At 38.3% G+C, this 66,685-nt stretch overlaps 2 protein-coding genes across 11 annotated transcripts; both read left to right on the top strand.

Moving 5' to 3' along the window:
• The first annotated feature begins 8,694 nt into the window (after positions 1 to 8,694).
• On the top strand, positions 8,695 to 28,039 carry LOC100352384 (membrane-spanning 4-domains subfamily A member 12). Of its 2 annotated transcripts, none has more exons than XM_002709013.5 (7): positions 8,695 to 8,822; positions 18,409 to 18,681; positions 21,237 to 21,374; positions 22,353 to 22,409; positions 24,028 to 24,144; positions 27,331 to 27,441; positions 27,627 to 28,039. In XM_002709013.5, exons 2-7 carry the CDS (start codon positions 18,415 to 18,417, stop codon positions 27,732 to 27,734), a joined length of 798 nt encoding a protein of 265 aa, XP_002709059.2. In that variant the 5' UTR covers positions 8,695 to 8,822; positions 18,409 to 18,414; the 3' UTR covers positions 27,735 to 28,039. The 2 variants fall into 2 exon arrangements, with proteins under 2 accessions (XP_002709059.2, XP_089164436.1); XM_089308310.1 differs by having other exon boundaries at positions 8,736 to 8,754.
• A 10,763-nt stretch (positions 28,040 to 38,802) lies between these two features.
• On the top strand, positions 38,803 to 66,218 carry MS4A13 (membrane spanning 4-domains A13). Of its 9 annotated transcripts, XR_016216793.1 has the most exons (9): positions 38,814 to 39,553; positions 39,964 to 40,052; positions 42,338 to 42,459; positions 44,714 to 44,854; positions 49,128 to 49,184; positions 50,130 to 50,249; positions 50,862 to 53,166; positions 56,508 to 56,603; positions 66,033 to 66,072. XR_016216793.1 is itself a non-coding variant. In XM_051854650.3 (8 exons), exons 4-8 carry the CDS (start codon positions 44,833 to 44,835, stop codon positions 66,090 to 66,092), a joined length of 342 nt encoding a protein of 113 aa, XP_051710610.3. In that variant the 5' UTR covers positions 38,808 to 39,553; positions 39,964 to 40,052; positions 42,338 to 42,459; positions 44,714 to 44,832; the 3' UTR covers positions 66,093 to 66,218. The 9 variants fall into 9 exon arrangements, 7 of the variants coding, with proteins under 7 accessions (XP_089164597.1, XP_089164614.1, XP_051710610.3 ...); XM_051854650.3 differs by lacking the exon at positions 50,862 to 53,166 and having other exon boundaries at positions 38,808 to 39,553; positions 49,141 to 49,184; positions 66,033 to 66,218; XM_089308483.1 differs by lacking the exon at positions 50,862 to 53,166 and having other exon boundaries at positions 38,810 to 39,553; positions 49,128 to 49,189; positions 66,033 to 66,218.
• Positions 66,219 to 66,685: the final 467 nt, after the last annotated feature.

Here is a 66,685-nt window from a genome sequence, read left to right as displayed (position 1 = left end):
TCCATTTAGCAAATTCAATACTTATTTATAAAGCACCTATAATGTGCTTGGTATATAATAATAGGGGTAGAGAAAAAATTCCTGCCCTGATGAAGTTTAGAATTCAGATGCATTAATCTGTATGTGATGACTGTGTGGTCAAGAGGATGACACAACATTTGCACATCTCTTACCAGTTAGCGCTGTTATAATCATATCACTTACAACTTAATATTCTAATAATAGACAATTAGTGATTGCTTTTCCAATGTCCTTGATCTTAAAGCCAACATTTTCTCGGCCTTAATATTAGAACCACAACAGCCAATACATTAGAAACAAGTTTGTGGTCTGCAGCATCAATGAAAAGGGAGAGATGACTCCACGGACCTGATGAAATCAAGGAAAAGAGAGATCTCTGGCCCAAAGCGTCAGAAACTTCTCATTGCTTAAATACTCCGGCACCATTTTTTCATCAGCTTCTACAATAAAAGACTTGTGCAGAGATCTGCCCACAACTCTGTACTCCTATCTTTATAGGAAATGAAACTTATTAAAGTTTGATTTTTGCGTTTTGCAGGAAACAGATGCTGCAGTGATTCTGAGTTAATTACAGGAACAACATGTGCAACTGGATGACAGAAAACTTTATTAAAATGTACTAAATCAGAGACAATTTTTCTCTTTTAAATAAACTTAAATTCTTGTCAAAATATTAAGCTAAGCTCTCTATCTATGATACATTATTTACAGGGCTTTGTATGCCACTGTGGAACTATAAGAAATTCTTTCAAATACTTTCTTTTTTGAGTCCTCTTGAAAATTTTGTAAGTAGGAAGGATCACAGACAATTTTGAAAAAAGCTATCATTGAATGGGAAAAAAGGAGATATAAACTTAACTTTTATGCAGGTATTCTAGCAGTTAAAGTTAGAGCATGGATTTTTTTTAAATTAGTTTTTAACAGATTCAATATGATTTGCAGATACATTTCTAAGAACATAATGTTATTTCCTTTCTCCCTCCCCTTCTTTCCCTCCTACCACCCTCTCTCCTTATCTCTTTCAATCTTTTTTTTTAGTTTTTGAGATATATATTTCAAATTTACATAACACTAAAAAGGCTCAATACTTCTTCAAATAAGTTTAGCAAGTAAAAAGCAAAAATACCCAAGTTTAGTGGGAATATAGACGATGACTATAAATAATAATTGAATGGGAATGAATGGCTGTAGTTTGGAGTCACCTGGGGAGCTTTTAGAAATACCTATGGCTGAATGCTAGCCCAGAGTTTGAATAATCACATCTGGGCTTACCTTGGGCATAAGGGTTTTAGAACATTTCCACATGACTCTACTGTAATAATGGTTTGAGAAACATAATTATAAACTCTTTCAGTGGAATCCAAGAACACAAAACCCAGTGTGGAGCATTTTCTTTTTCTTTTCCTTTCCTTCTCCTTCTCCTCCTCACCCCTCTCCCACCCTCTCTATTTTCTTCTGTCTCCCCTCCCCTCTCCTCCCCTCCCCACCCTCCCTCATGTTACCCTTTATTTTTATTTTTATTTTTTTGACAGGCAGAGTGGACAGTGAGAGACAGAGAGACAGAGAGAAAGGTCTTCTTTTTCCGTTGGTTCACCCCCTCAATGGCCGCTGCGGCCGGCGCACTGCGGCCAGCACATCATGCTGATCCGAAGCCAGGAGCCAGGTACTTCTCCTGGTCTCCCATGTGGGTGCAGGGCCCAAGGACTTGGGCCATCCTCCACTGCACTCCCTGGCCACAGCAGAGAGCTGGACTGGAAGAGGGGCAACCAGGACAGAATCCGGCACCCCAACCGGGACTAGAACACGGGGTGCCAGCACCGCAGGCAGAGGATTAGCCTTGTGAGCCGCAAAACTGGCCATGTGTTACCCTTTATAGTCAGAACCCCATCCCTAACTTCTGGCAACTATAAGTTTATTATCATATATTTTTTCACTTTAAGAATTTTCTACAGATAGAATCATATGGTTGCAACCTTTTGAGACTGGATTTTATTCACTTCACTCAACACTCTTTGAGATCCATCAGTTGTTGGATGTGTAGAGAGCTTATTATCTTTTCTCTCTGAGTAGGGAATACTACTCAGAATATGCGGAGAGTTTCCTCAGCTACCACTTATGGCTTTTCTTCTCCCAGACTCCTGTGGTTTTTTGACCAGAATAATTTAGCAATTCTCAAAATGCAGCAGGAGGCCTTCTTTCAATTAAGCATGAATGTTAAGACTGCAGAATTGTTGACCCCATTCCTCATACACTCAATTCTAACATCTGTGGATAAGGACTAGTGCTATAATACCTGTAGCTCAGGTACTTCACACATTAAAGTTGGCTGTTTTAAGCTGCATTAAACTATTTAGGTAGCTATGACTTAGGATAGTGATGGTTAACTGGCATTCTGATCACAAAATTAATTTTCCAAGGCAATTAGTGGTATTGGTCATCTTCAGGTCCTTTTCTAATTAGAACAATAAATGTCATTTTTAAATGTGTGGCTTATTATATAGCATATTAGAAGTAAATACTCACTGATAGAAAGTAAAGGTATTAATATTTTAGAGACATCCCCTACCCCCACATGAATAAAAGTATCTAACCATGTCTGTAGCCATTACTCTTATACCCTAAATTTACATTACATCTTCTGTCCATCCATGAACTTGGATTAATCTCATGATAGGACTGAATCTTAGGAAACTTGGATCGGTTGCCTAATAGAACTTTTCAAGTAGAATAATCTGAATGGAACATTTAAAGCATTCAGATCCTAGGAGGACGACAAGCATTTTCTGATATGATAACTTACCACAGCAAAGTATAGCACTTAACACACAGCTGGCTCGCAATACATGTTTGGTGTATTTAAATTAAATTTTAATTAAAAGTAATTAAATGATTAAAATGTGCTTTTTTGTTTTACAGCTTCTTAAGGCTATCCAGAGTCACAGAATCAGTTAACCTATAACTAAATAATTCAGGTCTTAAGTAGACATATTTCCTTTAAGTTCAAAATACTTGATCCAAATAAGCATGCTGAGAGAGCCATATTAGCAGATCACAGTCATTTGTCCCTTTCTGGTGTTGTGTGGCATCAGGACAGAAGAAAAGAGACTCATTTTCTCATCTTTCCAAGGCTACAGGGTAACTTCTTGATACCTTAGGGAAAAAAATGTAATTGTCTCAAACAAAGAAATTTTTAAATGACAAATATTAACCAAGAAGGACACCTGGTGGTAAAACTGTCACCCTGATGTCACAGTTGTTCCTCTCCACCACACTTGCTACTTGAGGCCACCATTCAAGCTCAGATACCCACAAACACAGACTTCCAAGGCCTGTGAAGAGTCATGCCGTGGAAGCTCATCTGTGAGCGTGTGCCACCTAGTCCCACTCTACTCTTCCTAGCTGACTCGTGCTTACCCACAGACTCATCCAGGAGCAGGTGTCATGTTTTAGTAAAATAAAAGTACCTGGACATAAGCCTTCTGCCATTTCTGAATGATGTAACCTTAATTGGATTGCTCACCATGTTAAGACTCAGGTTTTCCTATATCTAAAATGGCAAGTAAATCTTTTACAGGACTGTTGTGACAATTAAAGAAGACTTATATAAAACCAACATCCAAAAAATGGCACATGACTATTTCTTAGCCAATCCTAACCTGATACTGAATATACCACTGTCCTTTGCCCACCAGCAATTGAGGTTTAGAATTCTGATTTCCATACACTTTCTAGGAGCCCTAATCATGCTGCCTTTCTTCCTCTTGCCTCAATTGCGACACAGTTTATTGGACTCTCATTTCTTTACTGAGCCTTCCAGGCTGAGTGACCCAGCTCTCACCTTCTCCTTCCTAGAAGAAAAGATCTGATTCTAGTAACTCTAACTACAGGGCAGAGTCAGGCAAACATGACCAATGCTGGAATGCTTTCCTCTCAAAATCAGTCTCTCTCACTCTCGCTCTCTTTCTCCTCACACACACTCTCTCATCAATTCATGTGAATATAAATACAGAAAATTAGATTAAAACATTCAGTGACTTCCAATTCATTGCACAGACCATTTTGGCTATTGTAACTTGTATTACATATGATGTAATCTTCATATGTGTCAAACATGACAACATAGAGCATGTTAAAGTGAGTTTGCTGACTGTAACCCTCCAAAACGTATAAGAAATTAAGAAAATGTAAGTATCTGAAGTTAAACTGTACAGGATTGAAACTGATATATTTTCTTTTTTTTTTTTTTACAGAATTATTTATTTGAAAGACAGAGTTACAAAGAGGTAGAGCCAGAGAGAGATGTCTCCATTCTGCTAGTTCACTCCCCAAATGACCACAACAGACAGAGCTGAGTTGCTCCGCAGCCAGGAGCCAGGAGCTTCCTCTGGGTCTTCCATGTGGATGCAGGAGCCCAAGGAGTTGGGCCATCTTCTATTGCTTTCCCAGGCCATAGCAGAGAGCTGGATCGGAAGAGGAGCAGCTGGGACTTCAACCAGCGCCCATATGGGATGCCGGTGTTGCAGACTGGGGCTTTAACCCACTGTGCCACAGCGCTGGCCCCCTGATATCTTTTCATTTGACTATTGTTTATAGCCTTTGCCTAAATTTCTTCATTTTTACTTGCTGAACTCTTTATTTAGTGGAGCATTAAGCCTTTGACTATAAATATAAAATATTATTTCAAAAATTTAAAAATGAAAATGAAAAAATAAAATATTTAACAGAAAAGGCAACTGTAGAAGTGTTTCTAGCTGGCGCCGTGGCTCACTAGGCTAATCCTCCGCCTTGCAGCGCTGGCACACTGGGTTCTAGTCCAGGTCGGGGCGCCGGATTCTGTCCCGGTGGCCACTCTTCCAGGCCAACTCTCTGCTGTGGCCAGGGAGTGCAGTGGAGGATGGCCCAAATGCTTAGGCCCTGCACCCCATGGGAAACCAGGATAAGCACCTGGCTCCTGCCATCGGATCAGCGCGGTGCACCGGCCGCAACATGCCGGCCGCGGCAGCCATTGGAGGGTGAACCAGCGGTAAAGGAAGACCTTTCTCTCTGTCTCTCTCTCACTGTCCACTCTGCCTGTCAAAAAAAAAAAAAAAAGTGTTTCTATTGTATTTAACTTGTAATAACAGATGTGTTGGTTATAAAATAGAATATTAAGAAGTGCATGCACAAGCATACACACACACACACACAGAAATTCTACTCCCTAAGAGAACAAATCATTTGCTCACCTATTTTTCTCACGTAAGTTTACTCAGTCATTTAAATGTAAGTCCTAGAAGACTAGGATATAGGCATTTTAATAAGAATGACATTTTATTGGTTAATTCATGACAAGTTATCTTTGCACAAATAGGAGGGAACAAAAAAAAAAAAAAAAAAAGGCCCAGCCACGGCTCCATAGGCTAATCCTCCGCCTGCGGTGCCGGCACACCGGGTTCTAGTCCTGGTCGGGGCACTGGATTCTGTCCCAGTTGCCCATCTTCCAGGCCAGCTCTCTGCTGTGGCCAGGGAGTGCAGTGGAGGATGGCCCAAGTACTTGGGCCCTGCACCCCATGGGAGACCAGGAGAAGCACCTGGCTCCTGGCTTCGGATCAGCGCGATGCACCGGCCACAGCACGCTGGAGGCAGCGGCTATTGGAGGGTGATCCAACGGAAAAGGAAGACCTTTCTCTCTGTCTGTCTCTCTCTCTCACTGTCCACTCTGCCTGTCAAAAAAAAAAAAAAAAAATAGGAGGGAACATAAAACAGCTAAAGTCTTTGTAGTTCAAGATCACCTTGGTGGCTAGCCTGGACTTCTCAGATGCTACACCAGAAAAACATCACACTCTTTCTTATTTTTCCAGTTTTTAAGAAATCAAAGTGACAGATAAATGTACTTCCAAAATGATAGTTCAGTGACAATATAAAGCCAGTGAGATCAGCTACCCATTTTTAAGAATGACCCAGCTAGCAAATTAAATATGACGCTATCCATTTTCCTGAGAAATGGAGTAGAGGAATATATTTTGGAGTTTATCAAGAATGTAATAAAGTTGGTTGAAATTGCACAAGAATCCTGCTGAAAACTGATTAAAAACTACACTACAGGTATTTCTTATTCATAAAAGGAGAGTAACTTTAAAAGAAGTTGGGCTTTGATTCAAGAATTAATAAAATGATAATTATGCATCACCATCTTATTTTCTTTCTATTAAACCAAAGAATGTGGTCAAGAAAGCAACAAACGAAATTTGGATTATGACATAGCACGGTATGAACTTGTTGAGGGATTTCCATCCAGAAATGTTGAAGAGAAAATATGTGAATGCTTAAAAGGTTGTGCTCACTTTTCTGCAGAATTTATTATGGTCAGAGAACAATCCAATTTTTTAGAAAAGAAATGAAAGCCAGGTATTACAATATATGTAAAATAAAGTGGTACTTAACAGGCCCTTGCTCTTTAGCACCTACTCGTTACTAACACCCTAGGAAAGTGACTTAACTCTTTGTGACTTCACTTTAGAAAATTAATCTATGAGAACTTTTTGTCTCAGAACTAGGCCTGTCAAGTAAGAAGTTTTTAATAGTCACAAGACTTTGCTGCAGTGGTTAAAGTGCTGTTTGGAGGCCAGCGCCACAGCTCAATAGGCTAATCCTCCGCCTGCGGTGCCAGCACACCGGGTTCTAGTCCCGGTCGGGGCACCGGATTCTGTCCCAGTTGCCCCTCTTCCAGGCCAGCTCTCTGCTGCGGCCAGGGAGTGCAGTGGAGGATGGCCCAAGTCCTTGGGCCCTGCACCTGCGTGGGAGACCAGGGGAAGCACCTGGCTCCTGGCTTTGGATCAGCGTGGTACGCCGGCCGCAGCAGCCATTGGAGGGTGAACCAGCAGTAAAGGAAGACCTTTCTCTCTGTCTCTCTCTCTCTCTCACTGTCTAACTCTGCCTGTCAAAAAAAAAAAAAAAAAAAAAAAAAAAAAGTGCTGTTTGGGACAACTGTGTCACAAACTGGAATGCCAGTGTTCCAGTCCTATCTCTGCTGCTGATTCTAACATCCTGCTAACAAACACCTTGGAAGGCAGTATGTGATGTGTCAAGCAGTTGGATACCTGCTACTCATATGGAGACCTGGGTAGGGTTCTTAAGATCCCTGCATTGAGCTGGCCCAGCCCCAACTGTTCTTGCAAGTATTTGAGGAGAGAGCCAGAAGAAGGAAGATCTCTGTTTTCTTTCTCTTTCCTTCTCTCTCTCTCTCCCTCTCACCACTTTCTGCTTTTCAAATAAAATGAATAAAAATTTTTAAGTTACTAATAAATGTTACCTGTTATAATAATAATAATAGCAGCAGTTACTATTAAATATATCTTTAGTTGGGAATTCATTATCTACTGGTATAACTTTCACAACTATCTCTAGGAATGCTTCCAGGCATACAATTCCAATTCCACAGGTTATCACTTTGGATATAACTTTAACTCAGCTACTTGGAAAGATCATTAGGGAAATATTTGCAAGCATACCTATATATCCTAGAACCTCAGTTTCAGAACTCTGAATAGTGAACCCCATACTTATTTAAAAGAAAAATTTTCTGTTCTAAAAAGGAAGCAAACATTTCAAAATTGTTTCATAGCATCAGCTACCTTTCATTAATATTTAACTCAGTTTTACAACATGTGCCTAAGCTAGAGATACAAGAGATTGTGAAATGATGCTGTATCCTAACCTTATAGAGGGTTGTTGAAAAAATATGCAATAGGACAATGCATAGAAAAATCATATCTGATGGTATCACTTCCACAGTTATATAAGACCAGGAAAGATGGGGCCAGCGCCATGGCTCACTTGGTCAATCCTCCACCTGTGGTGCTGGCATCCCATACGGGTGCTGGGTTCTAGTCCTGGTTGCTCCTCTTCCAGTGTAACTCTCTGCTGTGGCCCGGGAGGGCAATGGAGGATGGCCCAAGTGCTTGGGCCCCTGCACCCGCATGGGAGACCAGGAATAAGCACCTGGCTCCTGGCTTCAGATCGGTGCAGCTATTTGGGGAGTGAACCAATGGAAGGAAGACCTCTCTCTCTCTCTCTCTCTCTCTATAACTCTACCTGTCAAATAAAAAATAAAGGACCAGGAAAGAGAGAACAGTATAGAAGTCTTATGAATAGAGATTTGCTGCATAGATTTTGGAGTGAACCAGAGGATGAATTATGTCTTTGTCTGTCTCTCGCTCTTTCAAATAAATAAGTAAATAAATAAAAATTATAAGAATGTTTATTGACAAGAAAAGGAATTTATAAAACATTAAACTGAAAGGCATATTATAAAATACATAAACAATATAATCCTCAACTGATGATTTTATGAAATCATATGTGTTCATTTATAAAATACTTACATGTAAAAGTGTACAAATCTAAATGAAAATATTATCATTAATTATGTCTGGGTGGTAGGATTTATGGATCATTCTATTATTAGCATTTTCTAATTTTTCTTTATCTAATTTAAAAGACATGGAAATGCAATCTGATATTGCATTGATGAGCATCATAAGGTACAAAAATGCTGAAGAAAACACTAAAGGATGGGTGTATCCAACAGGCTTCCCGACAGAAATGAGTATGAAAGTGCTCGAAAATCTGCAGAGGGCCTATGTAGTCACTTGGGTTGGAATACGGTCAACTATAAAGGGACTTTGGAATTATAAAAAGGTGGGAGATAGGTTGGTTTGAAGCAAGGAACTAAAAGGTACTTATAAAATCGAGGTAAGTAACTGAGACTGGCAGAGAGCTTTGGACAGAGAAAGAAAACACAGAGGTGACAAGGAAACTGAGTAAGTCCACTGAAACATCTCTGCCTATCTCTTCACTCAAACTGATAGGCATAAAGGGGGGTTGATGTATCTTTGTGGGTTCTATGCTGTGTTTTATTCTCTAGGCTGGAAAGATGAAAGCAATTCTTTAATTTATGTTGAGTCAGGTAGATGAATGAGGGATAATGAAACCATGAAAGGAATGAAATAGGAGATGAATGAAAAAGTCAATCAAGTGCTATAGCACAGGTAAAAGGCATTCCAAGGGAAATATACAAAGAGCTAATGCTAAAAAGGGTGGCATAGGATGTTCCAATGTATGCAATTCCATGAACACTAATCAACACGGAGCAGGCAATCCCCACTGTGAGCATTTGATGGTAATGTGGTTGCCATAAGACTACCTGGCAAGGTAGAAACATGGTAGCAGTTGGTGTTGTAGATATATTTTAGTCATGGTGCCTCTTTTTGGTAAAAAAAAAAAAATGGGAAAATCAGTAACTTTCACTAGGCTAGCAGTTTTATTTGTGAAAGGCTGTATTAGTACATGCTTCCATGGAAACGATTCAGTATTATGTTTTATATATGCTGTCAGGTATTCTTAAAGATGGCTGCTATCTTCACTCTGTTAAAAGTACAAGATGAGGAGAAAGGAATCATATAAAATAATTTTCCCAATTTTTATTTTAAATTATCTAATTTCTTATTAGGTGAAGTATGAAGCCATTTTATTGTAATGCAAATTTCAAATATGTTGTCTCAAAACTAAAAGGAAAAAAAGAACAGGAAAAGGAAGAGGGGTGGAAAAGAGAGGGGGAGGGAGGGAGGAAGGGAATATCATTATGTTCTTAGAATTGTATATACAAAGCACATTGAATCTATTAAAAAACTAATTAGAATTTAAATTAAAAAATTTTAAAAGAAATTACCTAATTGGAAATCAAAGTGATCAACTTTTCTCCTTTTGCTATCATTTTGCCCTTTGGTTCTCACAAGATTTCCTACATTTTATGCATTTCTTGTGTTTAAAAATAACTACAAGTGTTCTAACTTTTAGAAAAAGGACAACTGGTGGTAAATTCCTCACCAACTGCCAAGAAAAAGAAATATGATAAATCAATAGGTGGCATCTATGAAATGAGTCTAGTTCTGTTTTCCCTTTTCCTGTTATCATTCGTAGGATCATTGTCTTCACCTGGATAATCAGTTATTCTCCCCAAGCATTTTAGCTGTTTACAATTTTGGTCATTTTGGTATAAATCGAGCAGCATTTGTTTCAAAGCAGAACTTCATCCTATAAAAATGCAACAGAGACAAGCTGTATCTTTATAAAGAAAGCCATTAATAATCTTATACTGTAAATGAAACTTACAGACTTCAGTCCAGAAACTAAATAACATATATAAAATGAGAAACTATTGAAAAATAAGTTAGAAGTCTTGTGTTATTCATAAAGTTTCTCAGAGAGACTAAAAAATTACAAGGATTAACAGTAAAGGAAATCATGAGATCACACATTTGTAGAAATATGGGACAATATATAGTTTAATAAATAGATGATTTAAAAATACAGTATAAGTCTGTACTTCTTTAACACTCAAGAAAATTCTTACTCTGGATACTCTACCCTGAACTCCCATCTCCTAACTTCTTGTTCTCGGCACTAACATTCTGAAATGCAATTCCTTTTTGAAAACTTTTTATAGGACTAGATTCTCTGCTTACAATAAGATAGAAAAATTTGGGTTCCAGAAATAAGATAATAGTTATATTTTATCAAGCTCTTGTCATGATCCAGGTAGCGTTCCAACCACTTCACAATAAGATCAATTGATTTTTACAGTAACCCCTAATTAGGGCATCAGCCATCATTTTACAATTGATTCTTAGGAACAAAGAGGGATTTAGTTAAGTTGGTCAAGGTCCCAGAGTTAGTGACTTACCAAACTGGGGATCAGAAAAAAGTCTGACCAATATGTGACCAAAGAAAATAGATTCACAAGATGTATAGTCTCATCCTCTGAACAACTGTTTCAGAGTTTATAAGGAGTCACTCCACGATTCACAGACAACAGAATTGGAATTTGTTGTATAAAATGAACTGTTTGGGATTAAAACATGTTTCCCTTTGAAATAGTAATCCCTTTGTAGTAAGATATTTCAGAAATGCATTTTTTCACTTTCCTATGAGCTTGCAAACTTTTTTTCAGTTGCATCTAGCAACTGAGAAGCTTAGGGTAAGGTTTTTGAGTGTTCACTCAGGAATCTGTTCTCTCACTGTGAAATGGGGATATTATTAGTAACTGACTAATGGGGTTCTGTAAACAGTAAAAGAGAGACTGAATCACATGCACTTAACACAGCAGTGACAACAGAGTCAACCCCTGCAGTTATAAGGCACAATTCTTGGAACTTTGTGTGGAATAATGTTTTAATATTCAAAGTGACCCTACAGGGGCTGGCACTGTAGCACAGTGGGTTAAAGCCCCGGCCTGCAGTGCTGGTGTCCCATATGGGAGATGGTTCGAGACCTGGCTGCTTTACTTCTGATGCAGTTCCCTGCTAATGTGCCTGGGAAAACAGCATAAGATGGCTCAAGTCCCTGGGCCCCTGCACCCATGTGGGAGACCTGAAAAAACTCCTGGCTCCTGCTGTAGATTGGCCCAGCTCCAGCCATTATGGCCATATTGGGAATGGGCCAGCAGATGGAAGACCTCCCTCTCTTTCACCCCTCCCCTTACCCTTCCTCCCTCCCTCGCTCTCTGTAACCCTGCCTTTCAAATAAATAAAAATAAATCTTTAAAAAGGCTGGTGCTGTGGCTCACTTGGTTAATCCTCTGCCTGCGGCCCTGGCATCCAATATGAGTGCCGGGTTCTAGCCCTGGTTGTTCCTCTTCCAGTCCAGCTCTCTGCTGTGGCCTGGGAAGGCAGTAGAGGATAACTTAAGTGCTTGGGTCCCTGCACCAGAATGGGAGACCAGAAGGAAGCACCTGGCTCCTGGCTTCGGATTGGCATAGTTCCAGCCGTGGTGGCCATTTGGGGGGCAAACCAATAGAAGGAGGACTTTCTCTCTCTCTCTCTCTCTGTCTCTCTCTCTCTCTCTCTCACTGTCTAGCTCTATATGTCAAATAAAAATCTTTAAAAAAAAAAAGTGACCCTGAAATGAAGATTCATGGATTAGGTCCATTTTACAGACCAAAAATAAAGGCAAAGCAAGGTTAACAAACATGTCTAAGATGCAGAGCTGGTAATCAGACCAGATTCCAACTGAAGATCATACTCCTAAACATGACCTTACACAGACTCTACCTTGCTACAGTAAGTGTTTTTAGATGTCAGCTCTCTAGGCAGTTTACCTGAGGCCTGCTGAGGAGAGGCCTTATGAATGTAATTACTGAATGACTAAGAAGTCAATCTGGTTTATAAAGTCCTCTCCACAACATCAGAAGACAGGAGTTTTGTTGTGGAAGCAGTCAATATCCCCTCTCACCAAGGCTGCCTGGGGGACAAGCTCTGCGAGTCGTACAGAGTGGAGCCATATAGTTGGAGTGGAGAATCCTGAACAATGATTCCATTTCCAGGTCTGAGCTCTTTTGCAAAGATTCTGCATAATCTTGATTGGGTCATTTAACTTGACTCAGCTTCAGTTTCTCCTCTGTACACCAAGGGTAACATGATAGGATAAAATTGAAAGAATCATTCCTACGCTGATTTCAGGATTCTATAAATGCATGGTCTGAATAAGTGTGTCCCTATTAAAATACCAGTGATATAATGCACTAATAGGTTATTCATATTATGCATACTTCCTATAAGGATGAAGGCAGTCATTACATCTACTTTCTTGATATACATGAATTACAAGAAAATGGTTTGGGGAAAAGATCTAAAAAAAGAGAATCTGAGGATATTAAAGACATTTTTTTAAAGAGTCAGGATTTTTTTTTTAAAAATTAATAGTGATTATTCCCCATATCTAGTTGTGCTGGTTTATTTGAAATAAATAAATTGTGGCTTGAAATGCTTTAAGCTTCCTGGAGAACAGAAATGAATGAGAACATGAGCATTTTTCTTAAAGAAAAGAAAACAAACATAAGTGGTCAACAAATTACCTACTTATCCAATTACTGATAAATAAATTTTGGTCATGGATGACTTTCCTTGGCATTCAGTTGTATTATTGGCCCGTTATAGTTTTCTGTTTACTGTTCTAACAAATTACCATAAATTTAAAGCCTTAAAACAGTACAATTTTTTTTTCCTAACCAACACTTCTGTAGCTAAAAAATACAACATCAAATTCACTAAACCCAAAACACTGGCAGAGCTCTGCTGCTTTATGGGGCTCTTTTCTCCCTGCTTTACCCAGAGGCTACCCATACTTCTTGTCTCACGACTCTTTCATTTTCAAAGTCTGCAGCATAGACAGCCTCTCCTTGAGCCTACTTACACCATCATTTCTCTTTCTCTGATTCTTTTAAGCTGTCTTCCTCTTCCATTTTTTTAAGACCCCTGTGTTTACATCAGGCCCACCAAATAATCTGGGACAGCCTTCCTATTTCATGGTCAGATAACCAGCAGCATTAAATTCATCTGCAACCTTAATTATCTTTTGCTCTATAGTATAACATATTCATGAGTTCCTCGATTAAGACACAGACATTGGGGGTCATGAGATGGCAGTATAACAACAGGATGATCTGAGTCAATTGGGGCAAAATAGATAGTTAAAAAGGAGAGACGATACATGCCAGAGATAGAGCCATGGGAAATTCAGTTCAGGAAGCTCAGGAGGCCAACACAGACTGGGTAGGTCCACACTGAAAGGGCAAATAAGTAAGGGAAGCAGTGGAGGCACAGCAGAGGTACAGATCCGGGTGGTTGGCACCAGACCCCAGTGTACCAGGTTAGACAGGAAATTGTGGGTCCACAGTGCTGCAGATAGCAGCAGGAGGGAGAACGTGGAGAACTGCTTTTGAAGTTCAATGTAGGAAAAAAGGGAAGATATAAAAAGCAACCAGGGAAGTCAGGCACTCACGTGCCGATCTCCAACCCCCTCTCACCCCTCACCCCCAAACCCTGGACCTCCAGTTGGCTGAGAGAACCCATCTCGTCTGTTTACATTTTCAAGTGTTAGCAGGGGACTGCCACCTTAGTCTCCCGAGAACATGCCCCTCAATTGCAGGAACCATCTCACCACACCCCCATCCAGGAAGTAGGACCACAACATTTGAGAAGAATTTCTTCCCCACCACACAAGCTGTAGGACAAGGAGAAGTCATAAATATCAAAAATTTTGAGCCTGCTCCACCCACCACTGAGAAGTGAGCTGGGTCCTAGTAGCTAAGGCTACATGCACTGAACCTTGTACCTGCCTCCACCATGATTGAGAAGCGAGCAGAGCTCCAGTAGGTGGTGCTCTGTGCTTCTACTTGCAACAAACACAAAGCAGCTCATAACAGAGGGAAAACTCACAAGAAAATCTCCACACACACACAAAAAGAAAAAATACACAAACGCTGAAAAACAAAAGAAAAACCCTAAATAGGAATAAGCAAGACACTACAACTCTTCAATAGAAGAAGGTGAAGATCAAGAGATCAAGGACGCGCCAGAAATGGGATTCAGAAAAATTAATAGATTACTTAGAAGCAATCAGAAGCTAATTCATGATCTAAATGAAAAGTGCTCCCAATAAATTGAGATATTAAAGAGAAGTCAGAATGAAATACTAGAAATGAAGAATTCAACAGATCAAATAAAAAACATACTAGAAAGCCTTAACAACAGAATAGGTGAGACAGAAGAAAGAATGTCAAACCAGAAGAAAAATTTCTGGAAATATTACAGTCAGACTGAAAGAAGGAAGAAAAAATTAGAAAACTAAAAAATATGCTTGGAAATCAACAAGATACTATCAAGCAACCCAACGTGCGGATCATAGGAGTTCCAGAAGGTGTGGGAAAAGAGGAAGGATTAGAAGGCCTTCTTAATGAAATAATAACAGAAACCTTCCCCAATCTGGAGAAAGAAAGAGACTTCCAAGTCCAAGAAATACACAGAACTCCCAATAGACACAAACATCCAAGATGTTCACAACACAGTTCAGTAAAGTTCCCCATAGTAAAATATAAAGTAAAGATATTAAAATGTGCATGAAACAAATCACATTCAGAGGAAACCCAATTAAACTTACTCTGGACTTCTCATCAGAAACCCCACAGGCAAGAAGAGAATGGTGAGATATATTCCAAGTCTTAAGAGGAAAAAAAAACTGTCAACCCAGAATACTGTACCCTGCAAAGCTCTCATTTATGAATGAAGGAGAAATAAAGATCTCCCGTAACAAATAGAAATTGAAAGAATTTGTTACTACTTGCTTAGCCCTACAAAAGATATTAAAGGATCTGTTACACACAGAAAGACATGTGACATATCACATGAACAAACTGAAGAAAAAAATATATGATCATCTCAATAGATGCAGAGAGGCATTTGATAAAACACAACACCCTTTCATGATGAAAACTCTAAGCAAATTGGGTATGGTAGGAACATTCCTCAACACAATCAAGGCAATTTATGACAAACCCACAGCCAGCATCTGATTGAATGGTGAAAAATTGGAAGCATTCCCACTGAGATCCAGAATCTGACAAGGATGCCCATTCTTACCATTGCTATTCAATATAGTCCTGTAAGTTTTAGCAGGAGCCATTAGGCAAGAAAGAGAAATCAAAGGGATTCAAATCAGGAAAGAGGAAGCCAAACTATCCCTATTTGCAGATGACATGATTCTACACATAGGGGATCCAAAGACTCCACCAAAAGACTACTGGAACTCATAGAAGAGTTTCATAAAGTAGCAGAACATAAAATCAATACACAAAAATCAACAAGCTTTGTATACACAGACAATGTCATGGCTGAGAAAGAACTTCTAAGATAGATCCCATTCACCATAGCTACTGAAAATTCAAATGCCCTGAAATCAATTTAACCAAAGAAGTCAAAGATCTCTACAATGAGAATTATAAAACATTAAAGAAATAGAAGATAGAAAAAAATGAAAAAAGTTTCCACGTTCATGGATTAGAAGAATCAATATCATCAAAATGTCCATTCTTTCAAGAGCAATTTACAGGCAATACCAATCAAAATACCAAAGGCATTCTTCTCAGATCTAAAAAAAAAATGATTCTGGAAATTTACCCAAGGGAAATGAAATCAGCAAATAAAAGAGTTATCTGTACCCCCTTGTTTACTGCAGCTCAAATCACAATAGCTAAGACATGGAATCAATCTACATGCCTATCAACTGAAGACTGGATAAAGAAATAATGGGATATGTACTCTATGTAATACTACACAGCAGTAAAAATAAAATGCAATCTGGTCATTTGCCACAAAAGGGATGAATCTAGAAAACATTATACCTAGTGAAATAAGCCAGTCCGAAAGGGACAAATACCATATGTTCTCCCTATCTGTGATAATTAACAGAATACCTAAAAGGAAACCTGTCAAATTGAAACTGACACTTTGAGAAGCAATGACTTGAACAGCCTTGGTTTTGAGTGTTGAGGGCAAGTTTTGCTTCTTTTCCTTCTTAATACCATTGGTTGAACTCTTTACCTAACATAGAATTAATCATAAGTATGTAAAGTCAATGGAAAATAGATCCAGGGGCCAGTGCTGTGGTGTAGCAGTTTAAGCCACTACCAGCAGTTTCAGCATCCCAAATGGACACCAGTTCGAAACCCAGCTGCTCCACTTCTGATCAGTTCTCTGTTATGGCCTGGGAAAGCAGTGGAAGATGGCCCAAGTCCTTGGATCATTGCACCCAAGTTGGAGACCCTGAGGAAGCTCCTGGCTCCTGGCTTCAGATCAGTGCAGCTCCAGCCATTCAGCCATCTGAGGAGTGAACAAGAAGATGGAAGACCCTCTCTCTCTCTGTCTCTCTGCTTCTGCCTCACTGTAATTCTGTCTTTCAAGTAAAATAAAATAAATCTTTTTAAAAAAAACAAAAACAAAAACAAAATATATCCCAGTAAAAAATAAGAGTGGGAATAAGAGAGGGAGGAGGTAGTTTGTAACAGAAAAGCTGTATCGTTCTGCATACATTCCTACAGACTTACTTCTAAGAGCAAAGCTAAAAGCTAGCCATGGGACTCTAAATCCCATTAAGCTTGGTGGTAATAATGCCACTTTAAGTGTTAAAGTGATCATATTAAGTTTTAAATTGGTCATATAGGTAGAGTTAAGTGTTAAAGGGATCATATAAATAAAATCAAGTCTGGGCCAGTGCTGTGGCTCACTAGGCTAATCCTCTGCCTGTGGTGCCAGTACTCCAGGTTCTAGTCCCGGCTGGGGTGCCAGTTCTGTCAGGGTTGCTCCTCTTCCAGTCCAGCTCTCTGCTGTGGCCCAGGAGGGCAGTGGAGGATGGCCCAAGTGCTTGGGCCCTTGCACCTGCGTGGGAGACCAGGAATAAGCACCTGGCTCCTGGCTTTGGATCAGTACAGTGCACCAGCCATGGCAGCCATTTGGGGGGTGAACCAATGGAAGGAAGACCTTTCTCTCTCTCTCTCTCTCTCTCTCTCTCTCTCTCTCTCTCTCATTGTCTAACTCTGCCTGTCAAATAAATAAATAAATAAATAAAGTCTGGTAATAACAACAGATAGAATTAAAAAGGAGAAAATGTTCCAGCATGCAAAGCAGTTCACACAGCAAACTTATACAATGACAATTGCTCTAAATAGCACTCTGACCTCATAATCAGCCCTTAAGACATTCTAGTCTGGCTGAAAAACTCATGAGAGCATTTTTAGGCATGAAAATTCAAGATACTGTGGCAAAAATATTGTCCTACATGAAGTATCTCTGTGAGTGAGACCCCAGTGGAAAGAAAGGGCCATCAAAGAAGGATGTACTTTTCTCTGAAGGGAGGAGAGAATTTCCACTTTGCTTATGGCCTTGACTAAATTCTGATGGAAATTGTGGACTCAAAAAATTGCATAGCCTAGACAGCTCATGTCAAGGGCCTCAGGAGGTTACTGATTGTCATACATAAGAGTGTCCATTATTAAATTAACAAGAGTATTCACTGTGCACTTACTCCCCATACAGGAACTCTGACCTTATAGAGCTGTACTATGAGAATTAATTGTAAATCTTATTCTCATTTTTTATATTGTGTGTGTGTGTATGTGCAAATCATTGAAATCATTACTTAGTTTGGAGTTGGTCTTCTGTATATAAAGTTAATTGAAAATGAAAAAAAGGCATAAACATGTTGAGGGGGGCATTATTCTGCCTATCATGGATTCTTCCCTCTTTCTGTGACCTTCAGATAGATATAACTTAGGGAACACACGCACATGCTGGAAGAATTGAAAAATAAATGTATTCCCATCTTCGTGTTTCTTCACTTCCTTTAAATCACAGGATATATAGGATTCTAAAATCAAATGGGAATCAAGTTTACATTAGTTCTAACTGCCTATTGGCTTGCTCACTGGCTCTCTTCCATTTGCAGACATCTGACAAGATGTTCTTTCATTTCTTTTCCCAATAAATGAATCACTTTGGTATGTTTTGTAACTCTTAGGACATAATGATGTCGTCCAATCCAACATCCTACCCTGGATGGAGTGAAACCATATGCACTCCTTACCCACCAAGCAGCTGTACAGTTCCTGGTTCTCCACAACCTCAAGGTTTAATTAACCTAGGTAACCAAACTCAGGGAGGTCAGCTTCCATTCATCACAGCTCCTGGAATCTTGGCTACCCATCAGCTGGGTCAAGAAAATATGCAGGTGATAAACTCAGCCATAGGAAAATATGCAATAAAGTTTAAAGAAGAAGCAAAGGCTCTAGGGGTAAGTATATTTTAATGGGATTTTAATTTTGAATTTTCAAGGTTTTCTTATATCTATAAAAATAATATGTAGAGAGAATATCCTCAAATTATTTTAAAAAATTCTGAACATTATTTTGAAAAGTGCATTCCTTTCAGAAAGAAATAATTAGTCTGGATAAAGACTTTATCCTGATAAAGTTCATTTATTTTAGATTCATGCAAGAATGTAACAGGTGACACAGGACTCTCCCTAGCAGGAAGATTAGCAATAATGACATGACAGAGAAGTGTCACCATTTCTAGCTTTATCTCCCTTCTACAAAGAACTTTTCAGATAATCTCAACCCTCTCTCTGGATTGCGTACAAACTCGGTATTTGAATACAGATGTACTTATAGTAAACTAAACATCAATGGCTACCTAAAAAGGGAAGAAACTCTAAATGGGATGCTTGAGGAAGGCCGACTGAACAAATGTGCTGCTCTCAACAGCACCCTTGGAAATGCTTATGACAACTGTCGCTTTACTCCTACAAGGAGTGCTTTGAACTAAATGCCCACAATCTTGTTTCCATAGGGATTGTAAAACATGATCTACTTGGTGAAAATTCACCTTGTATAGGTGGAATTATTAGTACTTTCCATTAACACAGTTCACAACACAATTCCACCAAATTTTGTCTCTCCCTGTGTGAAATTCCAACATCTTTGTTAAAACATGCAACAGATGAGTTTCCATTGTGCTCCCCAAATTCTCTAGCCATCTTACTATCTATTTCAACTCTTAAGGGTTTAGGAAAGTAAAAATGAGCATTAGTACCCTTCCAATAGCCAATCTAAGCCACGGAGGTGGTTCCTCAGCTCTTCCTCCAGCAGACAGAAGAAAATCTCTTCTACGAGCAAAGGGACAAATTGGCTTTACAAACACAGGTGTTTGTAATATTATAGAACAGAAAACAGTCAGAACTGCAGGAGGTAACAACCTAGTGGGGGAAATCAGGTTATGCTCATAATAAAATACACAGTGCCATACAAGGTGATAAGTGATAGGAAGAGAACAACAAAGTGTCAGAGATAAGAAGTACAAGGCAATGAGTGGGTAGCAATTTCAAGTTGGTCAGTATGAGCTTTCCTTACCATGTGACAGTTGAGAAAAGACATTAAGAGTAAGCCATGCCAATCAGAATGAGAGAGAACCACTATTGTGAAGGTCTCTAGATGACAATGTTGTGATGTACTGAAAGAACAGGAAGAGATCAATAAAGTACAGCAGAATAAGCAAGGAATACAATAATTGAAAGGAGGGCAGAGAAGTGGTAGGGGTCAGATCCTACGTGGAGAACAGATAGCTTTGGCTCTTATTGAGTAGAATGAAGAACTGGGCTGTATGAATGGCTAAAAGAGAATTATTATACTTCTAAAACAAAAGTGAGATGTGTATTTTTGAATGTACAACAATAATTTTACAGAGAAAAAGATTCAAGGCTTTTCTTAGTCTCAAAGAGTTTCATTATTAAAAAAATTAATCTCCCAGAATTAGGTTTTTTTTTCAAATTTTAATTCAATTTAAATATATGTAGTGACTATATACTGAAGAAATAAACAGTTTTTGAAATCTTTCTGGGGAGATAAACTTGGGAAGAAGTGAAATATAAATCTATAATTGACTTTTGAGCCAATCTAGCAGCTGCTATATATTTCCTAGAACTTTATGTTTATCCAGGATGAAGGAAGGTACAATAACAGTTACAAAGAAGTAAAAGTGTAACCTTCATCTCTGAAAATGCCTCACTTGGCAGGAAAAAAAAGATTGCATACCAGCAGTTTTTTTTTTTTTTTAAAAGAACAATACAAATGAGTAAAAAAATCAAATTTCATCACTCTAAGATGCAACCAAAAATCAGAAAGAGAAAAAAAAGATTGATTTGTCGTAATCTAGTTGATTTCAGGGAAGGGGTGGAGCTGAGCTAAGCTGAGCACAAGGGGCCCAGTACTGAATAGTTATGACATGAACTCGTGAGTTAATTTGTAGTAGTCAACTCCCAGGTCTGCCCCTCAGTAATCACAGGACAGACAAGCAATTCTGTTCTGCTTTTGTCTCCACCCAGTTGCTGGAAGGATCACATGCAACAAAAAATGTAAAGTGTTTAGAACATTAACATCCACTAAATTATTTTATCTTCCCTGATTTCTTTACCAGGTTACTCAGGCAAAGAAGTGATCCATTTGAAGAAGACAGCCACTGAAATCACAGTAAAAGAATTTTTTCCTAAGAGTTTTCTATAAACTCTCAGGGGTGACTCACACATGCTTAAGAAGCTCATTTTCTGAAGAATTCTCCTGGAGCCCTCCCAGCCAAATCCCTCCAAATACTTCTAATAGGGCCTTACATGGAGGCCCTTGTCCCTTGGTTGTCCTAGTGTATGTTAAAATCCTCATGGCCCGCTCCCTGCTTTAGATGTTCATGGTTGCAGGCAAAGCTAACAATAAATAAGCAAGAGCAGCAACAATAGTAATGTTTCACAGCTCTGATAATGAAGAAGCAATTTTTAAAATTCTCGTTTTCTTTTTCCAGGCAATCCAGGTCGTGATTGGAATTATGCACATTGGTTTTGGGATCATTCTGGGTTTACTGAGTTACTCTACTGACAACTATTTGGGTTTTGCCTCTACTGCTTTCCTTGGTGGTTACCCATTCTGGGGTGGACTCTGTGTGAGTAGATTGTTTAAACACCTGTCCTTCTCAGTTTACAAATTATAGATATCTCCGATCTATCCAAAGCCCATTTGTTGAGAAGCTCTGCTTCTGAGGACTGGGAAGTTCAGAGAAATAACAGGTTGGATTGAGCATAAAGAGGAACAACTTTTTCTCTCTATTGTTAACTTGGAGGGTAACCTCATGTTAGTGGCAGTAACCCAACTATTTGCATAGAAAGAACTCATTCTAGTGTATGCTTTCTTTATTTTGATGATTCCAAAGCTTACAGTGAAGGTTGTTAAGCTTTAAAAGTTCACTATGATCAAGTAATCACCAAGTCAAAGTTTTATTTCCTCATTATATTTTAGACAGAAGTATATGTGTTAGGAGGAAAGCAGCTAAAGATGGTGACTGGAAACATGACTAAAAACACGTAGAAGTTGACATTTGGCCTAGTAGTCAAGATGCCAGTTAAGATGTCTGCATCCCATACTGGAGTGATCCAGGTCCAGTTCCTGCCATAGCTTCTGACTAGCTTCCTGTGAATGCAGACTCTGGGAGGTAGCAGTGACAACGTAAGTAGTTAAGTCCCTGCAACCTGAGAGACCTGGATTGGTTTCCCAGCTCCTGGCATTGGTCTGGCCCAGCCCTAGCTGTTATAGACATTTGAGGAGTGAATCAGTAGATGGGGTCATGCACACACATACACACACACACACAGCTTCTCAAAAAAAATTTGAAAAATTTTAAATATATGCAGTCAATAATTAGAAGATATTAAGCAGGAAGCTCAAGAATTATCAAAACAAGGAAATCTTTAAATGCAAGAAACTAAGGAGGGTAGGTGTGAAAGGACTTCAAGAACTCCCTCAGAATTACTCTACATAACTAAGAAATATAAGAGGAAACAGAAAGATACCATAAATAGACAAAACTTCCTTTAAAGAGAACAGAACCCATCATTTCAAAAATAATTTTGTCTTATTTCTACAGTTCATTATTTCTGGCTCTCTGGCCATATCAGCATCCAAGGAGTTTTCCCCTTGTCTGGTATGTTAAAGTGTCTCTACTTATCTAACCTGTTTAAATATTATTTTAATTTGCTTGGGGGAGGGGAGTGTATATTGAAAAGGTAGATTTAAAATGCAAATTGGAGCACCTTCCCCAAAATCTCTGTGCTTGCTTCCCTGTTATGTATGCTGGGGTAGGGGAGCAGTCCACCAAATTAGACACTCAGAATAGACCACACCCCACATCTTGACTCAAACAAAAGTGGGAAATAGTAAAAGTAAGGGTTGTTTAAACTTTAAGCAGTAGGCTCCCTGGTTCAGTCAGGTCACATGGCATCTGGGGAAACTCAATGAAGAATCCAGGAACCAGGAAACACTTTTGTAACTGCAGTTACAAAGTCTCCTGTGTTCATTTGCCACTTCTCAGCTCTGCCCTGTATTTTTACGTGTGTAAGTGTGTGTGTGTGTGTATCTCTTGTTCTTATTCAGGTTGGATTTTTGTTTTACATAATTCTTCAAGTCCCTTTTAAAAGCACCTAGCTTGGAACATTAGAGGAGCTTATAAAAATAATCACTGAGATGGGGCTTTCAATTCTGTCAGTCACAGCACTGTACCCATTGCAGTTTCCTGGTCTACTTAGGAGCCAAAAGAAAGAAAACAATTTTCCAAGAACTGAAGCCAACTAGAGCAGGGGTGGTTTCAAGATTCTATGTATTATCACACAAGATGAAAGAAAGGGAAAATCGAAACATGGGATCACATTGCTCTTCTAAAGAAAACAAAAACAGTAAAGTTAAATTGAAAGCAGCCTGATCCTGATTAACCACCCCACTGTAATCCAAAGACAAAAATAAATCTCCTTCCTCGGCCTCCTTTAGGGGGTCTTCCCTCTAACTGAAATTGTATAAGTATGGACCATGTCCTTTTGGAGAAGAAAACCACAGGATCTTTTCTGTGGCAATTTTTCTAACAACCTTAACATTCTAAAATATTCTAACTGTGCCACTCCTAGCAAGTCAGTTGTGAGCTGTGTCTCACAATTATTCTGCTGTATGTCATAACATTATTGTAGACACTATGGAAAGTTTTATACTCTGCTAATGCACCTGTACCTAGAAAGCCTACAGCTTTTATTTCTAAATTTGGGATTCTTTACCTAGTTCCTAGAGAGACTTCAGGGTTTTTGTTAATTCCTACATTCATCAACAAAATTTTTTGTGTACATATTTCTCCATCTATAAAATCACAGCTGATTTTATACCATACTATAAGAGTTAAATGAGACAATTTATGCAATAATTTAGAATACTGTCTTATACAGAAAAAATGATCATTAAAAGTTTATTTGTTCTTTTGTTTTATTTCAAAAGATAGTTGTTACCACGCATGAGACTCTGGGATAATCATAATTGATGAGTTTCTACTTTATATTATTACATTTTCTGACATCTTTTTAGTAGTGCCCTACATTTCAGCTACACATGGAGTGATTTTCATGGAAATACAAAAGCAGATACTCAGTATATCATGGAAATACTCAGAAAAAGTTCAAAACCCATTTCCAGATTTCAAAGATTAAGATTTATCATGTTTGATTTATCTTTATTTAATTTTCTTTGTCCTCTATGTAACTTATTTTTCCTGTTGTCTCCATTAGCTGAAAAGCAGCCTGGGAATGAATATTGTTAGTTCTATCTTTGCCATCATTGGAGTGATTCTGCTGCTAGTGGACATGAGCATCAATGGTATATATCTACAAAATTATGGGTCAGTGGTAAGTATCCCCTAGTCTACTAGATACCTGCTCTCGTTCACTCCCATTGAGGTCCGATTTACCTTGCATTACTGTATAGAAACCACAGTGGGGATTAAAAAAAAAAAAGCCTCTTTCTATTCCACTCCTACTTCTAGTCATGTGATCTCCAGAACTACACAATAAAGTGGGAAAGTTATGTCTACGGATGGACTAAGGCAGAAAGTGCATCCCTTATTAGTCTATTTCCCTGTTAACCACATGAACAGTGGGGAAGGGTTTGAACATGAAGTAAGACTCCTAAAAGTACCCAGAATTTATCTTCCCATAAGTTGAATTCCAAAAAAGAAGATAAATTATTCAGTGGTTTTAAAAAGTGAGAATGGGTATAAGGAAAATGGAAGTGACAAGGACATCTGATTCTACTGGAGAAATTCAAAAGAATTAAACAACTGAAAAAAGTGGCTCATGCCTCTGAATGTGATAGAAATAGAATCATCCATTTATGATCATGGTGGAAAGCCAAAAATGGATTCTTATCTCAGAAGGAAATGGGTGGTCTCTGGACCAGCATGTTTAAGGAATGGAGGAACACAGTTCAGAGTGAGGCTGGGCTAGAGTTGCCATCTTGCCTTGACACCATGGTAAGGACTTTTGTCTTCATTCTCAGAAAAATGGAAAGTCACATAAGAGGATTTTAGTGGATTTGTTTTTCAGTTTTTCATTTTTTTCCATTTACAAACTGCAGCACTTATTAAATTGCTGTGTCAAGTAACCACAATAACACTTCCCTTGCCAGTTCATTCAGCCCTATTGAGTAGTCTATTGCCCTGGGTATTGGTATGTCTTTTAAAGTCTTAAAAAGTCAGGCTTCTCAACTAAAGCGTTCTGGAGTCATCACTCCAGCCACCAGTATGATCTGAAAGCTGTCTAAGCAATGCTAGCTAAGTCTCTGCAATGCTACCTGAGAATGCGTTCTTTGAAGTATGAATAGCCTGATGTGGTGGGCACAGGCCTTTTCCTCTGGGAAACTCTGAGATTATCCTTGCTTGTTAAGACAAATAAGAGAAGTGCAATGATCACTGTGTGGTTTTGAAAGGACTACTCTTTTTTGCCTTGTAGAGAAAACTTATAAGTAGGCAATAACAGATGAGGAGATGTCTAAGTCCATTTTCTCTGCTATATATGCACACCTGAGGCTGAGGACTTTACTTAAAAGGAAGTTTGTGTAGCTCACAATTTTGGAGTTTTAATAGCACATTGCCTCTGGCAATGTCTTCTAGCAGGGACTTATGTCAGATAGTATCATATAATGGGACCATGTACAAGAGAAGGGGATAAGGGGAAGAGGATGACGGGAGGGAGGGAAGGAGGGAAGGAAGGAGAAAGAGTAATCTGGTGTCACTCACATGACAAGAGGGGAAGTAAGAAACTGAGAAGAGGCCACGCTCATTCTAACAACCTGCTCTCGTGGGAACTACTTTAATCCTGGGAGACCTACCCCACTCTTTGAGACCAGCATTAATCCCTGCACAAGCATGGTCATGAACTCATCACCTATCATGAGGCCACACTTCTTATAGGTCCCATTTTTCTTCAACACCAGTACATTGGGAACCAAGTTTCTAGTGCATGAATCTTTGGGGAACAAACCACATCCAAGCCACAGCAGTGACCTCTTTGTGAGTAAGATGGATTGAAGCAAGAACACAAAGTTCCTCTTCTGCAATGTCAAATGAAAAGAACAAAATGACTCAATCAGTAGTTTATGAACTGGCATCCAAGTAAAGAAACAGACAATTCTGGTGTGATTCGGTGTGACAGAAAAAAAGCACAGCTCTAAGCCCTGGCTATACACCACAGAAATAGAACTTAGGGCAGAGGGAAGCAAAAAAAAAAAAAAAATACTGAGAAATCCTACTAACGTTCTCCAATCTGGCATTAATACTGAGGTGGGAACCAATGTCCTAAGAAAGATAAAGCAAATGCTACAGGGTAGAAGCTCTTACATAGCAAAGACCTCAAGAGAAGTAGGAATTGATCCCAGAGTTAACCTTCCAGTGTACTTTGCTGATATGGAGAACTGAACAAAAATCCACAGCGACAAAATATTCCTGTGGCCACAGAGCAAGCTTCCATACCAGGCAGTTACAAGACTCTCAGAAACAGAGAAAGCATAGTTTATGTTCCCTACCAAGAACTGTGCTCAGCACCAGCAAAAAGATCTTTCTCTATCTAACAAGTATACAATTAACATTCATAAAATTTACATAAAAATATTTAGTCCTCAAATCATAGACTGAAGGAAGACAAATGAGACCCGGATAATGTCAGTCAAGGAAATTCACATGCATTGTATCTGAACGTATCAAAAGACTGTACAGAGTTGCTCCACTTTAGAATAAGAAGTTGAGAATCCATGCAGGGGAACTAATAAAATACACTAGAATGACTAAAAGAAGAGAAGAAAGAAAAAAGGACAGGGGGGAGAAGACCTAAGATTCCTGCAGGTTAGTGGGTTGGCAGGAACATCCAAAGACCATTACTCATTTTGAGCAAAGGCACAACCCAACTAATTAGGACACAAGACACATTGGGTAATAAAATGGATCTAACATATGTACTTTCTTCATCAAAGTGTGCACTTGTTTGATTGAGTTCGTGAGTTACATAAATCAGAAACACACAGATTCTTCTTACTTACATGGTTTAAACTTTTGCTAACCTGAGAAGCCATATCTCCAAGTTTGGGATCAAATTCCTGCTCCATGGGCCAATGAAACCACTCTGAGGTTACAACATGACCAAAGTTTAGCATCTTGGTTTCCAGGTACTGTTATTAGGTTTTTCAATTGAATACAGAAACTTTTAAACCACAAAGAGTAATTTCCATGACAAGTATCAAGACACACCCTAGCACATTTGACATTTTTAATGACTCGGTAACATTTTTATAAAAACAAGGAGGCCATTACAAAGACAAAAATCAACTTCTTTCCAATCGACTTCTTTCCAATACTCTGAATGAAATATTCTACTTGCCAAATGGAAATCTTTTGAAGGGGTATTTTAAAGGAAATCTAAGCATTTGACAATTATGCAGATAATATTGTCAGGTGAATCTGAACAATAGCAAAATTTGATGGATCAATGAGTTTTTGAAGTATGTGTGAGGAAAAATCTCAGTATGTTTATTTCTGATTTTAGCTCTCTGGGAAAGGAATTTCAGCCATGCTGATGATCTTCTCTCTCTTGGAATTCTGTGTAACTTGTACCACAGCCCATTTTTCCAGCCAAACAATCACCATGAGCAACAAGGTGAGTTGGGCCTCTTCTCTGTAAAACAGTCAGAATATGCCCCAGAGAAATACAGACTTAGGGGTCTGATAGACGCCACTATAGGCTTACAAGAGGGCTCTTTGTCTTCGACTTTCTTAAGAGACCAGGGAAAACAGAATAGGATTGTAGTAATGGTATTGCTTGTTTTTATTTGTTCATTCCAGCCTGTCACGGTTATTCCAACTGTGTATACAGTCAACCCCATGACACCAGAGTCTTCCTCGGCTCCTTCCAGAACTAACGGCTATCCAGCTTACACCACTAACTATTAACAGAAGAGAGGTACCAGTCCATCATCCAATGTCAAGGAGCAAAACTGCTCTGGAGGAATCTCTTAGAAGCCAGCTTCTAATGTTCACAGTGATTGTTAACTTTTATAGAAAGATGCGTCCTTGAATTCATCACTAATGATAACTACTTCCTGTCACTGTCTCTTCCTACAAGCCTACACTGCACACTGGCAAAGTAAAGGGCCAAAAGACTGAAAAATGGCTTTACAACTCTCTGAAATTTAGAAATTTTCATGTTACCTTTTCCTCAATAACATAATGTCAATAAAATGTCATAAGGAACATAAGCCTTTTTGGTATATTTTAAACTTCATTTTTGCTTGATATGTTTTAGATCAGCCAATCTGACAAACTCTACAAAGCAGACTGATAAAAAATTTCTTTGATGATGATCTGCCGCGGATCCAAGTTATTAGAGTTCTTTTAATCACCCCCATTTCTGTTCAGAAAGCAAATGCTGAATTGCCCTTCTTAGAGACCACATTATTATATACATTAATCCCATCAAATATCTTGGATGTCTACAAAGCTTTGCTATTAATGGAGCATTTTCATATACATTAAACTCCTTTGCAACAGAGCAATTTCAAGACAATAATGATGCGTTAATGGTTTTTTTTATTTTGGTTTTAGCTTTTTGTTTTTGAAATAGGAGGAATGGACAAATTTAAAAAGCCAGTAGGGGAGGGGAATGGTGCTGTGCCATAAGCCTCTGCCTGTAGCACTGTCATCCCACTTGATTGCTGGTTCATATCCTGGCTGCTCCTCTTCCCATCCAGCTCTTTGTTATAGCCTAGAAAAGCAGTAAAAGATGGCCCAAGTGTTTGGGCCCCTGCAACCACATGGGAGACCTGGAATAAGCTCCTGACTCCTGCCTTCATATTGGCCTAGCTCTAGCCACAATGGCCATTTGGGGAGTGAAGCACAGGATGGAAGAACTTTCTCTCTGTCTCTCCCTCTTTCTGTATGTAACTCTCTCTCTCTCAAATAAATAAAAATTTTTTAAAAATCCAGTGGAAACAACCCAGATAAAAGAGAAGGAATAAATGACAGTTGGAAGACATGGCTTAAGTCATGAAGAAGGGTTGTTTCTCTCCATCATGGAAAGAAAAGAAGATGTAATTGCTGCACACACCTAAAGTTTTGCAATAATGGTAATGAGTATACAGGGCGGTTCCAATATGATGATCATGACACCTTTGTCAGAGTAGGAGTGGAGGGCATGGTGAAATATTAAACAGAATAGGTGATGTTTAAAAATCATGGAAAAAAATAATCAACTGTTAGGAGAAACAGAGGAGGACGGCCAGGCTGTAATGAGGGCATATTTGAAGGGATGATCACAAATTTGCAGTGCAAATGAATTACGCAGTAGGGTGTGGCTGCTCAGATATAGATCCAAAGAAAGTACCTGGTAACACTGAGGGTTAGATTTTTCTCTACAAGAAATGATTAAACAGCTAAGGGGACAAGAAATATGAGTGTATGGTAAATAGTAAAATAATGAACTGTGGAATCTAAACTGGATAAGAAATGTGGGGGGAGGATAGAATAATTTTAAAATTGAGATATATGGAGTGGGTGATTGGTGCAGTGGGTAAGTCGCCTTTTGGGATACCCACATCCCATATCAGAGTGTCTAGATTCAAGTCCTGGCTCCATTTCTAATTTCAACTTTGTTAATGAACACCTTGGGAGGCAGCAGGTGATGGCTCAAGTAATTGAGTTCCTGCCACCCATATGAGAGGTCTGAACCGAGTTCTAGGTTCTTGGCTTTGGCCTGGTCCCATTCTGGCTATTACAGGCATATGCGAAGTAAACCAGTGCGTAGAATCTCTCTCTCAAATCAAAATATTAATTAAAAAATTTTAATTGAGAATCTGCTTTCTCCAGTAGACTTATGAAGATCAAATGAGATGTTTTATGAAAATGGTTTCAAAATAGCAATGTATTATGCATTTCTGAGTTTTAAATTATTAAATAAGCCAGAAAAGGAGGGGAAACATTGGGAAAGAGTAGGAGAAAAATCAAACTCATGAAAGGGGTATGTAAAAAAAAGATTTTTGCATCTAAGAAAGCAAGAGTATTATGTCAGATAAGAGTTGCATCATTTCAAGGTTCTCATCCTGCCTGGATCCTCAACTATTTAGCAACCTGAGTAGTCAGGAATGCTGTTTCCTTCACCATGAAGCTCAGAAACTCAGCCAAAGGTAAGGCACATACTATGGTCTGAGAGTCTAGGAATTAAACGGTGTCCCCAAAATATCTGGAGTAGAGTAGTATACTATATATCTTCATATATAAAATAAAATGCTATAAAAGATTATGATACTTACTTTGGGGAACAGACACATTTCCAACAAAATTCATTCGTTAAATAAATTTCCAATCAATATATTATTCAATTTTAATAATAATAATAATGATAAAAGTAAATATTTAGACCAGATTGGATGCCCGCCATATTCTAAACACCTACATACATTAACACATTTCATACAAATAGCCATCTTGTATGGTTGGTACTATTATTAGCATTATTTCCACATAAGAAAACTTTGCGAGAGTTTTTAAAAAAAAACTTTCTTAAAAAGTTAGCAAACAGAGGGGCCAGCACCATGGCACAGTGGGTTAGTCATCCGCCTGTGGCGCCGGCATCCCATATGGGCGCCAGTTCGCATCCCAGCTGCTCCTCTTCCAATCCAGCTCTCTGCTGTGGCCTGGGAAAGCAGTAGAAGATGGCCCAAGTGCTTGGGCCCTGGTACCTGCAAGAGAGACCAGGAAGAAGCACCTGGCTCCTGGTTTCGCATCGGCATAGCTCTATCTGTTGCGGTCATCTGGGGAGTGAACCAACGGAAGGAAGACCTTTCACTCTGTCTCTCTCTCTCACTATCTGTAATTCAACCTCTCAAATAAATAAATAAAATCTTTAAAAAAAAAAAGTTAGCAAAGAGTAAAGCATAGATTTGAGCTCAGGAAGTCTGGCTCCCAAATCCAGGCATTTCTATTAACTACTATTACCACTATTCTGTCTCAAATACAGAGACTTGCAGCTCCAAAGCAAACAAATCATTCTCTCTATAAAAATTACAGTAAAGTTAGAAGAATCTACCTTCCCTGATGACAAAAAAGGGTTTTAATCATATAATAATGCCATGTTCAATACTTGCTTCCTGAAAGTTACCACAATTACATCTCAAAAGCCCCTATGTACGTATCTAAGAGGGTTAGCTGCTTTCCTGCCTAATTTCTCTTTTCACTAAGCAGTCAAAGGATGCTAATACAGTTGGATTTCAACAATATGAAACTTTTACTTGAAGCTCTTTAGAGTATGAAAAAGATTTCCTATTTCAACAATTTAAACAATGATTCAAGCATAAACTACCTATATAATGGTTTTTTTTTAAATAATGGAATCATGTTTTTATTCATTAAGGAGCAATACTCATTCATTCAACATATCTATTGAAAACCTACTCTGTACAAGGCAGTGTTTTACGAACTTGAGATAAACAAAGATTCTGTTCCTTAAAAGCTTATAGTATCTATGCAAACATTTGAGAAACATTTATAGGCTTCTATGAAAAGATTTGGGAAAAGTAAAAGTATAAAATATATGACTTTAAAGCTTAAAATTTCCAAGGCTTCTAAAATTATTTGTGACCTGGAATCTGAGAAGGTCACAGAAATATCTTGAGAAATCTGAGAAGAAGTATTATATCCCAGCATAGGGGTCACATCTATGTCATACCGCATAATTGCATTGTGGTTACTAATGAAAAGTATATGTAACAGTTGTCCCATAAACTTACATCACCATTACAGGGACATTATTGCCAGAACACTCTGATGTTTGCACAACAAAATTGCCTTAAGATTCATTTTCAGAACATACCCCCATCATTAAGGAGTGTATGACTATGTTTCGTTTTGGAGTATCTCAAGTACTGTTCATTTGTTCGTTTACTTACTTAAAATGTGTTACACAATTACTTTGTGACTAAACACTATGATAGGCTATTACATAAAATTTAGGCTTCACAGGTTTTATTCATTTAGAATAAAACAAAATGAGATAGAGTGGGATTTATCTAAATGTTAGTGCACTTTTTTTCATGCAGAAGTAATTAATGCTGGATTTGATTACACTTTGCCCAAGAAATATTACTCAAGCTATACCACACACACACACACACACACACACACACAAAACCCAAGTGTATAGTATAGTAAGTCTCTTCCCTCCTCAGAAGTTCACAATTAGATCTCTAGGGTTCTAGAGTGTCTTCCAATTCTAAATGCTAAGGTTTTATATAAGGTCAACAAATCATCATAGAACAAATGGGTTCATCATGGAATACACAGCCTCAGGATGTATCTTTCTAGAATCCATCAATTTTTCTTCAATACATACATATCATTGATTCATGCATGGCCAACACAGCACTTCTGAAAGCTCTTTTTTTTTTTTTTTTTTTTTTGACAGGCAGAGTTAGTGAGAGAGAAAGACAGAGAGAAAAGTCTTCCTTCCATTGGTTCACCCCACCAAATGACTGCTACAGCCAGCGTGCTGTGCTGATCCAAAGCCAGGAGCCAGGTGCTTCCTCCTTGTCTCCCACGCTGGTGCAGGGCCCAAGCACTTGGGCCATCCTCCACTGCCTTCCCGGGCCACAGCAGAGAGCTGGACTGGAAGAGGAGTAACCGGGACTAGAACCAGCGCCCATATGGGATGCCGGTGCCACAGGTGGAGGATTTACCTACTGTGTCACAGCACCGGCCCTGAAGCTCTCTTTCCTACAGCATGTTTTGCACTTGTCACACCCTTCAAATTTACTAAGCATTCTGACCAAACCTACCCATTGATGTGGAGGGACTGCTTAGACATCTGTTTGCAGAAATGATTTGCAACAGGAAAAAAATCCTGCAGAAATGCTGAGCTCAAGCATCTGAGGCTCCTGCTGAAAGGCCAAGAAAGAGAGTCTAATTCCCAGCCTGTCTTCGATGATTAGGTCTGATCCCCATGGAGAAAGGGGTATGCTCCTCATTTGAGCACAGCCTATTTCCAGGCTCCAAATCTGTAGGGAAAACTGTAGAAAATACAAGGTTATTTGAAGATTTCTGATGATTTGGAGTTTGGGAGTTCTGGGAAACAGAACCTGGAACAAGGCAGCATCTCCCAGAGAAGCTGCAGCGAAACCAGGAGAGACTGAGCTGTATGCTATAAGCAGATGCTAAATGACCACCACACACATACTGAGGATGCCTGCTGCAGAATACTTAGCCCATCACCTCACATACTTTTTTCAAAAAAGATTTATTTATTTATTTGAAAGCCAGAGTTACAGAGAGATAGGGAGAGAGACAGAGAGAGAGAGCAATCTTCCATCTGCTGGGTCAGTCCCCAAATGACCCAAATAGTCAGAGCTGGACCTGGCCAAAGCTAGGAGCCGAGAACTTCTTTCAGATCTTCCACATGTGTGGCAGGGTCATCTTCCACGGCTTTCCCAGGCACGTGGAGCTGGATCCAAGGTGGAGCAGCTAGGACTGGAACTAGCACATACATGGGATGTTGACATCACAGGCAGTGGCTTAACCTGCCGCCCCATAACACTGGCCCCAACATCCTGTCTTCCATATGCAGAACCTGGGCTTGGAACCCAGGACATTTGCTTGTTCTCTTGGACATCTTGTTGCTTTTTTGTTATGCACACTGTGAAGTGTTTTACAGACTTTTTTCTTTTTGCTATCTGCTCTAAAGATCACAATCAATTTTGTATCCCACTCATATTTTCATTCTTACTTGTGATTTTACTCTATGTTCCCACCTTTGTTTCATTTTCATCTTCTACAAATGTTTTAAATTATACCACATTGGTGCATATGATATATATCATATGATTGTGTATATGTATGGTTGTGTGTGAATATTTGAGTCTTATTTATTTTTTATTCAAAGATTTATTTGTGTATTTGAAAGTCAGAGTTACATAGAGAGAGAAGGAGAGGCAGAGAAAGAGAGAGAGAGAGAGTCAGTCTTCTGTCTGCCAGTTCATTCCCCAGTTGGCCACAATGGCTGGAGCTGTGCTGATCTGAAGCCAGAAGCCAGGAGCTTCCTCCAGGTCTTCCACATGGGTGCAGGGACCCAAGCATTTGGGCCATCTTACACTGCTTTCCCGGGCCATAGCATAGAGCTTGATTGGAAAAAGAGCAGCCAGGATTTGAACTGGTGCCCATATGGGATGCTGGCACTGCAGGTGGCAGCTTTACCTGTTATGGCACAGCGCTGGCCCCAAAAATATCCTTATTTATAAAACTGCTTTAAATTCTTTCTAGAACAAAGCAAAGTCTAAGAACAAAAATAACTGGTTTCATTTAATTTGCACAGCAATATTATGAGATGGATATAGTTCTTCCAATTTTGAAATCAACTAAACATCAAAGCTATAAAATTCCTTATCAAACTCACAAAACTGGTAACAGCTGGTCTGAATCCCAGTTTTTTTTTTGTTTTGTTTTTAATCCAAAACCTCATGCTTTTCCTTCCAGTTAAATGAGAAAAAGATACTGAAGGGGGTAATGAAAAGTCACAATTTTCCCTAGAAAGTCATTTCCCATTTTTGCTGTACAAAAAAAATGCTTAAGTGAACACAATTAAAGTGTCTGGGTCTTCCAGTCAGATATTCTAAAATCAGGCATCCAGTGGGCCCCATTTTCTTTGGCCCAATAAGCGTGATGTGGCCACTTGGGTGGTCAATCAGTACTCAGCAGATCTCAGCTAGACTAGACATTCAGGAAACCTTCCTCAGTACTTCTTAACAAGTTGGTTTTGTAATTTCTCCTTTATACCAGCATTCAGAGGCTTGGGAATTGCATTTTTGTATGTTGAAGTTGATTAGCTGACATGACCTCTTTCTTTTCAACAAATAAAACATGAAACTTCAAAAAAAATATTCTGCAGTATTCCCAGAAATACTTTGCGAAAGGGGGTCATTTTTCAGTACGTAGGGCTACAAACCAGGCAAATTTGGTCTCAACAGCTACTGTGTTATTCTAATGCCCACAGATTAGGGAAACCAGTTGATTTTTGCCTTTCTCTCTTGGTATTTGTACTTAAATCAAACAAAGCCTTTCTCTCTCAGGTTATTCTCTGTAAGACAATTTATCATTGTTAATTACCTGATTGGTCTTCTCTCTACTCCTCAATTCCCTGGCTTCACTCTTAAAAGTAAACAGTCGTTGGCCGGCGCCGTGGCTCACTAGGCTCATCCTCCGCCTAGCGGCGCTGGCACACCGGGTTCTAGTCCCGCTCGGGGCGCCAGATTCTGTCCCGGTTGCCCCTCTTCCAGGCCAGCTCTCTGCTGTGGCCAGGGAGTGCAGTGGAGGATGGCCCAGGTGCTTGGGCCCTGCACCCCATGGGAGACCAGGAAAAATACCTGGCTCCTGGCTCCTGCCACCGGATCAGCGCGGTGCACCGGCCGCAGCGCGCAGGCGGCAGCGGCCATTGGAGGGTGAACCAACGGCAAAGGAAGACCTTTCTCTCTGTCTCTCTCTCACTGTCCACTCTGCCTGTCAAAAAAAAAAGTAAACAGCCATTTAGTAAATTCTAAGATCTCAGTTGTGCTCAGGGGTCTCTTTTTCCACAAATGCTCCCAGGAAGTCTCTACCCAGGTGTTTTTGTTGGTTTTTTTGTTTTTGTTTTTTTTTGGAGGGGATTGGTTTTTGTGGTTGGTTATTTGTGTTTTAAAGATATATGTACTTGGCCGGTGCCGCGGCTCACTAGGCTAACCCTCCGCCTGCGGCACCAGCACCCCAGGTTCTAGTTCCGGTCAAGGTGCCGGATTCTGTCCCAGTTGCTCCTCTTCCAGTCCAGCTCTCTGCTGTGGCCCGGGAAGGCAGTGGAGGATGGCCCAGGTCCTTGGGCCCTGCACCCGCAAGGGAGACCAGGAGGAAGCACCTAGCTCCTGGCTTCGGATCAGCGCAGTGCACCAGCTGTAGTGGCCATTTGGGGGTGAACCAATGGAAGGAAGACCTTTCTCTCTGTCTCTCTCTCACTGTCTAACTCCGCCTGTCAAAAAAAAAAAAAAAAAAAAAAGATATATGTACTTATTTACTTGAAAGGTAGAGAGAGAGAGAAGAGAAACCGAGACAATCTTCCACCTACTGGTTAACTTCCCAAATGGCCACAACCAGGAGCCTGAAATTGGAGCAGCTGGGCTTTGAACTGGCTCTCATGTAGGATGCTGCCATTGCAGGCAATGGCTATCTGCCATTTACCTGTCGCACCACAACACAGGCTCCACCTTTATCCAGTTTAAGCTTCATTTACAATTTGACTTTATATTTCACAACTCCTACACTCTTCAGAAAGCACTTCTAGGTCAAATGTGACTTCTCATATATTCATATAATGCCACAATGTCTATAGAGCTTAAGACCATAATTTTACAGAGAGAAAATGAAAGCCAAGAATACTGCAGGGCAGTGCACACAGCCAGAAGTAGAGCTGAGAACCAGCCCTAAACCTCACAACCTCAATAGTGTGGGGACCCATGGCTGGCCACGGGCCCACATGCTAAGGCTTAGCTTGCTGACCATTGGCAATAGTTACTGCTGTGTGGATGTTTATGGTTTCTGTTGAGCTGCGATATCGGGACCGTTTCATAACCCCAGGCTAGAGTCAAAACAACTATGGCCTTGGGGCATCCCGTGCTTCTTTTCCCACTGAGCAAGGTTGAGAAAACACCAGGTGGAAGCTTGTTGTTAGCACCCGAGTCGCCTGCTACGTGACCAGGAGCTTGATTGGATGAAGGCACGTGATCACCTTTATGGTTGGACAAGGAGCGCATGGACTGTGCGTGATCAGACACCCGACTGGAGCACCGCCACATGGACTGTAGCATGGACTAAGCTTGCATTACATGCTTCTGTAATGATATACTATATAAGCCGTTTGTGATATGGAACGGGAGCTTCCCCTTTCTTTCGGAGCTCCCCTTGCTCAAGGGTTTCTCTTTCTATCCTGTTAAAATAAAGTCTACTGAAGACCGATCAGCTGGGAGCAGTGTCGTTCCTTCGCGGGCAAGGGAACCACAAATAGTATTCTTTATGCAGTCCCATGGAAAAAACAAATGTGGTACTCCATATAGAAGGCTTAAAGAGAAAAACAATGGGGTAAGGAATATAGGTTCTAGAGTTAGATTCAGATCCCTGGAGTCATAATCTCAACACCAGCATTTATAAGCTGTGTGGCCATGAACACCACACTTCGCATCTCAGAAAGATGGAAATAACAATGGTATGTACATTACAGGCAAGCTGTGAAGTTTAAATAAAATAAGCAGGAACCAGTGCTGTGGCCAGTAGGTATAGAGAAAATAAGTGTTGGTTTAATGATCTATGGTATTATCAAAGGAATTAAGAAGTGCCAAGGTTCTTAACCATTGATTCAACAAATGTATAAATAAAGTTTTACAAAAATATATTTGTGGCACCGGCGCTGTGGCATAGCAGGTGAAGCCGCTGCCTGCAGTGTCGGCATCCCATATGGGTACTGGTTCCAGTCTCTGCTGCTCCACCTCCCATCCAGCTCTGCTACGGCCTGGGAAAGCAGCAGAAGATGGCCCAGGTGCTTGGGCCCCTCCACCCGTGTGGGAGACCCAGAAAAAGCTCCAGGCTTCTGTCTTTAATCGTCGCAGCTCCGGCTGTTGCAGCAAAATGGGGAGTGAGCCAGTGGATGGAAGACCTGTCTCTCTGCCTCTCCTTCTCTATCTGTGTAATTCTTTCAAGTAAATAAATAAATCTTTAAAAAAACCTCTTTATTTGCAGCAATACTGATACACATAGACATTTCTTTTTTCTTTCAATGATCTGTAATTTAAACTTTACTGTAAATAAATGAAGTGGTAATTTTTCCATTCAATTATTGTTTATAGCAGTTGTCTGTATTCCCACTAAACTAGGGTTTTTTTCTTTTTTACTTTTAACTTGTTAAGCTTCTTATTTGGTGAAGTATTAAGTCTTTTTACTGTAATGTAAACTTAAAATATGTTATCTCAAAAACAAACAAAAAAGACAAAAAGGAAAAAGAAGGAGGATGGGAGGGAGGGAAAGAGGAAGGAAGGGAGGAAGGGAATACCAGCATGTTCTTAGAATTTTATCTGCAAATCAGATTGAATCTGTTAAAAGCTAACTAAAAATCAAAATAAACATTTAAAAAAAGAAGTGCCAAGAAACTGTGCTTGCCTCACAATTTCGCTCACTCTTCTATTCTTGCACATTTCATATTAAACAAATATTTCAAATGATCAAACCCAAGATAATTTCTAGAGACCACTGGCTAAATCTTAAAAGAAAAATTATGGTACTTCTCTCATAATTAATCTGTCTTAGCAAGTTATAATACGGACCCATCTCATCAGAATTGGATCTTTCTTCTATGGATTCTACTAAATTCATAATTTTGAGGTTGAATACATGTTCAAATGAATTCTTTCTGTAGCACATAAAATTTTTAATATTGTCAGAGCTCTCCCTGCTCATGAGCAAATACATCACAGAAGCACAATGTTAGAAAATAAAGTGCTACTTAAGAATAAACTATCAGTGACACACTGCCCAGTATAAAATATAAAGACTTAAATGGTAGTGTGGTCATTTCTTTTTTGTTGTTTGTTTGTTTTAGGGGACTTTGGTGTTCCAATGTAAGGAAATTAGCTGTCAGGCTGAAAACAGTTACTTGTTTATTATTTTGGCTATAAAACAATCCTAGAAGAGTAGGTATGTAGCTGAAGGCCTATCTACGTGTGCTGTTTTACTCTCTGGTTATCATTCACTACATGACTATTTACGGTGGGAGGTTGTTTGGTTTTTATCTGTTTCTTTGTTTTTCCAAAATGTCAACCTAAAATTTAAAATAAATGAGAGCCCATAACCATCTACTTCAATGCCTCAGAAGCCATGACGGCTCGGAACAGGAGGAGGGAGCTGCACTTGCGAGAGTATACACTGCTCACTTGAGGTCTGTTTTGTTTTGTTTTTCCACCTCCTCATTCATCCCTTCAGACTGGACTCTTCGGGACCTTCCTAGCGGCTACCTCTGCTTCTTATTTCTCCTCGTAAACATACCGTCCTCAGCACACGGAATACCCATCTCAGCATCTCAGCAGGTGCATCAAAAAGTCATTCAGGCAGCTTGCTAAATTCTCTCCATTAATGTTTCCTTCTTTTGTTACTTATGTTGAAAGAAAAGTAAGTCATCATTAAGTCGGCTACTTCCCTTTTTCACACTGACAGCTTCTAAGGTGTATTTGCGAGGCCAGAGAAGGCGAAGGACTGACTTCTCTAACGTGGTCCAGGTCACCTCGATGAAGGGCCAGCCTCAGAGAGCCGCTGCCAGCGGCGCCAAACCTGAGCCGCGACTTCCGCCACCACAAGGGACGTGGCTCTAGTGAGTCTGCGCATGCGCCTCCCTCTGCCCCGCCCCCAGTAGTTGCGCAGGCGTGCTGGGACCACGTCGCGCTGCCGTTGGAGACCCTCCGGAAGTGCTTGAGGGCCGGCTGGTTCTGGGCTCCCTACTACAGCTGTGATGGCCGTTCGGTAGGGTCTAGAGACTTGGCGCTGAGGGCGGGCACCGCCAACCGAAATCTGCCTCTTCAGCCAGGTCCAGGTGCTCACGTGAGGACCCTGACTGTGTGCTCTGGGTTAGAGTGGCCAGCCCGTGAGGTGGACCCCCACAGCCACAGGCCTGGACCTGAGAGGGCGAACAGAATCTTCCTGGTGACCTTGAACAAGGAAAATGCGAGGTAACTGTGGTTCTGCTTACGAGCTGTCTGGAGTGTCAGAACCCACAAAGGGGCTCAGGGGTCGTGACCCTCCTGTACAGTCACCCACCTTTCTGGAGGTAATCAGGTACTGAGCTTCGGGGCCCGAGTCGAGGACTGGGCCTGGGCAGCCAGAATGGAATTCTTTGACCTATGAAGTTGACAATGACTTGGAGCCGGTCCTAAAAGTCAAAGGAAGACACGGAGAAAGGAGTATCACAGATTGAGGCGTCAGAGCTGACTTCCCAAAGAAAGTTACAGCTGGAGCTGCTGCAGTCCGAGGGGTTGCCGGGATGAGGTTCAGGTGCACAGGGAGCAGTTCGTGAAGGGCTTTGGGAGTCCTGCTAAAGAATTGAGGCGTAATTTTATGTAATTATTTTCCTTTATTTTAGCTTCATCTGAAGACAGGGAGGGGTTGCGTCTCTGCTGAAGATAGAGAAGTAGTTTCTGGACTTGGACCTCTCTCTTCCAGAACTACTGTGTAAGCATGATTAGGGGGTGAGAGTGGAGTTGGGAATAAGACTCGGGATACTTATGCTGCAGCTGCTTTTGGATTCATGATAGGAACTACCAGAAAGTAAAGTAAATGGTTGACTTTATTTACGTTTTTTCCTTTTACAAAAACAGGATGCTTAAGAAGGTTGAAGAGTCACCAAATGTAGAATGATTTAAAAAATTCCAGTTATTCTAAGAATATATTATAGAATTGCTTTATTTTGTGGCCATTTGAGAGGTGAACCAACGGAAAAGGAAGACCTTTCTCTCTGTCTCTAACTCTGCCTGTCAAAAAAAAAAAAAAAAAAAACAAACCCAGAATTGCTTTATTTTATCCATCACTGAAGACTTAAAATATATACATAGAATCCTTTTTTTCTAATTAATATTTTTGAATACTTGGGGTGGCTTTGGTGGGGGTTATAGTGATGCTAAATATTCTCCCCAAGTCATTTTGTGATTCCACTGTTAAACTAGGGCTGCCAAAGGAACTTTTATAAATATAGGAGTTATTTTCCCGTATTCTGGAAAGTGACAAGTAACAGCAGTTTGACATGGATATTCTTCATCTACAAGAATTCTGTAATTCTATGACTTTTTATTGAATCATGACAGTGATTAACATGGGTTGCCTATAGATTAAAAACCCTTTGATATTTGTTAAAGATGGCATTTAAATGTATAAATCTTACTTCAGTTACATGTTGTCTTTTACTATCGTATCCCTTGTATACTCAACCTAGTTTTTTCTGTCTCTGTGCTTCAGAGTGTTAACAGACATTGAGAAAATAAAATTTTAGAAACTAAAGACTTATTGAAATAATCAAGTCATTATATTTAAAGAGTTCATAGGATAAGAGATTATTTAGTCTGACTTCTTCCTTTCTGAAAGACTAAACGTTTAAAATTAAGTCAGGTGAAACAGCACTCTGGCTTCAGAATCAGCCCTTGAGGTATTCGGATCTGGCTAAAAACCCTATGAGAGTATCTCAGGCATGGAAAGCCAAGACACTGTGGCAAAAAATGACCTAAATGAAAGATCTCTGTGAGTGAGATTTCGCTGGAAAGAAGGGCCATCAAAGAAGGAGGTACCTTTCTCTGAAGGGAGGAGAGAACTTCCACTTTGACTATGGCCTTGTCTAAATAAGGTCGGAGTTTGTGAACTCAATAGGTTTCCATAGCCTTGGCAGCTCATGACAAGAGCCTCAGGTGATTACTGATGTCATAAATTAGAGTGTCAATTGTTAAATCAACAACAGGACTCACTGAACTTGCTCCCTATGTAGGACCTCTGTCCTTAATATGTTGTACTATTAGAATTAACGGTAAAACCAATCTTCAAACAGTACTTTATACTTTGTGTCTGTGTGGGTGCAAACTGTTGAAATTTTTACTCAGTATAGAGTTGATCTTCTGTATATAAAGACAATAAAAAATGAATCTTAATGAAGAATGGGATGGGAGAGGAAGTAGGAGATGGGAGGGTTTGCAAGTAAGAGGGTTGTTATGGGGGGAAGAACCGCTATAATCCATAAGTTGTACTTTTGAAATTTATATTTATTAAATGAAATTTTCTATAAAAATAAAGTCAAGTGGCATCATTCGTGTTACTGACATGTACGTGACATAATAGAAATAAAATTTCAGATCTACAGAGGAATACAGTCTGATAAAGGGATATAATTATTACCCAGATTTTTATCTTATAACAGGAAAATTCTCTTAAATACCAGGAAGAAATGCAGAAATAACAGGGGTGGGATAGGGGAGGAGAACAGGAGACTACCTTTGAGGTTGCAGAAGCAACTTTGATAAGTTGACTGAAAGAGAAAGGGTTATGTTCATATAATAACAAGATAGCAGGTACTATATAAGGAAAAAAATATAAGCTTGATTTTGGTGAATTTACGAATTTATTTTTAATGAAAATTTGGGATTGGAAACCAATTGAATTGATTATGAATTGCACATGAATTACTGAAAATTCTCTATTACTGTTCCATAGGTGCTCCTTACATTTTATCTTCTAGAGACACTATTTACTACTAAGAAATAATATCCATAAAATCTATTTTCATTTAGTCATGGAGAGACTTTTCAGATAGGTAGGAGATACTAAAAAAAGTTAATGCACCTAAAAGTAAAGCATGGAGAAAAGAAAACAGTTGCTTCTGAGTTTGGGAAAATGGTTGCCAAACAATAAGAAAAGAATCAGACTTGTGTATTTTCTTTTGAGAGAACCATATGTATGTGTTTTGTATTGTTTTGTAGAAACTTTCTAATAAAGATAACAACAAAGTTTAAAGACAAATTCATCTTGAGGAAATGCTGATAATATGGCATGTGTATGTGGGAGTTCAAAAATCTCTACAGCAGATAGTCTTGTTTTAGGGGTAAGTAAAATTTCACTTAGAGTAACTTCAAGATCATAAAGGATTTCATTTTTAAAAATATATTCTTGTATCTAGAAAGGGGCAGATTTGACTAAATCAAAAAGGTAAAAGTTTAGTTTTTAATGTTGTCATTTACAAATTTTGAACAATTTCATGCCCTTTTGCATAATATATGCATAGATTTTTTACATAGATATGTGTACTGACTAAACCAACACACTCAAGGTAATAGAGAATTCCAAATAAAGGGTAAAAGAAGACGAATACCTATGATTTTTTAATTTTTTTTTACTTTTAAAGAGACTGTAAGTGATCTATTAGTTATTATATAGATGTATATGCAAAAGTTTTATAAATATATCTCTTCTGTTATAAACATGTAAGGTTATAATTTGTTCAGCTCTCTTAATAAACACCAAAGAATAATGAGGATTATGCACCTTCACTTCTGAAGAGGAGAAAATTTTTCCTCTGACTCTAACTTTTTCTTTGAATTTGGATACCAGGCAGAAAAATTGTCTAAATCTTTTACCTCACTATTCAGCTGAAGTTCTTAATCTCCTTGAGGTTCATAGAACACTTTGGGCATAGAATGAAACTGAATCTTCTCAGAATCATGTTTATATCACAATCCTTTGTACTTTTTTAGATGAAAAAAGGTAAGTCTGACCTGGAATTTATTCATTGAATTTAGATTAAGAATAATTTTTAATTAAGAAAACCTATCTCGTATTTCACATTCTGACATTTGGCTATTTAGATATTTGAGCTTTATATCGAATAATATCTAGTCATATCAAAAAGACTCTTTCAAGCCCACTTCTTTTACTTGTTGGAAAAGTGGTATGTAATTAGAATTCTTGGTAACAGTATGCTTCTACACAAGGTTCTCATTGGGTGCCTGCTCTATGCTGGGCACCGTATTAGAGGCTGGTGTTCCAAAAATGGTATAGTAAGAGTCCTTGAACATGTTGCAGTCTAGTACAGAATATCACCCCCAATCAAATCCAAAAAAAACCTCTGAAATAATACCATCCTTACAAATCTGATGCAGTGGGAAACCTTAATTTTAAATTTATAAAAATTCTAAGAGCATCACCAAAACACAAATCTTTTCTTTAAAAAAGGAACTTCTTGGGGGCCAGCACTGTGGTGCAGCGGGTTAAAGCCCTGGTCTGCAGTGTCAGCATCCCATATGGGCGCCAATTGGTGTCCCTGCTGCTCCACTTCCAATCCTGGTCTCTGCCATGGCCTGGGAAAGCAGTAGAAGATAGCCCAAGTCCTTGGGCTCCTGCTCCTGAATGGGAGATCTGCAAGAAGTTCCTGGCTCCTGGCTTCAGATCAGTGCAGCTCCAGCTGTAGCAATCTGGGGAGTGAACCAATAAATGGAAGACCTTTCTCTGTCTCTCTCTTTGCCTCTCCTACTGTGCCTTTCAAATAAATAAATCTTTAAAAAAACCAATTAGCCAGTTGCATTGTGTTTCATAGACTACTTACTTATCAAACACTCAGAATTCTAAAACATTTAATAATTTCCTATTAATGCTTACAAGAAAAAGAATTCTAGATTCTAGATATGAAAAAGCAGTTCTCATATAAATTTAGAAATTACTGGATTTATAATTATCTTTTTACAAATTCTAGTTGAATAATAATTGTCCCCTTCTGTAACACATCCACTATCCAATGCAAAGACCTAGTGTAAAGCAAATTCATCTTGGGTATCCTTTGTATTGCCGTGCTGAATTATACCAAACTCCAGCATGCTTATGAAGTTTTACTCCATGTAATCCTTGAAAGAGAAGGTAGATTTTTGAAAGTTAAAGATGATTGACTCAATAAATTATAGATTTGTAAGAAAACGTTGAATATATGGCTTCCTGCACTGTAAATTAGAAACCTTTAGTGTGCTCGGGACCCATAGTATGCTCTTCTCATGGCATTACTTGATAGGTTGAAAGGATAGCCAATAATAGAATCAAGTTATCAAGTTTCTTATGAGAGAATTGGCCAGAAGTGCTACCATTGAGCAGTTTATTGCTCTAAGTATGGCTGATTCCTGTTTCATAAGCCTCAGTCCTTCCTGGCTAGGGGCTTCTTTTTGAGTTAATCAGTCCAGGAAATACATGGTTAAATACACTGGTATTTTACTGTCATCTTTTTTTAAGCTATTGAATGTCTCTTATATTTAACAATACTGGAATAGTGTTTTAAATTACATTCTCTCAGTAATAATAACATTCTCTTCTCATAGGCTATCCAGATTATGATTGGCATCTTTCAGGTTTTGATGTGGCATTTCCTTTTGGTTTTGTATATGGGACAAATCAAAGGAGTCTTTGGAACATATGAACCCATAACTTACAAAACAGGATGTGCTTTATGGGGAGTTTTCGTGAGTAGAAACATTTATATTGATTTAATCATTCAGTAAGTGATATTCATACAAATATTAGAAGATAGGGAACAGCTTATCAACAAGATTTTCAGAAGAATTATGTAACTAAATTTCATGTTTGTGATTTATTTGAAGTCAGATTCCTTTTCAACAAAACTGTACTAATGTGTGGCAATAGGAATAAACGTGCAACTGTAGGAATAAATGACAAACATAGAGTGGATTGTCCCCTATATATGTGGAAGACTTAAAGAATCTTAACCATAATTTCTGCAGCATAGTTAATTTTTGTATGTAAGTTCTTCACCTAACATTTGTTACGCAAGAATTCAATACTCGTTTTCTAAATTTGGCATTACCTACACCTTTTTGTGGTTTCAAGAGAGCCATTATGTAGAAGGAAAAACTGAAGAATATGCCACCTGGAAGCTTAAGTGAAGAAAATATTACAAGAAATAGGGAAAATCAGCTGTATTCAGTTGTCAAATAATATGAGGGCTAAGAACTGACCATTGGATTTAGCAGTATGGAAGTCAGTAGTAAAGGTAACAAACATGTTCAGTAGAATGGTGAAGCAAACACCTTACTGAAGTTGGTTTAAGGAATAATAGGAAGAGAAGAATTAGAGACAACACACGACTATAATATGATGCAGAGAAAGGCAGTGATTGCTGGGGAAATTTGGGTCAGGAGAGGGTTGGCTTATTTGATTCTCTATAAGCAGAAATAAAGAGTGCCATGCCTTCTGTTGAGGGGACTAAACCAAAAGAAAGAAAATTGATGACATGAGATAAATGGAAGCAGGGCAGGATTACTGCAATCATGAATTTGTATAGGCAAGAGAGGAGGATGAATTGTAGTGCACAAATGGCTAGGAACATGAGCAATGTATCTCTGACTGTGGTTTTCAACTAAAGGTGATTTTGCCCCTTAGAGGACATTTCAAAATGTCAGGAGTTACTTTGGATTTTTACATTTAAGGGTGTGTGTCCTACTGGGCAGAAGTCAAGAATGCTGCTAAACATCCTACAATGTGCAAGATAGCCTTTCACAACAACAAATTATCAGCTTTAATGTAAATAGTGTTAAGGTAAGGTAAAAGAGAAAGGCAGAGTAAGAGAGAAAGTACAAGTGTTAATAGGAGTTTGGGAAATTGTGAATGCTTTCTTCCAATAGATTCAAGTATCTTTGTGAATTAGAATCAAGATTATGATCTGAGCCTGCGCCGGAACTCACTCAGCTAATCCTCCTCCTGCAGTGCCGGCACTAGTCCCGGTTCTAGTCCCGGTTGGGGTGCCGGATTCTGTCCCGGTGGCTCCTCTTCCAGTCAAGCTCTCTACTGTGGCCCGGGAAGCAGTGGAGGATGGCCCAAGTGCTTGGGCCCTGCACCCGCATGGGAGACCAGGAGGAGGCACCTGGCTCCTGGCTTCAGATCGGCGCAGCACGCTGGCCATGGCAGCCATTCGGGAGGTGAACCAATGGAAGGAAGACCTTCCTCTCTGTCTCACTGTCTAACTCTGCCTGACAAAAAAATTATATATATATATATATATATATGAAAGTGAGGCTGAGCAAGTGGATTGGCTTAGTAGAGCAGATATGAAATAGCCATTTAAAAAAAGAGTCTGATTTTCATATAATATTAAGTACTCACTTAACATTTAGGAAAATGGGAGAATGATGTTGTGGCATAACAGGTTGAGCTACTGCCTGCAATGCCAGCATCCAGTATGGGCACCAGTTTGAGTCCTAGCTGCTCCACATCTGATACAGCTCCCTGCTAATGTGCCTGGGAAAGCATTGGAGGATAGCTCAAGTTCTTGGGCCCTGCATTCATATTCGAGACTTGCAGGAAGCTCCTGGCTTCGGCCAGGCCCAGCCCTTGGCCATTGTGGCCATTTAGGGAGTGAACCAGTGGATGGAAGATTTAGTCATTCTCATTCTCATTCTTTTTCTCTCTCTCCCTCTCCCCCTCTCTTCTTTTCTTCTCTCCCTCTCTCCCTACATCTCTGTCTCTCCCTCTTTCCTTCTCCCCGCTACTCTGCCCTCCCCTCCCTCTCCCCATTCCCCTCCACTCCCTCCCTTCCTCCCTTCTTCTGTAACTGTGCCTTTCAAATAAATAAAATCTTTTAAAAAAGCATTTAGGAACATGATTGTATTGCAAAATTGATTGTGTCTTTCTCAGGCCGTGCTCTGCTGCAGGGGTACAGGCATGCAATAGGAAGAAAACTACATTAAGCAGGATTGGTTTAATTGTGAAAGTGTAATAAAACAAGCAAGGTACAAGAAGTTGAGAGTGGGTATGATTGTAATGATTAACTATCGAATGTAAGCTGATGAAGGAGAGAAGAATTTAACATGGAAATGAGAATCTCAGATTATAGATCCAGATAAAGGTCAAAATATTGTTAGAATTTTAATACTAGAGGGTGTATGCTAGAAAAATAGCAGATGGGAAATTTCATTTTGGGGATACTTGAAATTGGAATTTTTAAAGGTATAACAAAGACAAGAAGATGAATATGGAAATCGGTGACTAAGATAGATTGGAGTAAAAGATTGGAGAGAACACTTTCTCTGGAGGTTGGTGACCAAGTCCGTGGACACAGCCTCAGGAGCTGTCATATCCCCTCCTTTCTTCCATTTCACATGGTAACCAATAAAGGATGTTTGTATCAAAAAAGACTGGAGAAGAAAAACCCAAACAGCCACTAGCCCAAGGTATTAGAAAGATCATATATGTCTGTATTGAAATTGTCAAGGAATAAGTGATGGATATGGGGTAGAGGAGAGAGGAAGAGAGAATGAATGAGAAACTCATCTGGAAAGAGATGGCCAAGAAGTCAATAGATTACTTCAACTTTGAGGGGTAGTAGGTGATAGAATCTGAAGACATTTTATTCAGAGTTAGAGGAGAAAGTGGTTGGAACTAGCTGAAAGGAGCAAAGAAATTACTAAACCCATGCTTGGAACAAATAGTCTGAGGACTGCAGGAAACAATAAGCTCTAGTGAGAGAAAGTGATCACTGGAGGAAGCAGTTACATCTAGGGGATCCTCTGCCTTTATACATACACTGGCTTATAAATGTCAAAGGATTGCCTTAAGAAAAAATAGGAGAAAAATAATGAATTTTCAGACAAATCCAGATAAATGATGATTGGTTCATAGTGATGTACTATCTCACAGAGCATTGCCTTGAAAACGACAGAAAAATAGTGCATTGTCAGACAAAATCCAGGCATGTCTTTTATGTTTATATCATAAAAATAGCATATTTAACTCCCAGAATAAATTATTTAAATTTTAATTACATGAAGTTCAATGTAAAAATTCTCATTTATGTTATAAACTTTGAAAGACATCTTGTACCTGTGTGGTTCGATAATCTAGTTAGCACTGTATGCATAAGATAGTTTCATTTTTATACTGAGATAGTTTTGACCTTTACTGTGTATCTCCTTAGAAAACCCAGCCTTTGATTAAGAATGAAGTACAAACATGTAGATTTAAAGTTACCTTTGCAGAATTTATAAGCATCACGATTGACCTTCCTACCTATGATACATAGCATGAATTCTGATTTTTTCAAAAATTAGCCTTTCCCAAAACCACTAAAGGAGGTAAGAAATATTTCAAGAGAATTGTGCAGCCCACCTTCAAATAATATGGCATTTTTCTACATTCCTTGGAAATGGGCTTCCTGACACAAAATAATGGAAACTCTTTAAAAAAAAAGGATTAATGCATGAATAGCAGCTGTTTCTTTAATGACTAAAGTCTTAAGATATATATTTGTATAATCACAATGTAGAATAGACATAGACCACTTTTTCCACGTCATATGTACACAGTAACTATAATCAGTGGTACCATCTCACTAGGAAGAATAGCATTATAAGTAATCAAATGAGTTATATGTATATGTAGTAGAATACATAAAGAAGCAAACTTCCTAGTTTGGGATGGCTTCTGCTATCTTTCACATTTGTCACAAACTGAATTCTGCCCACTATCCCTTGTATATTTCTGTTAGCAGTGACTGTACTTTTACCTTTCAAAAACTGTTACCTTTTGGTTAAGATATCTCAATTCAAGACAAAATCTTGTCCTGGTCCCTTCTATTGTAATTTTTTTATATTTTGTTATTCATAGCATTCTAAAAATTATTGCCTTAAAAGAAGCTTTTAAAATATATTTAATTTTACAAGCATTATCAATGAGTTTTTATAAATGCTTTTATGTCCAGTTTATAAATGCTTTTATGTCCAGTTTATCATTTCAGGAGCTATCATAATAAGATCAACAAATCATCCAACTCGAGGCCTGGTAAGGTAAAATATTTGGAATATCTCTAGAAATCACTTGTCACAGGGCTCAACAATAGATTTTATTGAAGAGATAGTATCTCTTAACAGTGAAAAAATCAACCCTACCTGAAAATAAATGAAGAAATTAAGTGAGATTGCAGAAGCAAATAATTTAACATAAACAAATATATTAGTTAAAATCATAATTACTTTATTTAGAGATTTCTAAATTTAAATATAATTTTGCATTAGTCTATATTGTAAGATTCTATTAATTTTATGATAATAAAAGTTTAGTATGGCCTAATGTCTTTATATATAGATACTATACTTCTGTAAAACTTCATTTTCTGAAATTTCAAGCTTGGTAACAGGATTGTATCCTGTAACAAAGTAGAGAATTCATTCATAACAAAGATCTATCTGTTCTATAGTTTGAAAGTTAGTTTAGAGAAAAAAAATCTTAAGATTATTAGAATTAAAAAATTTCTTAAAAGTAATTAGTCTTGTTTTGCAGTTGTATAGCTTAAAAATACCTGACATTCAGAGATATTAATAGATCTCCTCCATATAATAAAACCAAGATTAAAACATTAATTCCTAAATGGTTTTATTTATATAAGCAGTCATTTTCTTTTCCTTTTTGTGGTAGAATTCCATTTGTTCAATTCAAGTCAATTCTTACAGACTTTCTTCCAATTGACTCATAAAATTATGAAAAATAACATTTTTGGAACCAAGTGCAAAATTGATTCTTATTGACCTGATATTTTAATATTCCCTCTAGATTAATTGGGTTTTGTGCGAGCCAGAAAAATATTTTACATAAATGGCAAGCATACCAACACTACCAAAGTCTCAAAATCTAGATCTGAGTTTTAAGTGATTTTTTTCAGTAATACAAACTATTTAACTCATGAGGTGATTCTGAATATAATAAATTTACCCTATGTATCCTTTTCAGATTATATCTGCATTGGTCATGAACATCTTCTCCATAATTACGGCAATTATTGCAGTAGTTCTGATATTTATTGAGTTGTCTAAGTTTAAGTCTGTGTCATATAGGAATTATGGACAAGCGGTAAGTGGCCAATTCTATAGGAACATCTTAATTTTAAAACCTTGGGAGATAAAATGAGGCTTTTATTGGTTCTCACAGAATTATTTGATTTAGTAGTGAGCTCTTAATTGAAATTTTTAATTCCGAAGTAATTCTAAGGTGTGATTTCTTTCAGTAAATATTAATAAACCGCTTGAATTCCTCACTTACCCAGTTAAAATAAAGCAAGTAAAAAATTTGAGGTCTGTAGTGATAAATGTCTATGTATTAAGCATAGAGTCACTGATGATTCTCTTATTGAAAGGAAGAAAAGTATAATCCTAGACCACAAAACCATTGCCAAAAAGTAAGAAAAGAATTTTATTATTGACACATACAGTTCAAACTGTAGAGACGTAATAATGTCTGGTTTAACATAGAACTTTTCGTAAACAGCCTATCTGCATTTACATGAATTTTACTTTAAGTTCTTTATTAAATTCTAAATGTACGTAAATCTATATTACTTCCATTTTATTTAATAGCCAATCACTTTGTCCAACAGAAATAACTATATTTCTTACTAAGATAAGATTATGTAATTAAATATGAATGTGTTTATTGATAACACATTGATTTATTTCACTGTGTTAGCCTTAAATTTAGAATCGCAGAATATTAGTGCTGTAGAAGACTAACAATGCTTATGAAAATCTCCCGCTTAAAATGAGGATGGATTGGAGTGGACCTTTTTGTTTGACCAATAGAAAAACAAGTAACAAGATAATAAGAGTCATTGTAGTTAAAGGGATAAACTTCCTGTTCCTCTTCTGCATACTTCTCTTTGCTTGCAATGTGTTATAACAAGGACCACCAGTGGAAAGAATCCATGCCTGGAGAAGAGAAACCTGGAAGGCAGTGAAACCATGTTAAAAGAAAATACACTAATGTCCAAAATTGGTTATGTATAATGAATGATGATTTAAATAAACAAGTAACAGATTTTCTCTATAAATTAAAAGAAAATTCTCTAGTTGCCCTGCAAGCTCAGTCTATCAACCTTCAATTCTAATTTTTGGGACAAAGAAGTGGAAGAGAAGATTTATTAAGTATATAATTGTTTCAAGTTATTTAGGACACTTTTTTTAAGAAAGCTTTTATTTGATGAATACAAATTTCATAGGTACAGCTTTAGGAATATAGCAGTTTTAATTTTAATCATCAGTTTAAGATAATGTGGTGGGAAAAGAGCTTATTTGGAGAGAGAGCCATCTTTCCTCGAGACTGCTGCCTTCTTAAAATAAACCTTTTCCTCTGGCCTGTACTCATCTCTGATGAATTGACTATGGACGTGGCAAGCTCCAAGAGCCGGATTATTTGTTCAGTAACAAAATTGGTGAGCTAGCCCAGGAGTCTGGGGTGTATTCTTCATGTGCTCTAATCCTCCCACATTAGCAAGGAGGGCAGTGACCACTGTACACCCACCCCAGAGCTGCTTGTGATGAGCTAAACCTGTGGCTGCTGAGAGTCCCTTCTCTTCCTGCTGTGGCATTAGCTACCTATAAGCACTTTGATGCCACAAGGAAATGGTATTTTATGGCAAGTCAGTAACTGCCATTTGTGTAAGGAGTCAGCAGCTCTGAGACTGGGTCCCCACAACCTAAGGGATGTCTCCCTCTCATCGTCTTCCTGAGAAATAGACTCAAGTATTCACTGACAAGAAAGGAGATAAAGAAGATATGTATTTAATGTGTGAACAGAATCAGCAGCAAGGTTCAAACTGATGTTGCATACATTGCTGGATGCATGAATGTGTGTGAAGTGGAACAAGCATAAGCATCATGAAGACAAAACTTTGTGCCTAGTGCCTGTCAGATTTCTACAGAAGTACAATTCCTAGTGAGGTAATGTTGGCTTGATGCTTGGAGATGATGGCTGTCACCTGCAGAAGGGATAAAGTTATTATTAGTTATTGACTCCAGCATGGGACCAGATGAGATCCAATAACGCAAAGGGTTGATCCTGGCAACAGGGAGCAAATAGAGCCTAGCTGCAAAGTGACTCATCAACAGTGTTTGCTAGAAAAAAGCAGAGTTACAGAGAGAGACACAGAAAAAGGCAGAGACATAGAGAAAGATCTTCCCATCTGCTGGCTCACTCCCCAAGGGCTTGCAACAGCTGTGGCTAGGCCAGGCTAAAGCCAGCATCCAAAACCTGCATTTGCATCTACCATGGATATGGAGGAGACTCAAATACTTGAATTATCATCTGCTGCCTCAGGATGCACATTAGCAGGAAAGTGGATCGCATGGAATAGTCAGACTCTAACAAGGACTACTCATGGAATCCACATTTCCAATTCTAGGGTGAGCAACACCTGCTGGAAGAGATGTGTGATGATTACCAGTATAGTAGCAGCCATTCCAAGAAAACATATAAGGACCAGCTACTCCATGATGCCGAACTAGTTCTTTGGTATTTTCAAGTTCATTTTCTATTTCAAGGGATATGGCTTTGTGACCTATTTATTTGTGGCATGATTGCCTGTGTGGTCTGAGATAGAGGGACAAAGTCTTGAAATTTTGAGAATGAGGTTCCCTTGTTTGCAGAATAAACTCACTGGAGGGCCATGGCAGGATCAGAGAAGAGTCAGGAATTTGAATAGGATAGAGATCTTAACTTAAGTAAAGAAACGAGGGATGGATTATGAGCCAGGTGTCAGTGAACCCATCACACCCCCCACTAAAGCTCACAACTCTGACCACGCAAGTTATGTCCATCCCCATTTTGAGAAGAGCAGCAATAGCAATGGAAGTGTCATATAACCCTTGTGTTGACCTCTTGCGTAACTCATGGCAGAAACCATCCAATAGAGGGATAAGTTCAAGCCAGCTCTCCAAACAATAAATGAAGATTTATTAGATATTTAGGTGGACAGATGGATTTCAAGAGTTCCTAGGTAAGTAATCACCAGGCATTGGGGAGTTTTGTATTTGCACAGTAAATTACAGATACTCACCTTTGGACTCACTATTTTATTCCAATATTCCAATATATGCACCAGAATTGTTTTCCAAACTGTGAAATATGATCCACATATTCACAGCAATAATTTTAGAAGATTAGAGCAAGTACCTCTTTAAAATGTATTAACTGTGTTGTCATAAAAACATAAGTTTCTTGTTTCAGTATTTTAAAGTAAAACAGCAGCATTGTGGCATGTCCCTTGCCTTAGGCAAGCATTTGTAATAAGAAGATGTGTGTAATAAGATGTGTTCTTCTAACTGCAATATGATTATCAAAACTAAATGTGAAAATAAAGGAGGTGATAATATCAAGAAAAAAAAAGAAGATAATATGGCATAATTGCCAAGACCTGCATTTTGCAATCAGTATTACAAACCATTTTGCGCTGGATTTGCCTTATCTGAATTCAATATAAGTTTTATAGTTAATCTTCCTAAGTCACAAGTTTTAACTTTGTTTGCTATGATTAGTTACATAAAAATTAACTTGCATTTAGACTTAAACTTGTGACCCACAATCCTTTCCTAGTGACTTTATAGGATTATATACCTACATTTTTCAAGATTGTCTTAGGCCAACTTCTTTAACGTAAGCAAGGGGTTTGACTAAATCCACAAATTCCTAAGTTTTCAGTATTTCCAGGTAGGACCAGCTATCCTCAAAGTTACATACCTCTAAAATATACTGCTAATATAGCAAAAAATTTAGTAGTGGAGACTCCGGAACCAGACTGCATTTGCTCAAATACTAGCCTCGATACTCATCCACTGTGTGTAACTCCTTGAAGAAGTTTCTTAATTTCTTCAGTTTCCATATGTGTAAAATGGAGAAAATATTGGGTCCAGCATTGTGGCACAGCATGTTAAGTCTGAAGTCTTGTCCTTCATATATTTCGAATAAATGCTATATTTAGAATTTGTTTTCATTTCCTCTAAACATGTTATATTTCTTGAATACAGTTTTTTTTGTTTACATTAGCAGATCATAGGTCATTGTATTTATTTTACTTTTATTATTGGTTCTATTTTATGTCTCCATTTATTAATTATTTCCCCACACTTTTTTTTTTTTAAAGATTTTATTTATTTGAGAGGTAGAGTTACAGACAGTGAGAGGGAGAGACAGAGAAAGGTCTTCCATCCTTTGGTTCACTCCCCAAATGGCCACCAATGGCTGGTCGGAGTTGCACCGATCCAAAGCCAGGAGCCAGGAGCTACTTCCAGGTCTCCCCTGTGGGTGCAGGGGCCCATTGGCCTGGACCATATTCCACTGCTTTCCCAGGCCATAGCAGAGAGCTGGATCAGAAGTGGAGCAGCTGAAACTAGAACCCGTGCCCACATGGAATGCTGGTACTGCAGGTGGAAGATTAACCTGCTCCACATTGCCAGCCCCTCCCCTCACTTTTAATTTGTGTTATTAAATTCTTTTTAATACAGATAGTTTACAAAGAAACAAGTAAATAAAAATTTAAAACTGCCTTGAATGTTGCATCCCCCATACATTTTTCTCAGTTCTTCCCTTATTTCAAATGTCCTATATTGTTAGGAAATCTTCCTGGATAAGAAGTTCTTAGAGTGAACCTCCTTATAATCATCAAGCAAGTTTTTATCCACTTCAGCTTCATCATGTATTATATTACCTATCCTTTTTTAAGATTTATGTATTTGAAAGGTAAAACATCAGAAAAAGAGGGAGATAGAGTTAGAAAGAGTTCTCCTATTCACTGATTCATCCCAAACAGCTGCAATGGCCAGGGCTGGGCAGGCCAAAGCTAGGGGCCAGGATCTCCATCTGCCACACGGATGGCAGGGGTCCAAGCTCTTGGGCCAGTCCTCTGCTGCTTTTCCAGGTGCATTAGCAGGGAACTGGACAGGAAACATAGACAGGACTTAAACCTGTGCTCCTATATGGGATGCCAGTGTTCCAAGCAGCAGCTTAACATGCTGTGCCATAATGTCAGCCCCTATGTTACCTTTTTTACTTGATTATAAACTAAGAAAGCAAGAAGTTTTTATGTCACTATACGTTCATCAAATTCCTACCACCTAACAGATTGTGGAATACAAAAGACATTAAATAAGCCAAAAGAAATAGAGACCATACCAGAGAATTGTTACTCTGAGTATCTGTCTATTTATTCAGAGCTAGCATAGCATTTTTAGGATGAGCACCAATATTGTTCATAAGTCTCACCAATTTACATATATATTTGAAATATCTGTATGACAGATACAGAGCAGATCTGCTTTCATTTGTCCCAACAATCAGTCATTTTATACTTCCAAATGAAATATTCTTTGAACTTTTTGAATTTACTCATCATTCTATATATTATAGTAATATTTACGTGAGATTTTTATCACTATTTGTGTAAGGTTAAGTGTCGCTCCCCCTCTTCGTGGAGGAACGACACAGGACCCTGCGCTGTTCTTTCGTCTGCTCGGCCCTCCCCGGGTTTACTGCTGGTTCTTCCCGGGTTGGCTACTATCCCTTCCACCTCCGTGGAAGGTCAGTTCCCCCTGGCCACATTCCCCACTTCCGCAGGGGAGCGGCACACCGCCGGCCGGCTTTCTCGGGGGCTGCACAGGTGTTCCTTCAGCTAGATGTTCCCCTTAGATGTTCCCCATAGATGTTCCCTGGTGCATGCCGTCTCTCTCCTCCTTTATAGTCCTCCTCCGCCAATCCCAACTCGGCTGCCCACACGCCGAGTACGCTGCTCTCCTCCAATCAGGAGCAAGTCCTACAGTTTATTGCTTGAACTGGAGGCAGCTGCGTAGAAGCTGTTTCCTCCTCTCCCAGCGCCATATTGTGGGAGAGCAGATGCATAGAATAAGTCTTAATTCCAGTAACTCAGTCTAGTCCGGGTTGCTCCCCACAGTTAAGTATATAATTAATAGCCATTTTAATATATATGAATTGCATGATTAAAAAAACTTGGAAGCCACATTAGGTGTTTCAAATCTTACAGATTAAAAAGTTTAGATGGTTGTGTCAGGAACACTAATAAATGAGAATAAAATGTTGGAAGAATATTTAAGAATGTGGAATATAAATCTCCAGGTTGGAAGCCTTAAATGATGAATTGAGGAGTGAAAACTAGGACAAATGAAGTAGAAAGCAGAGAAGTAGATATGCTTAGGAAAATCAAATAGTGAAAAAAGTTTATATGTATTTTCTTTCCTTGACTCTCCTATTAGGAGCTCTTACTAAATGAGTATTTTTGCCCTTACTGAAGGTAATAATATAAGATTTCTTCCTGTTTTCTGGCTACAGAAACTTGGGAGGGAAGTTTCTCGTGTTTTATTGTTCTCTTACCCCTTGGAATTTGTTACTGCATTTGTGTATGCAGTCTGCAGCTGCTCACATTTGGTAAGTGTTAATCTGGCAAGTCAAAGGATGTTGATTTCTAGAAAGCATACTTGGAAGAGATTAAATGCACTGGTACAATATGTTTGGAACTAATGAAAATGTAATTATAATATTTCCTTATTTTTTCTTTATCTTATAAATAGGGAAAAATATTACAAAATAAATGAAATATAATTGAATTTAAATAAAATTACAAAGTAAATCATAAATAAAAAGTTAAAAACATACCCAAAAGTGATTATCTCCTAATATAAGTCCTCATCTAACCCATAAATCGAAATCTACACAAAAACAGATGCAATATGGACACAGATTTTTTACTAATTCCATAATAATACATTATATTATTTCTCATATTTCTGAAAGTATCTTAATATCTTCTGTTACAATATGGAAATATGGTGTTTTAATAGCTTATTTTTCTTGACACTTAGCATTCTTTAATTACTGTTAATTTTAGCTTTATTTCCAGGGTTTTTTTCCTAAATTATAAATAATCTAGGGAACATTCCAATAAAAATATTTTTGCTTACTAGAATACTAGTTCTTTAGGATTCAGGGTAAAGAGTTTCCAACCCATGAGCCATATGAGGCCCATGAAATCATTTGGCCTGGCCCTGCCAAGGCAGCCACATGTGGGACTTGAAATTCAGCAAATTTATATAGCAGGCTAATTCTTAAGTTAGTAAATTTGTATGGCCTACAAAATGATGTTATAAACATCTAGATGGCCCTTTGCAGAAAATTAAAAAAAACCTCCCCCGCTCCCACTTCAGATGGCTGATTCCTGGAAGTATAATTGCAGAGTCAATTTTAATAACGTCACAAAAGAGCTGTAAAAGTTTACAATAAGTGTTCATTTGAATAACATTAATTTGGCACAAGCTTATAACTGTATAGCTAACATTTTTTTTTCTCAAATATTTATGAGGGTTCTACTAGGCATTATAGTAGACAACAAGAACACTACCATCAGGGAGTTTGTAGTTTTAGTGGAAGAGAAAATAAATACAATGTAGGAAATGGAAATTTTTATGAAGTAAAATAAAACAAGTAGATAAGACAAAGATTATTTGAAATAGGATGGTCAAGGAAGAGCACTCTGAGCAGGAACTATAACTTGCAGACAATTATGAGATTATATGAAAAAATATTTTAAAAAATAGGAAATGAATGGGACATCCAGAATGGATGAGTAAGGACATGGTGAGTATACCTTAAGAGAAATGGTAAACTGGTTAAAATTATCAATAGGAAAACTTTAAGAATCTGGAAATTAACCAAATTAGTAAATGCTTAAGAAAGTCTAGTGGAACTCATTAGGAAAAGTGAAAATTTCTGAAATGTTAGTTTAGGGCTACTCTGGTTCCTTCAACCTCCCAAGTTCTATTATGCCACTTTGGTGCATTAGACTGTAAAGACAAACAGCCTCCCTGCTTGAGAGGACTAATTTTATTTGGAGTTCAACATAGAGATTTCCATGACAAGGATGCTAAGTATTTAAACAAATTTCATATAATTCATATATACAGATTTAGGAATATAGTGATATTTCATACCATAACCTCCCTCCAGCCCATGATCCCTCCTTTTTTCCTCCTTCCTCTCTTATTCCCTCTCAATTTTTACAATGATCTACTCTGTATCCTTTATATTCATGAGCATCCCAACACTATGTAAAGAGTTCCACAAACAGAAGAAAAAAACATTGTTCCTCAACAGAGACAAGGGCTGTAAATAATTGCTGAATCTCAAAAATATCAATTTCACTCCTATACATTTTTGACATTCTATTACCACAGATCGGGAAAACATATCTTAATTTCTCTTTTTGGGACTGGCTTATTTCACCAAGTATAATGGTTTCCAGTTGCATCCAATTTTTTTGCAAAAGGCAGGACTTCATTCTTTTTACAGCTGAGTAGTATTCCATATTATATATATGCCGCAATTTTTTTATCTAGTCATGGACATCTGGATTGATTCCATATCTTAGCTATTGTGAATTGGGCTGCAATAAACATGGGGGTAGAGATTACATTTTCATATGCTGATTTCAGTTCCTTTGGATAAATTCCCAAGAGTGGGATTGCTGGATCATATGATAGATCTATTTTCAGCTTTATGAGGTATCTCTATACTGTCTTCCTCAATGACTGCACCAGTTTACATTCCTACCAACAGTGGAATAAAGTACCTTTTTCCCCACATCCTCACCAGCGTCTATTGTTTGTTGATTTCTGTATGTTGTTGTTTATTGATTTCTATATGTTGATTTCTGGGGTGAGGTAAAACCTCATTGTGGTTTTGATTTGCATTTCCCTGTTGGCTAGTGATCCTAAGCATTCTTTCATGTGTCTGTTGGCCAGTTGAGTTTCCTCCTCAGAAAAATGGTGTTCTAGTCCATTACCCATTTCTTAACTTGATTGTTTTGTTGTTGAGATTCTTGAGCACTTTCTACATTCTGGATATTAATTCTCTATCAGTTTCACAGTTTGCAAATATTTTCTCTCATTCTGTCAGTTGCCTCTTCACTTAGCTGTTTCCTTTGCAAAGTAGAAGCGTCTCAGCTTCATTTAATTTCATGTATCTAGTTTTACTTTTATTCCTTATGCATATAGGGTCTTTCCAAGAAGTCTGCCTATGCCAATATCCTACAAAGTTCCCCTACTGTTCTCTTTTAGTAATTTGATGGTATTTAGTAATTTGATGCTCATAGATTTAGAACCTAAATCCATTTTTGGTATAAGATATAAGGTAGGGATCTTGTTTCATGCTTTTTTATGTTGAAATCCAATTTTCCCAGGACCATTTGTTGAAGAGACTCCTTGCTTCAGGGCTTGATTTTAACTCCTTTGTCAAAGATAAGTTGGTTGTAGATATGTGGATTGATTTCTGGAGTTTCTACTGAATTCCATTGGTATACATGTCTTTTTTTCTGCCAGTACCAGTCTGTTTTGATTATAACTGCCTTGTAGTATGTCTTAAAATCTGGTGTTGTGATGCTTCTGGCTATGTTCTTCTTGTATAAGATTTCTTTAGCTATTTGGGATGTCTTGTGTTTTCATATGAATTTTAGCATCATTTTCTAGATCTGTAAAGAATGTTGTTGGTATTTTGATTGGGAGCTCATTGAATTTGTAAATTGCTTTCAGCAGAATGGACATTTTGATATTAATTTTTCCAATCCACAATCAGGAAAGATTTTTCCATTTTTCTGTGTATTCCATTTCTTTAACTTTTTGAAATTTTCATTATGGAGCTCTTTAACATCCTTCCTTAAATGTGTTCTAAATTATTTAATTTTTTTCTGTAGCTATTTTGCATGAGATTAGTATTAGAAGTTGTTTCTCAGCATAGTATCATCTGTGTATACAAAGGCTGTTAATTTTTGTATGTTAACTTTATATCCTGAAACTTTACCAAACTCTTTTAGGAGTTCCAATAGTCTCTTAGTAGAGTCCTTTGGTTCCCCTTTTTATAGAATCATGTCATCTGCAAATAGGGATAATTTGACTTCCTTCTGTCTAATTTGTATCCCTTTGATTTCTTTTTCTTGCCCAGTAGCTCTAGCTAAAACTTGGAGGACTATTTTGAATGGAAGCGATGAAAGTGGATATCTTTGTCTGGTTCTGGATCTTAGTGTAAAGGCTTCCACCTTTTCCCCATTCGATAAGATGCTGGCTGTGGGTATGTTATAAAATGCCTTGATTGTGTTGAGGAATGTTCCTTCTACTCCCAAATTGCTAAAGGTTTTTTCATGAAATTTTATCAAATGGATTCCTGCATCTATTGAGATAATCATATGGTTTTTATTCTCCATTGTGTTAATGTAATATATTACACTAATTGATTTGCATATGTTGAACTATCCCTGCATACTGGAGATAAATTCAACTTGATCTGGTGAATGATATTTCTGATGTGTTGTTGGATTTGATTATGTAATATTTTGTTGAGGATTTTTACAACTGTGTTCATCAGGGATATTGGTCTATAGTTCTTTTTGTTGTATCGTTTCTGGTTTACGAATTAAGGTGCCACTGGCTACGTAGAATGAGTTTGTGAGAATTCCCTTCATTTTTAATCATTTTGAATAGCTTGAGAAGAATTGGAATTAGTCCTTCTTTAAGTGTCTGGTAGAATTCAGCATTGAAGCAATCTAGTACTGGGCTTTTCTTTGTTGTGAGGGTCTTTTTTACTTATTCAGTCTCCATCTTAGTTATTCATCTGTTTAGGTTTTCAATTTTGGTAGATTTTAATTGTCCAGCATTCTTTCCATTTCTAGATTTATTGATTTGTTGCCATAAAGCTTGTAGAAATTCCTGTTGGTTCTCTTTATTTCTGTGGTATCCGTTGTTACATATCCTTTTTCATCTTTGGTTTTCTTTTTTTTTAAGACTTATTTATTTATTTGAATGTCACAGTTACAGAGAAGCAGAGGCAGAGATAAAGAGAGAGGTCTTCCATCCACTGGTTCACTCCTTGTGTGGCGGAAACAGCTGGAACTGTGCCAATCCAGAACCAGGAGCTTTTTCTGGGTCTCCCACACAGTGCAGGGGCCCAAGTTCTTGACCATCTTCTGCTGCTTTCCCAGGCTATAGCAGAGAGCTGGATTGGAAGTGGAGGAGCCAGGACTCAAACAGACACCCATAAGGGATGCCGTCACTGCAGATGGTGACTTTACCTGCTATGGCAGAGTGCCAGCCCTCTGATTTCCTGGATTTGGGTCTTATCCCTCTTTAAAAAAAAAAAAGATTTATTTATTTAATTGAAAGAGTTACACAGAGAGAGGAGAGGCAGAGAGAGAGAGAGGTCTTCCATCTGCTAGTTTACTCCCCAGTTGGCTGCAACTGCCGGAACTGCACCGATCCGAAGCCAGGAGCTTCTTCCAGGCTTCCCATGTGGGTGCAGGGGCCCAAGGACTTGGGCCATCTTCTGCTGCTTTCCCAGGCCATAGCAGAGAGCTGGATCAGAAGTGGAGCAGCTGGGATTAGAACCGGTGCCCATATGGGATGCCAGCACTTCAGGCCAGGGCGTTAACCCACTGTGCCACAGTGCCGGCCCTTGGTCTTATCCCTCCTTATTTAGTTAGTTGTGCCAATAGTGTACCAATTCTGTTTATTTAAAAAAATGCTCTTATTTCACTGATCCTTTGTAATTTTTTGGCTTAAATTTTGTTCTTTTCTCTCTTTCATTATTTCCTCCTACTAATTTGGGATTTGGTTTGTTGTTTTTCTAGGTCCTTGAGATGCACTGATAGCTCATTTCTTTGATGGCTTTCCAATTTTTTGATCTAGGCACCAATTGCTATCAACTTCACTCTTAGCCTTGTGACTTTTGACTCCTTTAAGAGTTTTTGTGTAAAGTCTATTTTTGTCTGATTTTAGGATGGCTACACCTGCTCTTTTTTGTTTTCCATTATTGTGGAATATCTTTTTCTATCCTTTCAGTCTGCATGTATCTTTGTTGATGAGGTGTGTTTTTTGTAGGCAGTAAATAGATGGGTCTTACTTTTTAATCCATGCAGTCAGTCTGTATCTTATAACTGGAGTGTTGAGGCCATTAACATTCAAGATGACTCTTGATAAATAACAACATGGCCTTGAAAACTTTCCATAAATATTCCTATTGTTTACTTTGTATTTCTTTTGTACTTTTACCGGGAGATTTTCTGCCTTCACATTTGTTCATTTGTCTTTCTGTGTGTAGCACATCCTTAAGCATCTTTTGTAAGGCTGGACAAGTGGTGACAACTTCTTCCAATTTCTATTTGTTTCAAAACCTTCATTCATAAATTAGAGCTCTGCATGGTACAATATTCTGGGTTAACAGGTTTTTTTTTTTTTTCCTTTTAAGATTTGGACTATGTCTCTCCATTTTCTCCTAGCCTGAAGAGTTTCTGATAAGAAGTCAGTTGTGAGTCTAATTGGAGATACTCTGAAAGTAATCTGGTCTTTCTCTTGTGCACATTTTAGAAACTTTTCTTTATGTTTTGCTGTGGAAAGTTTGACCAGAATGTGTTGTGGTGAAGATCTTTTCTGGTCATGTCTATTTGAAGTTCCTGTGTGCTTCCTGTACTCGGACAGCCCTTTCTCTAAATTTGAAAGTTTTCTATAATTATTTCACTAGATAGGTCTTCTAATCCATTCTTTCTTTCCACATCTTCAAAACTCCTAAGACCTAAGTTGGATCTTTTGATAGTATCCCTTAAATTTCCAACACTGTTTTTAATTTTTATAATTTCTTCTTTTATTTTTTGGTTGGATTGAAAAATTTCCAAAGATTTGTCTTCTAGCTCAGATATTCTTTCTTCTACCTCACCAAGTTTGTTGTTGAAGTTTCCACTGCATTTTTTATTTGATCTATTGAATTCTTCATTTCTAATATTTCATTTTTGATTTCTTTAAAATCTCAATTTCATGAGAAATATATTCATGTCATGTATAGATTTCTTTAATTTGTGGATTTGATTCTGATTGCTTTTGAGTAATCCTATGATTAATCTTTTGAATTCCATTTTCAGTATTTAATTGTCTTTCATATTCTAACATTGAAATGTTGTATTTCTTTGATTGGGTCGTGTTGTCTTCCTTATTCTTGTTTCTTGAATTTCTGCATTTATTTTTAGGCATTTGTGGAGATACTTGGATTTTTTTTCCTCTGATGTCTTATATCTTTGATTTATGCCTCTGTGGCTTGGTGGAATGTCTGCTCTTTCAGTGAATATCCAGAGGTGTGTGCTGAGTGTGGCCAGAGAGCTCTGGTCAGTGATCCAGTGTGGGCTGAATATCCAGAGTGACACTCAAACTGGATGTGATGAATTTTCTCTTCTTAACAAAAGACTAGGGGTGGAATGGTCACTTCTGCTTATGTGATCACACCCTAACCTCCTCTCTTCCAAGGTGATTAACACCCAGGTACTAGCCCTCAGTGGGTGTAACATTCATGATTCCATATGAACTGCACAAAGGATCTGTGCAGCCCTCAGTGTTGGCTTGGATCCCACCATGGTAACCCACCCAGGCATTCAGGGAGCTCTGAGCATGTGGAACCTCTTACAGTGATTGCCCAGAGACTCAGCTATAGCCTGAATCCCATCATGCCATCACAGTGTTCCCTCAGTCTCAACGTCTTGGGTACAGAGGATCCACTCCGCCGCACTTGACTATGCCATCCACAGAGAGGCTGAGAGGTTTCCAGAGGCTGCTGCCTGTGGGTGCTCTGTCTAGGCAGATTGAGCCCCGGATCCTCAGAGCCTGTGGTATACTGAGAGGCTGGAGGCACATCACATTTCACAGTGTATGGATGCATACAAGGGTCTTGGCAGGCAGTACTAATGCCAGACTTGCTCCTTCTCCCAGCCTGTTGCCAGGTGTGTGCAGTGGAACCACTGCATCCCATCTCTGCTGACAAGATGGAATTTTTGCTGCAAGTTGCTGTGTGCACACACGACCCACAGCAGCTACTACCTACTTATGTCCAGAATGGCACCTGCTCTCAGCCAGTTGCAGGTGCCATTGTGGCAGAGAGTGGGGGAGAGAAATGTGCCCCTTTTCTTTTTGTCTGGGTGAGTAGGTACCTTGTTCCCCTCAGGGCTATAGGCCAGTCTCAAAGACAATGTAGACTAGTCTCTTCCTATAGCTATATCACCCGTGACAAGAGCCACTGCAGTCTGATCTTCCCTTGCTCTCCAAAGCTGGTGCTTTCTCTGGCTCAGGGCTACTGGGGTCATTTGTTATGTCTGTTCTGTTGCTGCACAGCCGCACCTTCCACACAGATCCATGGCCTCTCTCCTCTGTCTGCAGAATCTCCACTGCAGTTTTCCCTCCAACTCTCTCCTGAGAATGCACTTTCTCCACTTTTTAAATTTATTTATTTATTTACTATTCTCATGTAGCCTAGAACAGACTACATGAAATAGTAGTCTAACCTGTCGCTAATCTGCCGTCTTGGACTCCTCCGTGCATGTATCATATTTGCCAATCCCTTCTCAATAGATACATGTTTCCTTTTTCTCTTAAATTTTAAAAGATAAAATTACAAAGGCAATTATTGTGACACTGTTTTGTTGAATATATAACACAGATGTATATCGTGTTGGGGGGGTATTAGCAAAAAAAGGAGTGAGGAGAGAAACTTATGGGAATAAACTTGCTATATTTTTCCTGGAAGTGGCATCCATCTAAAACAGATTTTGATGAATTAAGAAGCATATTTGATGAGTAAGAGAACTCAGATGTAAAAATTAAAGAAATTGACACAAGGTATCTATTCTAAAAAGGCAAAAGAGGAACGTGAAACATAGAAAATACATAGTAAAATCTTGACATAATTCCAACTATTTCAGTAATATTAAAGCAAAAATTATAGTGAAGGGTAGGCATTTGATGCAGTGTTTAAGAAAACACTTGGGACACCCACGTCCCATATTGGAGTACTTGAGCTCAAATACTTGGGTCCCTGTCACTAGTGGGAGGCCCAGATTGAATTTGAGGCTCCTGGCCTTGATCTGGCCCAGCCCCTGCTATTGTGAGTATTTGAGAAATTAACAGCAGATGGACAATCTTGTTTCAATGCCTTTAATGTTTAAGTAATCTAAAACCTATAGTGAGATATTAAGTGCCAAACAGTATAAATAAATTTCAAAATATTGACAATTCCAAGTGATGGTAAAGACTACAGACAAAAACAAAACTCTGTCCCAGTTGGAACATAAATTATTGCAAAAACTTTAAAAACTTTTTGATCATTTATCTAATAAAAGTTAGGGTGTGTATATGCTATGATTGGTGTATATCTAGCAGCAATGTTTGCAATAAGATAACTAAGAATTTAGAGGTATATTGCACTAATATTCATAATAGTTCCAGAATGGAAAGAACACAAGTAGTTGAGTGAATAAATTGGGTATATTCCTCTGAAAAAATTCTATATGACAATTAAAAGAAACTATTCCACCCAAACCATGAATTAATCTTGAAACTAGAGTATAAGAAGGCTTAATGCATAATTTTTATTCCATTTGTATAAACTTTAAAACCAGGCAAAATAAAACTAATCTATTGTGTTTAGGAAATGCAGTCTTAGTTGCTAAAAGTAGGAAGAAAAATAATTGATTACCTAAAAGTCAAAATGACACCTTGGAGAAAATGAAGGGATTATTTCTAAATGTCTGAAGTGGGTAGAGTACTTGAGCTGCAGGCTTTAGTTTATGTTAAGAATACCATGAATATTTTTACTATAAAAAAGTTATACATGATCCAATTGGACTTAAAGTATGTTTAAGTGGAAATGGAACAGAAATAGATAAATGGCACTTTAAGATCGTACTGTATGAACATCAGTATTGCTAGTATATTTACAAAGTAACTATTACATGATTTTAGGAAATAAGATATGATTTGTAAGAGTTTAATTTTTTTCCAGAGTCAGAAACGAGAAGAACATCCTACGCCTGTTACAGAGGAAGTTGAGAGCACTTTTTAAAGACCTTAAAAATGCAAGATTTTGGCTGGTGCTGATACCTGCTGTGGACACTAATGATACTTCAGTATAAAAAAGCTGTCACAAAGCCCACAGGCTTTGTGCAAAATAAAATAACAAAATAAGTCAGTCTTTTCTCCTCAATAGTCAAGAAATTTCTCTTCACATACTTTTCTAGACTCCAGGGGGAAACTTCGACCCTATTTAATTGCAAGGTTATTGCAGGAAGGAATTTGTTATAGGTACACTGAATAGCTGTCAACTCTCCATAAAAGAGCTTATTCATAAAAGACTACAACTTTTTTTGTTTACTATCTCTGGAGTGCATACTACATACAAAGACTTGGAATATGATGATATATAATTAACAGGACAATTTTAAATAATGTATGTCCTTATAAATTAAAAAGCTCATTTGACAATTTCAGTTCTTCTACCTCAATTAGCAACTGCCCTAAAGAACAAATCAAAAGACTCCAAATCAGATTTTCTTCATTTAGTTTCCTTTCTTCCCTGAAGTATCTGCTGTCTTTCTTCTCCTTTCATCCACTTGCTTCTTGGCATCTGTTTAACTGCTTTTCAAAGAAAAGATGGCT

Source organism: Oryctolagus cuniculus, chromosome 1 (assembly GCF_051225735.1).
Source record: "Oryctolagus cuniculus isolate XC-2025 breed Fujian yellow rabbit chromosome 1, ASM5122573v1, whole genome shotgun sequence".
Classification (NCBI taxonomy): domain Eukaryota; kingdom Metazoa; phylum Chordata; class Mammalia; order Lagomorpha; family Leporidae; genus Oryctolagus; species Oryctolagus cuniculus.
Note: the sequence above shows the minus strand (reverse complement) of the source record. Positions and strands in the feature narration are given on the sequence as shown.

What these genes read in the sequence shown, in the direction of transcription:
- MS4A13 (XM_089308471.1), top strand. Translation starts at nt 42,403, where the DNA reads ATGGCATGTGTATGTGGGAGTTCAAAAATCTCTACAGCAGATAGTCTT. An exon ending in ATAGGAATTATGGACAAGCG is followed by an intron (nt 50,250 to 56,507) that starts GTAAGTGGCCAA and finishes TTCTGGCTACAG; the next exon opens with AAACTTGGGAGGGAAGTTTC. An exon ending in TCTGCAGCTGCTCACATTTG is followed by an intron (nt 56,604 to 66,032) that starts GTAAGTGTTAAT and finishes ATTTTTTTCCAG; the next exon opens with AGTCAGAAACGAGAAGAACA.
- LOC100352384 (XM_002709013.5), top strand. Translation starts at nt 18,415, where the DNA reads ATGATGTCGTCCAATCCAACATCCTACCCTGGATGGAGTGAAACCATA. An exon ending in AAGAAGCAAAGGCTCTAGGG is followed by an intron (nt 18,682 to 21,236) that starts GTAAGTATATTT and finishes TTCTTTTTCCAG; the next exon opens with GCAATCCAGGTCGTGATTGG. An exon ending in TACAAAATTATGGGTCAGTG is followed by an intron (nt 24,145 to 27,330) that starts GTAAGTATCCCC and finishes TTCTGATTTTAG; the next exon opens with CTCTCTGGGAAAGGAATTTC.